At 41.7% G+C, this 72089-nt stretch overlaps 2 protein-coding genes and 1 long non-coding RNA gene across 4 annotated transcripts; 2 read left to right on the top strand and 1 right to left on the bottom strand.

The window, feature by feature from the left end:
* The first annotated feature begins 19644 nt into the window (after positions 1-19644).
* LOC126087544 (speedy protein E4-like) lies at positions 19645-24506 on the top strand. Its single transcript, XM_049905068.1, has 6 exons — positions 19645-19753; positions 20258-20458; positions 21124-21182; positions 21800-21885; positions 24008-24176; positions 24447-24506. The coding sequence occupies exons 1-6, from the start codon at positions 19645-19647 to the stop codon at positions 24504-24506; spliced, it is 684 nt and encodes a 227-aa protein (XP_049761025.1).
* Positions 24507-29406: 4900 nt separating this feature from the next.
* LOC126087171 (uncharacterized) lies at positions 29407-40456 on the bottom strand. Of its 2 annotated transcripts, none has more exons than XR_007519666.1 (4): positions 40388-40456; positions 32521-32601; positions 31177-31371; positions 29407-29737 (listed from the first exon to the last, which is right to left on the bottom strand). It is a non-coding gene; the product is annotated as an uncharacterized LOC126087171 (long non-coding RNA). The 2 variants fall into 2 exon arrangements; XR_007519665.1 differs by lacking the exon at positions 40388-40456 and adding an exon at positions 40288-40333.
* A 33-nt stretch (positions 40457-40489) lies between these two features.
* Positions 40490-61365, top strand: RBAK (RB associated KRAB zinc finger). Its single transcript, XM_049904324.1, has 5 exons — positions 40490-41074; positions 42088-42147; positions 53458-53584; positions 53862-53957; positions 58034-61365. Exons 2-5 carry the CDS (start codon positions 42133-42135, stop codon positions 59941-59943), a joined length of 2148 nt encoding a protein of 715 aa, XP_049760281.1. The 5' UTR covers positions 40490-41074; positions 42088-42132; the 3' UTR covers positions 59944-61365.
* Positions 61366-72089: the final 10724 nt, after the last annotated feature.

The raw sequence follows: 72089 nt of genomic DNA, 5'->3' as shown, positions 1-72089 counted from the left end.
CCTCTGTATAGGCCCTGATGTAATTTACCTGTCAAGAACGCCCTGGCTTGTTGGCTCAGGAATCAGTCCCTGGGCAGATTTCAGCCTTGGCCAGGGTCTCGTAGGCAGGTCAGCTTTTCTATGCTGTTCTGATTTGGCATTTTCTGATGGTAGTGGCAGTCCACGAGCGTAGGCCCAGTCTAGGGTGGTGTGTGAATCTCCATGGGTCATCGGCTCTTAAATCCAGAAGATGGTGGGTTGCATATCTCTTTCTCCGGAGCAGAGGCAGCAGTCAGTTGGCAAAGGCGGTCTGCTCATTGATTGTTTTCCCCTCTCAGCATAGGGGCTTGTCTGGCGACCATCCACCCAAGAAACAAAAGCTTATCAGGACCAGAAATTATTATTATTATTATTATTGGTCCAGATGTCTCATCCCCACAGGGGCTTGCTTTATATGTCAGTTCAAGGGTTGTCAGTGGCCAGAATTAATGTACAGGCTATTAGTTATAACCCACATCACAGTTTCTGGGTACCCCACTAAAAAAGCCCCTAATGGCAGCAATTCTCATCAGGGCTCGGAGGCAAAAATTTACAAAGATGTACATTAATATGGAAACCCTGGTGGTGTAATGGTTAAGTGCTACGGCTGCTAACCTAAAGGTCAGCAGTTCAAATCCACAACAGGTGCTCCTCGGAAACTCTATGGGGTAGTTCTACTCTGTCCTGTAGGGTCGCTATGAGTCGGAATCGACTTGATGGCAACAGGTTTGGTTTTTGGTTTTTGGTACATTAATATATCAACATCACCAATACATACAACAGGGGTTTGTAGAACCCCTAAAGGGACTTATGCAGAGTCAGGCTTGGGCAAGGGTTTCAATGATGGTAAGTTCAGGCTCAAAAACTTTTCTCATTTTGGTGCCAAGTGTCACAGAGATCACAGTCACCTGTGCAATGGTATCTAAAAACTGAAGACATATAATTCTTTCCATTTCCTCGTTGAACTTTAATTGTAACATAAGGCCTTTGGCCCTCCCTGGTGACAGAGAGACCTAGGCTTTATCCTCAGCCTTAATTATTTCTGAAAGTCAGAAGACCTGGGCAAAGCTGGCAGAGCTCTCAGTCATTTGTGGACCACACTTCTACCATACCAATTGCAAACATGAGTACAGCTCATTTGCTTGGTAACATGGAGGCCAGCCCTCCTATTTCAGTTTTCCCCTTACTATTGGAGTTGTGACTATGTTGCTGCTCGATTGTCTTGGTGGGGGCAAACATCAGAGAATCCCACAGAGGTCCTCTAAGATTCTCTTCAAAGCTGCTCAACACAAGCTATCTTAAAGGGCTTTTTACTCCTTTTATTTTCCTGCTGTTTTAACTCTTGCTTTGTGCTAGGTGTTACAGGATGTTCTCAGCATCAGGGACCTGCTTAGCCCAACGATCTCCAGTCCAATGACTGGGGGGCTTTGAGCAATGGCTAGGGAACTGTTCCCCTAGCCCTTGAATCCCCCATCTTTACAAACCTGCAGGCAAGCATTTCTAGTTGCTCTTCCCGTTCGCGGATCGGCTGCAGAATACATCAGTTGTGGCCACACACAACTGCCGCACATCCCCTTCCAACTGTAATTTTTCTGCAAAGCTCTTATGCATGCTTCAGTAGCTAGCTGGGCTTTGGTGGCCAGCCGAACAGCCCAGAGCAGCAGCCATTCCATGGCCGCTACTGCTCTCCTAGCTTCTTTTCCACACTTACAAAGGCACGTGTTTGCCCACAACCGGGCTATGCTGTTCAGGGCATCCCTATACCCATGCAGTGGTCCATATGCATCCCGACATGGAAGTCACTGGCCAACCTGGAATTTCCCCCACAGAGGCTTCGCTCCCACTAGCCATTTCCTTGGTCTCTTGGCTGGCTCATCAATTGTCCAGGCATGAAATTTGTCTCCAAAAATGGAGGGCACTGAGAGACTGAAGAAAGAGGCGGGAAACTCCAGGGTGGCAGCAAAGGAGTTTATTAGGGAGACTTACATATGAGATGAGTCTTGGGTGGTGACAGGACCAAGCAGATCTCCACGCTCTGCGGTGGGAAGGCAGAGGTTTTATAGCGGTAGTGGACAATAGTGACTACAAGCCAGGGGAGTACATAAGAATGACTCAGCAAACTGTCGTGAACCAGTGGACTGCATGAGGGCGCTCATGTTCAGGCTTGCAAAGCCTGTTTCCCCTTTGGGGTCCACATACACCTGCATAAACAGGACTTTTTTCTGGTTGAGACGGTCTTGCCTTGCTGGCAGATTTTATACTTGCAGTCCTTGAGTCCATACTTCCCAGAACTATGTCTACCCTACACTACCTATGAAAATATAACCAAATTAGATCCCAGCATGGGCAAGTGAGGGGAGGGTGGAGGAGTTAATCAGAACAGAATGAGAAATTTTACACATCAAACGAATTAGAGAATTTTACTCACGTGGAGGCCCTGAGTGGTTCCAATGGTTAAACTCTGGACTAGACTACTAGCTGAAAAGTTGGTGGTTTGAACTTTAAAGGGGAAACCCTGAAGCCCCCTTGATCAATGTAAAATGGCTGAACTAACCCTGACCCCTACTATATTCAGCAAAATCAAAATTGAGAATTTTAACAATGTACACCTTTGAGTCCTTTCTCTGGTCAACAACCAGGGGTAATTACAGAGATGTTTTCTCTGCAGTCCAGCTGGAAGAATGTTGATAAACTGTTTTTGAAGGTCTACCAAAACTTTTTATACCAGCCACAGTGTCTCAGGAAAAATACCTTGGCACCACTTTTATCTGAGTCTCCCTGGCAACAATTTACAAGAAAAGTTTCACTTGAGCACTCTGTTTCTGAGAGGAATGTCCTGTAATCCCCACCGGTAGCTCCTTCTTACTGCATATCCCTGCAATTATCATGCTGTAGCCAATCTAAGGGGAACACATATGCTCTCTAAGCCAATCCCCCCACAGCCCCTGCTTCCAGGAAACCTGCTTTATGTTGATCTAAGTTTGTAACCTCCAATCAAATGATGTAACTTAGGTTCTTCTAACTCCTTAAATATGTGTCCATTGCTCCTGCATTTTAGACCCATTTGGTTTCACTCAGGTGGACCTACAGCTCCCACATTCAAATGGTATCTGAATGCCCAATAAATCCTCTATGTTTTGGCTGATTTAAGGTCTGGAGACTCTTCTCTGAGACATTTCTCTGGCTTAGTTGGCAGGATCTGGAGACATCTTCCCTTTTGGTGGACCCTGAGGATTTGCAGGTCAGAGCCTGGTGCTGGCACCCTGCCTCTTGGGCTCTTCGTTTTCCCAAAGCCCTTGAGACCTGCTTGGAGGTAAGAGCTTCTAGATGGAGCCTTGCATTTTTTGGAGTGACTCTCTGAGCATTTATTAAGGCCTTTCACTTTTTATTTCTGTTCCTAATTTGAATGTTGTGTGAAGCCTTTATAGTTGCTGCTTCGTTTCTCAGTAACCACTGGGGTAATTCCACTTTCAAAGAGCTCTGAGTCACTATAAGCCACTAGAAATCTAGGGCACAGGTCAGCTAGTAAATGCTGCTAGAGCAGTCACCAGCCACACGAGCAGTTAAAGTCTCCTGTGACAGGATAAGCAGGGTGTGAGATGGGCCAGGACTGTAGGCTGCCCGCCAGTCACAAGCAGACTCTCATGCAATGAAGGCACACATTTGTTTAAGCAAAACCCAGTACAAGCCCTATAGCATTCCTATTTAAGTTTAGCCTATGACTTGGAGAAAACTGAGAGTGGTTCCCCAGGCAGCACTTGCCTCCAAGATTACCAAAGACCAGAATTGCCATTTAGTGGCTCTCTTAGTTATCTAGTGCTGCTATAACAGAAATACCACAGGTGCATGGCTTTCACAAAGAGAAATTTATTCTCTCACAGTCTAGTAGGCTATTAGTCCAAATTCAGTGTGTCAGCTCCAGGGGAAGGCTTTCTCTGTTGGCTCTGGAGGAAGGTCCATGTCATCAATCTTCCCTTGGCCTAGGAGCTTCTCTGCACAGGAACCTCAGGTCCAAAGGACACACTGCTCCCAGGACTGCTTTCTTGGTGGTATGAGGTCCCCCTGTCTCTCTGCTCTATTTTCTCTTTTATATCTCAAAAGAGATTGGCTTAAGACACTATCTAGTATTGTAGACCTCATCAATATAACTGCCACTAATCCATCTCATTAACATCATAGAGATAGGATTTACAACACATAGGGAAATCACATCAGATGACACAATGGTAGACAATCATACAATATTGGGAATCATGACCTAGCCAAGTTGACAGATATTTTGAGGGGGCACAATTCAATCCATGACAGTGGCCAAATAGTGTAATTCTGTTTAGGCTCTTCTTCTGTTTTCTAAAGAACACATAAAGGTCTAAGTGAGATAAAGAATGCCACCTCTAAGGACCACGTAGGCCCCCTGGCTTTGACCTCCACCGCATATATGAGCAAGCATTATGGCCTGGGGTCAGTAATTTATTTGAATCAGTTGCGTGCACTCATGAAGGGAGCCTTGGGGATCAGCCACCCATTTATGGAAGTTTTGACCTGAATAAATTAATTTTTCTGTGCAGTAAATTAGAATCTAAAGTTTTAAGAATAAAACAGAATCAACGGGAAAATTATTGGTACCTGAAATCTACTAAAAGACAAAATGCCAGTAAGTTTACCTCTCAGTGAGAGGTAGTATCCAATCAGGCTAAGCAAACTAGGGAATTACAGAGCCAGACCTCTTCTTCAGCCAATTCTTCTCTTCTTCATTCTCTGCTCCTCCTTTTGCTCCCCTGGCAGCTGCTGTCTCTCTTTGCCCTTTCTTACCTGCTTACTCCTCTGAAAATATTCTATCTAAATTGCCTTATTATTGTAAGGAGGAGGCCTCCAAGGAACCTCCTAAGGAGGAAGCCCTGGTTCCCAAGATGCCTTTTAAATTGCACCCCATCCTGCTGGGAACTAGGGAAGCTAACGTATCCTTCATCCCTTGGACCTGTACTGCACTACATAGAATTGGTAAAGATTTTCCCAATTTAAGAAGGGATTCTTTTAAGTTTACCAGAGAATTCAAAGTTCTTACAGATGCGTACCAGCCTTGATTACCAGACCCTTATCAACTAGTGCATATGCTGGTAAGCCCCGGGGGTGTGCCAAAATTGTTAGAACATGCGGACTGGAAGGATGCCCAAGCTAGTTTAACTATAGATCCTACCAAGTCTGCTGCAGATATGCTAAAGAATGCCAAGGATAAAGCAGATGAATTGCATAAGGCTCTTAAGAAAGCCTTTCCTTCTTTAGCAGGTTGGACAAAAATTCATAGCTGTGTACAGAAGGGGGTGAGACTATGTATAATTATCAGGGTAGGTTATAGTCATGGATTGAATTGTGTCTCCCCAAAATATCTGTCAACTTGGCTAGGTCATGATTCCCAGTATTGTGTGATGGTCTACCATTTTGCCATCTGATATGATTTCCCTATGTGTTGTAAATCCTATCCCTCTCATGTTAATGAGATGGATTAGTGGCAGTTATATTGATGAGATCTACAAGATTAGATAGTGTCTTAAAACAATCGCTTTTGAGATATAAAAGAGAGAAGCCAGCAAAGGGACAGGGGGACCTCATAACACCAAGAAAGCAGTGCTGGGAGCAGAGTGTGTCCTTTGGACCTGAGGTTCCTGCGCTGAGATGCTCCCAAACTGAGGGAAGACTGATGACAAGGACCTTCCTCCAGGGCTGACAGAGAAAGAAAGCCCTCCCCTGGAGCTGACACCCTGAATTTGGACTAATAGCCTACTAGACTGTGAGAGAATAAATTTCTCTCTGTTCAAGCCATACACTTGTGTATTTCTGTTATAGTAGCACTAGATAACCAAGACAGTTAGATTTTAAAAAATTGCTGAACACTTCAGCTTCGACACAGATACCCCAGGGGCTTTGGGGACTTTTAATGCAACATTTGTTAAAATGTCTTAACCCTGAGGTTTTAGCTCTGAGCTTTCGACCTTAGTAAAGAGAAAGAATTTGACTTGGAAAAATATCCCCACTGCTGAGGTCACAGGACTGGCCCATGAGTTGGCTTAAACTATGGAGACTAAAGAGACTGCAGGAGCAAAGAAATTAATGGCTTTAGTTGCAACAGTTACTTATCCAACCTAGGGGAAGAAAAGGAATCCCAGCCCAAAGGAGAGGTCCCAGAAGCAGCAGCAATCTCAGGACTAATATTTGTTTTTATTTTAAAAAACAGGACACTTTAAGAGAGAATGTCTCAAACTTAAGAACAAAATGTACACACCACCTTCCACACCTCTAGCTCTCAAAGATGAGTGATGGCACTCAAGGGAAATAAAAGGGGTTTTTCATGGTGGCCCTAGGCCCCCAAGCAGAAGCTATTTTCCATGTAAATGGGGAGGATTGTATGTTTCTCATTGATATAGGGTCCACCTTGTCAGTTCTAAATCCCATGTGTTTATAGAAACCCCTTCCCCAGAGTACGAAAACTTCTAAAATTGTGGGAGTGACTGATCAGGAACAAACTTTGATTTATTCTCTGCCTGTTAGTATTTCTCTAGATCCTATAAAGGACATGCGTCCTTTCCTTTGAAATTCTGACATGCCAGTTATTCTATTAGGGAGAGACCTATTCTCAAAATGGAAGTGCAGCCTGCAGTTTACAAAGGAGGGTGAATTTTTTTTAAGCCTACCTGAAAGTATCCCAACCCAATATTGTACAGTGATTAGAAGTATACTCTGTGTTACCCACAAGCCCTAACCTTACCTGAAGCTTTTCTACTTGCCCCTTTAGTACCTCCTGTTATAAACCACTCCCTATGGGCCACATTTCCTACAGATGTTCAGTAAATGCTTTCAGCTGCACCTACTGAGGTTCAAATTGACCATTCCAAGCCCTTGCCTGATATTCCCCAATATCCAATAAAGCTGGAGGGCAAAGAGAGCCTTGCCCCCATGATACGAGACGTTTTAACCAAAAGATTTATTATTCTTTGTACTAGCCCGTGCAGTACACCTGTTTTTTTCTGTGAAGGAGTCTAACAATTGGGGTTGCATTTTGTTCAATATTTGAGGACCATCAACCACATTGTAATTCCCAGGTTTCCAGTTGTGCCTGACCCACACAAGTTGTTGTCTAATGTTCCTTCTGATTCCTTCCATTTTACTGTTTAGATTTGTGTAGTGCCTTTTTCAGCATTCCTGTCTGCAAACACAGTCCATATCTTTTTACCTTCACCTGGGGGGATCAATAATATACCTGGACAGTGATGCTCCAGGGGTACACCAACTTCCACTTATTTTTCACAGGTTTTACATGGTGACTTACAAAAAATTTTAAGATCCATTCATGGGTCAGTCCTACTCCAGTATATGGATGATCTGTTACTCTGTTCATCCAGTGAAGAAGCTTGCCTAAAAGACAGTGTTACTCTTTTGACTCGCCTGGCTAATGGGGGCCATAAGGCCTCCAAGGAGAAGCTTCACTTAGTACAACCTTTCTGGTAAATATTAGGGGCCTGATATCTCACCAGCAGACATTCCACTGAACCCCAAATGGAAAGAGGCAATTTTAGCCTTTCCTATGTCCAAAAACTAAGAAAAAGTTAAGAGTTTTTTTGGGTCTCTGTGGTTACTGGCTTGGGAACCTTAGTGGTGTAGTGGGTAAGTGCCATGGCTGCTGACCAAATGGTTGGCTGTTTGAATCCACCAGGTATTCCTTGGAAACTCTGTGGGGCAGTTCTACTCTGTCCTACAGGGTCACTATGAGTCAGAATCAACTCGATGGCAATGGGTTTGGCTTTTTTTTTTTTTTTTTGGTGGTTACTGTCATGCCTGAATTCCCAACTTTTCTTTAATTGCCCAGCTCTTTATCAATATTTAAAGAATTCCAGTTATCTGGAAAAAGAGAGACTGCTGTCTGCCAGTTGAAGGAATCCCTGTTACAAATGACTGCCTTGGTTTTCCCTGCTGTGCACTTGATTATTCCCTTTATGTTCATGAAGTGGCCAGAAATGTCCTAGGGGTCTTAATACAACAACTTGGGGGAAAGAAGAGGCCAGTTAGATACTACAGTGTACAACTGTACCCAGTGGCTAAAGGATATCCCACTTGTTTGAGAGCGGTGGTAGCCGCTGGCCATCTAGTAGAGACAACAGGTGATACTGCCTTGGGCAACACCTTGAATGTTTATGTCCCACATGCAGTGTCTGCCATTTTGAGCTCTGGTCTCACTCAGTACCTTTCAGCCAGCAGGGTGACTTATGAGGTTCTCTTATTGGCTGCCACATACATCCAATTACATACTATCTCTGGACTCAACCCTGCCACTTTAATGCCCTACCTGAGGTGGAAGAAGGTCCTCCTCACGACTGTATTGATTTATCTGACCACTTATTAATCTTCAGGCCTGACTAACAAGAGATTCTACTTGATAATTCTGATTTAACTTTGTTTGCTGATGGCTCATATTTAAGATCTCCTGGCTCCAGCTATCAAGGGGGATATGAAGTAACCACCTTCACTGAAGTTTTAGAAAGTGGTCCTCTTCCTGAGGTGACTTTTGCCCAACAGGTTGAATTGGTTGCACAGGCTTGCACGAAGTCTTCCGGATGGTTGGTAACCATTTATATGGACTCTAGGTATGCCGTTGGAGATGCACATGATTTTGGGATCTTTTGGAAACAGGGATTTCCTTACTTCTTCAGAGGCCCAAATAAAGAACGGTCCCGTGATAGCTGACCTGATGGAGACTCCTTTGTTTCCCTCTGCAACCTCAGTGATCAGGGTGCAGGCCCATCAGTCTAACGGAGTCCCTCAGATGGAGGAAATAAAAGGGAATAATCTGGCTGATAAAGCTGCCAAGTTAGCGGTATCAACAAAATTCCAAGCTGGCCTATCTGATAATTGTCGAGACTGTGCTCCTGTAATATTAGATAATGACAAAGGAAACATTTTTGTCCAAGATGACACCCTCAATGTGACCATATGGCATAATTTAGTGAGCCATCAAAACATGACCCCAGAAGAAAAGGAACAATGGAGAAGGGAAGGCTGCCATTTTAACCGTAGTGCTAAGTTAGGGGAAGGACCTGTTTCTCTGGGCTTTCAAATTTGGGAGGGTCCTAATAAGAAACCAGTCCTGCCCAGATCTTTGCACATTCCCTAGCACAAAGTCTTCATGTTCATAATCATTGGGGGCAAGATAAGCTAGTAAATTTTTTGTCTCAGCATTGGTAGGGCCATTTTTGGAGTGTTGCCAACTACGTTACTAAATACTGTACTATCTGCTTCCAATTCAATGTTGAGCAACCATGTCAACTGCCCCCGGGAGGTATCCCTACCTATTGGGCCTATGGTGAAATGGCAAGTTGATTTTATCCAACTTTCTCCCCCCAACAGCTACAGATATGTTCTAGTAATGGTCTGCAGGTTTTCATATTGGATGGAAGCTTTTCCTAGTCATAATGCTACTGCCTCCTTTGTAGCCCAAGGTTTTAGAAAACATCACCCCTACTTGGGGTGCCCCCAAGACCCTTTGCAGTGACTGAGACACTCATTTTATTGGACAAATCATAAAAGATATTTGTAAGATATCTCCTATTTTTCAAAGGCTGCATTGCCCTTACCAACCCTAGTCATCTGGACTGGTTGAAAGAACTAATGGAATCATCAAAGGGCAGCTAGCCAAATTATCACATTCTTTGCAGGTGTCCTGGGACCAAGTACCGCCTCCAGTGCTATTAAATCTATGATCTACACCATCTGGGCACTATATATTGACCCCACATGAAATTGTTACTGGAAGCCCTCTGGATCTTCCTTACTGGTCAGGTTGGAGAGGTTCCAGTTTTATTCACGCTGTTTTTTAAAAAATGTTGCCAAGCCTTGATGCATTATGCCAAAACCTACAGTACTTTAGTTAAGGATGCCTTCAACAAAGGAAAGCCTGTAGAGGCTACAGAAGCTGCTCTGCAGTCAGGTGATTGTGTTTACTGGAAAAGACATCAATTAAAAACTCTCTTGAACCCGAAGGAAAGGACCTTATCTAGTATTTCTTACTAATCCTTGTGCTGCAAAATTGCAGGGAGTAAAGCCTTGGGGTCACTTATTTCAGCTGAGGAAGGCCTCCACTCTCAAATGGACTATTCTACCCACTGAAGACTTAAATTGAAGTTCAAGCGACCTGGAGGACAGCAGATGACACCTGGTGTGGACGGCCATGCCCAAGATGACCAGATCAAGCTTGTGTATTCTCCAGAACCCTAAAAGATCCCAGTAAGTGGAGAAAATATTCTTGGACTTTGCACCACTATTTTCTTTACATTTGCTATACTTTTTTCTATTGTATGTGCTCAAGGTTATTGACTTTATAACAGGTCTATGGTAAATGGGAAGTTCAAAAGTGACTATTTTTTCTAGTTTAAATAAATAGAATGGTGAGATACACTGCTGTTGGAATTTTAGGAATTAGTTTTCTTGTTATCATAGTACTTATTGTTTTAGATTTAATCTGAGAAGCTAGTGGGGTTATCTCTTGCCTTGATATACTTTTATTTCGTTGCACCTCTAAGCCCCTTGTGTTTAATGCTAGTCACTAAAAGGTTCACATGAATATTGAATTCTGCTTATATCTTTTCATTCTTAGCATTTTAATCATAATTTTCCTTTAGTGGCTAATTGCCTTTCTATCCTCAGTTATCCCCCATGTGTTTGTCAGTGTGTCGTACTGTCGGAGTTTGCATGTTACTGTGATGCTGGAAGCTATGCCACGGTATTCAAATACCAACACGGTCACCCTTTCACTGATCAACCATGGGTAAATAGGGAGATGTTTTCTCTGCAGTCAAACTTTAAGAATGTTGACAAACTATTTCTCCAGTTCTCCCAGAACGTTTTCTACCAGATGGCCTCAAGAAATTTTCTTCCATGAAAAAGATGCAGAAACAATGTCTCAGGAAAAAGACCTTGGAGCTACTCTTACCTGAGTCTCCCTGGCAATCACTTACAAGACAGGTTTCACTTGAGCAAGCTGTTTCTAAGAGAGGAATTTCCTGTAACCCCTTGCTCCCTCCTGTGGCCCCTTTATACCACATACCCCTGCAATTATCACACGGTAGGCAATCTAAGGGGAACACATATACACTTGTCTAAGGCTGGGCTCTCTAGAGAAGCAAAACCAGAGAGAGACAGGGAGATTTATCTCAAGGAAATGGCTCATACAGTTGTAGAGGATGGCAATTCCAGAGTCCATGGATCAGGCATCAGGCTGGAGACTTCTTCTGACTCACAAAGCTGTCCAGGTTAACAAACCCAAGAGCAGCAGATCAGAGAGCAGGCAGCTGATGCATGGGCTGCTGAGATTGATGAATTCCAAGACTGGCAGGTAAGCTGCTAGCTCAAGTCCCAAGAACCAGAGGTCAGATAATGATGAGTCAGATGCAGGATCCAGAGCGAATAAAAGGCAGCAAGCTTTGCAAGAAAGTCCACATACATTGGATGCAAGCCACACCTCCAAAGAAACTGCCTTTCAACTGATGGGTTGCTCATGGCAGATCTCATCAGGGAGGTGATTGTATCAGATCTCATCATGGAAGTGATTACATCATCACATAACTACCAAACTACATCCTAACTGCCAAACCACTGAGAATCATGGCCTAGCCAAGTTGCCACAAAACCTTAACCATCACAGTCCACCCTTTGTCAACTTGGCACTTGTAAGTATCTCCTTAAACCATATTTAATCTCTAAATAAAGTTAATTACAAAGTCATGCTTATGTCTAACATGATACAACTAACATGTGTACAACCGAACTGTTTACATCTTATATTTTATAAGTGAAGAAAACAAAAATATTTGATGCACACATAAAAGGAAGAAATACTCATAACAATCAAAGTCTCATTTCTATAACTGGTCACATGGTTATAGCTGGTATTTAGAATTACCTTCTTCCACCACCCATTCTGTATTCCCTTTACATTCAGCAAGCACCTCAGCTAGTCATTGTTCTTTGCCTGGTGGGGTGACCCCAACCTTAATTCCCGAAGGGTTGGGCTGCTAGTAGTCATGTCGGAATTGGGTTGCTGTAGTTTTCCATTGGCTTTAATCACGGGGCATGGTAGTACTGAGAAACATGCCAAGGGATCTCATGTATTTCAGACATACTCGTCTTTACCTCCATTAAATAATATCAGTCCAGTTTCCCTTTGGTAATCAAGATCAATCACGTCAGCCAGTACAGAAACTCCCTTCTTTGCCTGTTGATCCAGAGGAATGAGGAGCCCAAAGTGGCCAGGTGGCATTCTGAACTTTCAGTTCAATGGAATCAGTGTTGTGTCACCTGGTGGGAGCATTCTTCCCTTTGGAATTAAGGCCTCTAGATTTGCAGAGCATAGGGTAGGGGGACAGGAAGAAAAAATTTTGTAAGTGGGTCACTAGGAGTAATAGTGAATGGTGCTACTCCCATTTCCACCCCTGGGTTCCTGGGCCCATGAACCCTGGCTATGGAAGAAACAGCAGCATATATTGGATGCTGGTTTAGAGTATATACAGCCTCCTGGAGAACATTGCCCCAATCCTGCAAGGTATTGCCACCTACCTGGCACCACAATTTTGTCTTTAGAAGCCCATTCCATCATTCTATCAATTCAACTGCTTCAGGATCATGGGGAACATGGTAAAACCAGTGATTTCCACGAGCACAGACTCATTGCCACACTTCATTTGCCGCGAAGTGAATCCTTTGATCCAAGGTGATGTTGTACAGGATACCATGACAGTGGCTAAGGCATTCTGTAAGTCCACGGACAGTAGTTTTGGCAGAACCGTTATGTCCAAGGAAGGCAAATCCATATCCAGAGTAAGTGTCTATTCCAGTAAGAACAAAATGCTGCCCTTTCCATGATGGAAGTGGTCCAATGTAATTAACTTGCCACCAGGTTGCTGGCTGATCACCTCAAGGAACAGTGCCCTGTTGGGGACTCAGTGTTGGTCTCTGCTGCTGGCAGATTGGGCACTCAGCAGTGGCTGTATCCAAGTTGATCTTCGCGAGTGGAAGTTCATGTTGCTGAGCTCATGCATAACCTCCATCCCTGCCACCACAGCCACTTTGTTCATGAGTCCATTGGGCAATGATGGGAATGGCTGGAGAGAGAAGATGACTGGTTTTCATAGAATATTTCACCCTATCCACTTGATTGTTAAAATCCTCCTCTGCCGACGTCACTCTTTGGTGAGCATTCACATGAGACACAAACGTCTTCACTTCTTTGGCCCATTCAGAGAGGTCTGTCCACATACCTCTTCCAATATCTTCTTGTCTTCAATTTTCCAATCATGTTCCTTCCAATTCCCTAACCATCAAGCCAAACCATTGGCCACAGCCCATGAGTCAGTATACAGTCACACATCTGGCCATTTCTCCTAAGCAAAATGAACAACCAGGTGCACTGCTCCAAGTTCTGCCCATCAGGAGGATTTCCCTTCACCACTGTCCTTCGAGGAGGTCCCAGAAAGGGGCTGTAGTGCTGCCATTGTCCACTTTCAAGTGTTGCCTATATATGGTGCAAAATCATCTGTAAACCAGGCATGAGTTTTCTCTTCCTAGGTCAACTGATCATAAGGAACTCCCTATGAAGCTATAGGTGCAGACTGGGAGATGGAAGGTAATGTGACGGGAATGGAGACCATGAGCATTTGGGCCACTTCTTCATGTGACTTACTTGTGCCTTTAGGCCCTTCTCGGGCCTGATCTCATATATACCACTTCCATTCATGATGGATTGCTGCTGTGCATGTTCGACTTTACAACTCTGTGGGTCAGACAACACCCAGTTTATGATGGGCAGCTCAGGGCTTATGATAACTTGGTGGCCCATGGTTAAGTGTTCAGTTACTACTAAGGCCCAGAAGCAAGCCAAAAGCTATTTCTCAAAAGGAGGGTTGCTATCTGCAGAGGATGGCAGGGATTTGCTGCAAAATCCTAAGGGTCTATGCTGTGATTCACAAATAGGGTCCTGCCAAAGACTCCAAACAGCATCTCTATCTGACACTGACACTTCACACACCATTGAGTCAGTAAGAACATATGGCTCAAAGAGGCAGAGCAGTTTGTATGGCAGCGTGAACCTGTTATAGAGCCTTCTCTTGTTCTGGGCCCCAATAAAAAATAGCAGGTTTTTGAGTCACTTGATAAATAAGCCAGAGTAGCACATCCAAATGATGGATATGTTGCCTCCAAAATCCAAAGAGGCACACGAGGCACTATGCTTCCTTTTTAGTTGTGGTAGGGCCAGATGGGAAACCCTCGTGGTGTAGTGGTTAAGTGCTATGGCTGCTAACCAAAGGGTCAGCAGTTCGAATCCACCAGGTGCTCCTTGGAAACTCTATGGGGCAGTTCTACTCTGTCCTGTAGGGTTGCTATGAGTCAGAATTGACTTGATGGCACTGGGTTTTTGGTTTGGTTTAGGGCCAGATGCAATAATTTTTCCTTCACTTTAGAAGGAATATCTCAACATCCCCACACCAGTGGACCCCTAGAAATTTACCTGAGGTGAAAGGTGCCTGAATTTTTGGGGGGTTAATTTCCCACCCTATAGCATGCAAATGTCTTACCAATAAGTCTAGAGTCATTTATACTTCTTCCTTACTAGTTTCAATCAGCATAATGTCATCAATGTAATGGACCAGTGTGATGTCTTGTTCAAGGGAAAGGCAACCAAGGTCCCCCTACAGACTAAATTATAACATAAGGCTGGAGAGATGATATACCTCTGAGGTAGGACAGTAAAGGTGTATTGCTGGCCTTGCCAGATGAAAGCAAACTGCTTCAGATGGTCCTTCTAAAGAGGTATAGAGAAAAAGTCATTAGCCAGATCAATAGCTGTATACCAAGTACCAGGAGATGTATTAATTTGCTCAAGCAATGAAATCACATCTGGAACAGCAGCTGCAATTGGAGTCATCACCTTGTTAAGTTTTCAATAAACCATAGTCATTTTTCAAGATCCATCTTTAGTTTGTACAGGTCAAATAGGAGAGTTGAATGTGGATATGGTGGAAATCACCACCCCATATCCTTCAAGTCCTTAATGGTGGCAGTAATCTCTGCAGTCATTCCAGGAATGTGGTATTGCTTTGGTTTACTCTTTTCCTAGGAGGAGCAATTCTAATGGCTTCCACTAGGCTTTTCCTACCATAGTGGACCTTACTTCACTTGTCAGGGATCCAATCTGGGGGTTCTGTTGGCTGCTAATGTATTTGTTCCAATTTTGTATTCTAGAACTGGGGAAATATCTACAGGATGGATTTAGGAACACACTAGGCCCACTGTGAGATGAACCTGAGCTAAGACCCCATTAATAGCCTGATCACCATATGCCCCCACTCTGACTGGTTGGCCACAGTGACATTTTGGGACTCCTGAAATTAGTGTCAGTTCAGAGCCAGTATCCAGTAATCCCTGAAAAGTCTGATTATTTCCTTTTCCCCAATGAACACTCACTCTCACAAAAGACCATAGATCCCCTTGGGGAAGGTTGGGAGAAAGATTAATAGTATAAATTTTTGGCAATGTAGTGGAATCCTTCTTCAAAGGGGCCTGGTCTGCTCTTCTTTCAAAGGTTTGTGGGTCTATAAACTTGCTCAAGTCTGGGAATTGATTGATGAGCTGTGTCTCAAGCTGGGTTGTCCAGAAAAGCAAAACCAGTGAAATTTATATCAAGGAAATGGCTCACATGGTTGAAAAGGCTAGAAAATTCCAAGTCCATAAGTCAGGCTGGAGGCTTCTCCCAACTGACATAGCTGCAGGGTCTGCTGAACCCAAGATCAGCAGGTAAGCTGCTTGCTCCCAAGTCTCAAGAACTGGAGGTCAGATGAACAGGAGCCAGATGCAAGATCCAGGGTGAGCAAAAGCCCACGAGCCTTGCCAGAAAGTCCGCCTGTATTGGATGCAGGCCACACCTCCAAGGAAAATCCACTTTCAACTGACTGGCTTCTCACAGCAGATCCCATCATGGAGGTGATCACATTATATCAGATCTCATCATGGGGGTGATTACATCATTATACAACTGCCAAACTACATAACTGCCAAGCCACTGAGAATCATGGCCCAGCCCAGTTCACACAACCTTAATGATCACAGGCCATAACTCTCTGTTCTGGTGATTCTAGTTAGGCTGCTATTCACTTGACATAGAATTCCTCCACTTGTACAGATGAAGTAAATATTTAGTAGATTTCCCATCCATTTCACTCCTAGGGACACCATGACTAAGTAGACGATGCCCTAAGTCCATACGAGTCTGACTATTCTGATTACTGCTTTGACCCCTCTGTCTATTATGGCAACCATGCCCACTTTGTCTTTGTCAATTGAGTGCTGCCACTTGGCCCCTACAGGCTACCACAGGGTCCAATCAGCCACACTGTAGTTAACAACAACAACAAAAAAAACCAAACCCATGGCCATCGAGTCGATTCCGACTTATACCGACCCTATAGGACAGAGTAGAACGGTCCCATAGGATTTCCAAGGAGCACCTGGTGGATTTGAACTACCAACCTTTTTGGTTAGCAGCACATTCTTAATCACTACGCCACCAGGGTTTCCAAGAAAGGTGGTCTCTGAGGCTTCATCCAACTCTGAAAGTCCGTGATTGTAAACAAAGTAGATACTCAGTCACCGCACCTTGGATGAATAGATTTGACTTTACTCATGCCCGTTATGGGTTAATTATAAATATGTTGTTGTTCTTTGCCATCAAATTGGCCCCTGCAACACCATACATAACAGGATTGCACCGCTGTGATCCACAGGGTTCTCATTGGCTGATTTTCAGAAATAGATCACTAGGCCTTTTGTCCTAGTCTGTCTTAGTCTGGAAGCTCTACGGAGACCTGTTCAGCATCATACCCAGTGCTGTCGAGTCAATTCCGACTCATAGCGACCCTATAGGATAGAGTAGAACTGCCCCATAGAGTTTCCAAGGCGTAGCAACATGCAAATCTCCACTGACAGCCAGGTGGTAACTGTGCTTTAGGTGCATTGGCCGAAAATCAAACTGGGGTCTCTCTTGTCAAAGGCGAGAATTCTACCACTGAACCATCACTAACCCCCCATAAATATGTAAGGGGGCAAAATACAAAATAAAACTTTAGGCATGGCCAGAATAACAGGTCTATTTCTCATCAAAGTTCAAACAATGGATCAAAAGCAGGATCGGCCGAAAAGCACAGACATGAGTTATAAGGTTCAGAACATACGTCCGCTGATACTGTAATATGCTGAGATGGTTAGATTCTCTTCCAAATCTGTACTCCCCTGTTTGAAACCACCTTCACAGAAAATACCATATTCTATCGTGAATCAGAGATTTTTCCATTTAGTCTTTTTGGTACATGTGATATTGTATTCATATGATACGTAAGTGGTAGTGGCAATTCTGGGTCAAAAGCTATACAGCGAAACCTGTGACAGCTGGAACTTGACGAGACTGCCTTGTTTTTCCAGGTCTTGCAAGTTTTCTGGCTTTGACAGGGTGCAATCTTACCACTTTTCTATCGCTCGGTTTAGTGGAAAATATTTGAATTTTCCTTCTCTGACAGGTTTCTGCCTTACACAAGTTCTTACTTTTGCAGTTTTTACTATGTATGTGCTAAAAAAAATTGATATGTAGACTTGTACCTTGCTGACAAGTCGATTCTGACTCATGGCAACTCCTGTGCGTCAGAGTAGAACTGTTTACACCGGGTTTTCAAGGCTGCGATATTTCAGAGTCAGAAGGCCAGGCCTGTCTTCCAAGGCACCTTGGAGTAGGTTTGAACCACCAATCTTTCCACTAACTCTTTGCGCCATGCACGGACTCCTGGTTTGTAGACTAGAGTTTCTTAATTGGAATTGAAGAGTAGGCTTTGGCAACCCATGGACTCCCTGAAGTTGGAGACACCATTTGAAGCAAGTGTGAATACAAGTAGAGTTCGCTCTGTTTTTCGATTCTCAAAATGTGTCTTGGATTCAAAGATGCCTGAGGGTGGGCGATATGTACTTCCTCCAGCACAGAGTCCTGAACAAAGCGAGTTTCCATAAATTTGAGCATAATAGCTCAGCAAAATTGAGTGCTTTAACTATTTTTTGGTGGGGGAGGGGAGGCTGTAAACAACAGAAATTTATTTTCTCACAATTCAGGAGCCTAGAAGTCTGAATTCGGGACATCATACTAGATGAGATATTCTTTGTCTATTTCACCTTCTGTTGCTGTTGTTAAGTGCCCTCAAGTTGGTTCCGGCTCATAGCAACACTATGTACAACAGAATGAAACACTGCCCAGTCCTGCATCATCTTCACAATTGTTATGCTTAAGCCCATTGTTGCAGCCACTGTGTCAATCTGTCTACTTGAGGGTCTTTCTCTTTTTCACTGATCTCTACTATGCATGATGTCCTTCTCCAGAGACTGGTCCCTCGGGATAACATGTCCAAAGCATGTGAAAAAAAGTCTCGCCCATCCTTGCTTCTAAGCAGCATCCTGGCTATATTGAACTAATTTTCTAATCTGACAAGCCAATGTACCTGGGAGCTTTTCTGCATACTTAACTCACTCTTAAGGTCCCTGAGTGGCACGGACAGTTTGCTCTTGTCTAGTAACTGAAGGGTTGGCAGTTTGAACCCACTCAGTGGCACTTTGGAAGAAAGGCCTGGTGATCTGCTTCCATTAAGCTTACAGCCTAGAAAACCCTATAAAGCAGTTTTACTCAGTAACACATCGGGTAGTCAGGTGTTGGAATCGACTCAATGGGCAATGGGTTTGTGTTTCTTTGTTTGTTTATCTCATTATTGTAAGGTTTATCATTTTTGCTTGTCCTTAATTTCCTTGTCATTTTCCTCTCTCTCCCACTGGCCTGGGCTCTGAAATGGGGATGGACAGCAGGTGTCATCTGTGCTACCTGAACACCATGAGGTTTTCAACAGGCTACTTGGTGGGAAGCAGTCCCAGATAGCATCCTCCAATCCTTTTTTTTTTTTAAAGGAGACTTCCCATCAAAAATACACTTTTTCAATAGAAAAGAATTTCCTGTTAGTTGGGTGAGCTCTCCATCACTGGAAGTGGCAGGCCAACTGTCTATTGACCACTCATGAGGGACATCTAGAAAATTGTGGAGGGTTAGGCTAGACCTGAGAGTCCCATATATTTCAAGTGTAGAATGGAGAGAACATGGCATCTGCTGGGAGTAGGGTATACTATGACTCTGAGACATTGAGGGTAGTTTGGGGGGATGGTTGGAGGTTGGAGCAGTGGCATGAGATACCGTTGACCCCTGATCTCCAGGAGAAGAACCCACATCACTCTGGCAGTTACATGTGTTTTCCTTCAAACTGGTTACCAGGTTGGATTGACTGATGACATCAGAGGCTTCCAACCTTCCTGATTGGAAGGACCAAACTCCGTGGATGCTTGGCAGTGGATGTGGGCAATAGCATCTTCTCAGAGCTCTTTCCCACTCCTAACTTCTCCCTATTCTGGAGAAGAGATAACAAGCTTGGGTTCAGCCAGAATACTGAATAGGGATTTGGACTTATTAGGGCTTAGGTTCTGTAGAAGGGAAGAAGTAGTTTGAGAGAAATCATGGACAGCTGTCAACCAAGTTCTCAGTTGGAGGACCTGAGTCCCCAGCCAAGCTCCTCAGGGTACCCCCTGGAAGTGATAGTGAATGAAGAAATCCCAGGACCATCAGGTGAGTGGACTGGACCATCAGGAGAGATTTGAGAGGGTTGACTAGTAATGAGGAAGGGGTACAGAAGTTAGGAAGGAGTGCCTGAGTAGGGTGTGAGTAAAAGAAAGGAATTTGAGAGTACAAAAGCTGGAGACACAGACATCCACATGGAAGGTAAAACTGGGAATCAAGGAAGACGGGTTAGATGAGATTCAAGGAGGAGAAAAGGGAAACAAGCAGAGTCTCCCCCCTCCTCCTCTTTTTCTTTCTGATATGGAGAAATTACATATAATGAAAAAATTTTTTGAGGACAGGGAGATGGAAAAATGGCAAGGTGAATGGGAGCAGAAGAGTATCAACAAAGGAGAAAGATGGGGAGATGGCTTGGGGGAAGACCAATAGTCTACAAGGCTGGAGGGGATGAAGGGGAGAGTTTCTGTCTCGGGTGGGGGAGCTTGCGTGATAGATGATTGAATTCCAAGGAGAAAAAAAAGCTGTATACTGAAGCCTCCTTTCTGTACTCAGTCCCCTGGGTAGAGCCCAACCCCCTGCTTCAGTCTTCTGGCCGGAAGAGGGATTGGTCAACAGCATTCGAGGAGGAGATAACTCCAGCAGCTGAGGATATCTGGGTCGTGGAGTCTCTTTGCGGCCTCAAGATGAAGCTGAAGAGGCAGCGGGTGTCATCTGTGCTACCGGAGCATCATGAAGTCTTCAACAGGCTGCTTGGTAGGAAAAGGCCCCAGATAGCACCCTCCAATGCTACTTCTTTTTTAAAAAGAAGAACTTCCAATAGCTACACCTTTCCAATAGAAAAGAATTCCCTGTTAGTTGGGTGGGCACTTCATCACTGGAGGTGGCAAGCCAACTCTATACTGACCACTCATGAGGGACAGCTAGAAAACGATGGAGGATTAGGCTAGACCTGGAACAGGTCTGCACTTGGTATAAGAAAACTTGTTTTCAACTGAACCCTATGAAACTTCTTAACTCTTACCTACCTTTCTGAATCTCTAAATGTCTTCATCTGTACCAGGGGGGATAACAAGGCCATCTTCACACCCCGATGTGAATATCAAATAAGAAAATGACTGGGAATTACTCTATGTCATCTGAAATGGTACAATCATTGTTCAATGAGGGGGCATAATTGTTTATTTAAAGATCTTAATTATGCTCACGTTCTACTGATACCCAACTCCTTGGAAAACTCATGATGGGAAGTTACCATCCCCTGCCCAGCGAAATGTTCTCTCTTCTCTTCCCATTGCCCTAACCTCTGGCCACAACCCTGAAACTTCTCCAAGGGAGGTATGGCTCTTCTCTTTGCTCTGGATTATGCCCATGGCAACCTTGCTCTGGTTCCCAATCTAACAGGTGCCTTCTTTTCACAGAGGATCCTGTCGTTAAAAAATTCCTGGCCTGGGACAAAAACCTGAGGGTCTCTGACAAGGTAGTATTGTTCTCCACCAAACCCTATTCCTGCCTAAACACATATCCTGGAGCAGGGGGTACCTTCTAAACCACAGTTCTACTTCTCTCTCCCTCTATGTATCTCCACCCTAATGCTTCACACAGTCCTGGCCTCTTCATGACCGGACAACACCTCTCTTGGGGGTCCTAGAAGGTTCTTGCAGTGTGAATGGGCAGCCCCTGCCTTTGCCCAGGGTCCTTTGGAATCTGAGGCTTAGACCATAGTCTTGCCTGGATATTGGTCCCTTTGGTTGCTGCTGCCTTAAGTGTCAGGCCCCTCTCCTCTCAGCTCCTTGGGGTCCTCTTTGCTCCAGCCTATCAAAGACCCTCCTGATACCAGCCATTCTGAACACACTCCCTCAAACCGTCAGTGTTTGCCATCTTGAGACATCACGGACTTCTCCATCTCTGCCTTCCCTGATTTGCAGCTAACCTACTGATGCCACCCTTTTGCTCCCCAAATAAGCACGCTCACCCAACACAGATTCTCTTTCCTGAGCTACAGCCCTGCCCCAGCCTCCCATTCCATGATTCCAAGGTTCTTCCTCTTCTGGGATGTGACCACTGTCTTGTGGTTTTTTTGCCTTTCCCCATCAGTATCTCCTGAGCATGGTCATTGCTTACTTTAGTCGGGCTGGCCTCTTCTCCTGGCAGTACCGGCGGATTCACTTCTTCCTAGCTCTGTGAGTATTTTGCCTCATCCCATCAACCAACATTCAGTACCCTGGGAGTGTGGGCCCAAGTGCCCAGGTGACACAGTGTGTTATGATCAGTTGCTAACCGAAAGGTTAGCAGTTCATACTCACCCAGCAGCGCTGCAGCAAAAAGGCTTGGCGGTCTGCTTCCATAAAGATCATGGCCAGGAAAACCCAATGGAATTGTTCTACCCTGTAGCACATGAAGTCACCACAAGTCAGAATTGACTCAATGGCAATTTCTGGCGGGGGGGGGGGTTAGGGGTGGGGCAGGGGAGAAGTGGGAATCTAATCTTCAACTATCCTTCAATCTATTAGTACTGTTTATTCTCTGTATAAAAATGATAGGAATCATTTGGGTATCGGGATTATAGTGTTGTTTTTTTTTTTAATTCTGTTCTTTTTAAAAACAAACACCCTAACGACAGTTGTTTTTTTTTTTAATGAACAAAACATAAAAGTCTCCTAAGAGAAAAGAAAGAGAGAACTGATACCACAATTATTGTTGTTTGTTGTCATCAAGTTGGTGCCTGACTCACGGTGACCCCATGCACAACAAAACAAAACGCTGCCCCGTCCTGCACCAGTTGCAGATTGGACTGTTGTGATCCACAGGGTTTTCATTGGCTGGTTTTCAGGTAGCTTGCTAGGCCTTTCTTACTTGTCTGTCTTAGTCTAGAAGCTCCATGGAAACCTGCTAAGCATCGCAGCAACGCGCAAGCCTCCACCGACAGACAGGTAGATACCACTACGCCCCCCAAGCAAACAGGCTGGAAACATAGTCATTTCTGCTTCCCTCTGTCTCTCTCTTTCCCATGTCAATGCCACATGTAACTGTCATCTTCTTCTGGATTCCCACTACTGATACCACGATTCAGGCCCTCCTTACATGACACAGACCTCTTGTAAAACTCTCCCAGCCAGCGTTTCTTAGTCTCTCCCCAAACCTATCTACTTTATATATGTTGCCTGAATAGACTTCTAAAACACAGGTCTAGCCACTCACATCCCTCCTTAAAAACTCTATTGGCCAATTACTTTCTTAAATCAAATCCAGAGTTCTCAGTTTGAACTCAACACTGCCTACACTCTCCATCAAACTTGTTTATCATTCTGCTATTTCAGTCCTTTGTTTCGCTGTTCCTTCTAAATACTCTGCCATTTCCTTTCCTCTGTTTTTGTATTGTGTTGGCTGTCTAGATGCCTTTCATACACGTGTATCTGAAGACAATTACCTATTCTTAAAAATCAGTTCAAACACCAAACCCTTCATGACATCCCAGTAGTACTTCAGTTAAAAGCCTGCTATCATGTGCTCTTCTGTGCCATAGTTACTTCTTTACTCTCCTGCCCCCTTACACAATCCCATGAGACTAAACACTTGTTGAAGGCAAGTGCATTAGTTTGTTAGTGCTGCTATAGTGACAGAAATACCCCAAGTGGGTGGCTTTAATGAACAGAAATTTATTTTCTCACAATTTAGGAGGCTAGAAGTCCAAATTCAGGGCCCGGCTCTAGGGGAAGTCTCTCTCTCTCTGTCTACTCTGGGGAAAGGTCCTTGTCTCAGCTTCTCTAGCCAGCCACCCTTGGAGTTCCTGAGCTTGTGGGCTAATCAGCCTCTTTTGTCTTTAGATAGTGCTGGTCTTCCCCTGTGTCTGTCTTCTTCTGCACCTAAGCTGCTTTTATATCTCAATAGTGATTAGTTTAAGGCACACCCTACACTGATATAGCCTAGTTAATGTAACAAAGAAAACCCGATTTCCAAATGGGGTTATAGCCGTAGGCGTAAAAACCAAAAAACCAAACTCGATGCCATCGAGTCGCTTCTGACTGATAGCGACCCTATAGGACAGAGTAGAACTGCCCCATAGGGTTTCCAAGGAGCAGCTGGTGGATTTGAACTGACAACCTTTTGGTTAGCAGCTGAGCTCTTGACTACTGTGCCACCAGAGGTCCTCCATAGGCATAGGGGCCAGGATTTACAACATATTTTTTGGTGGGGGGCACAATTCAATCCATAGCAGCAGGTGTCATTCTTTCTGGGTGGCCAGTCTCTGCCTGAGACCTCCCTGGTTCTGCTCCTGACAAGCAACCTGACTTTTGTCTCCAGTTACCTAGCCAATGACATGGAAGAGGACAACCAGGCCCCCAAACAAGCCATCTTTTCGTTCCTCTATGGGAAGAACCGCTCCCAGCGCCCGTTGTTCCACAAGCTAAGATTTCAATTCGTCAGGTCCATGGGCTGGAAGACCAGGGTTTCCCGGGAAGAGTGTGAAGAGGTGGGGCTGTGGGGCTTTTGGGAGGGGTCAGGCTGGATTAGAGAGTGAGGGGAACATGGAAGACTGGAGTTGGGATTTGGGGACTAGAAAGAATGGGAGGCTAGACAAGGAGAGGGAGGGACCTATGTGGAGACCATCATTTTTCAGGGGGCTGCCTGTCTTTCCTGAGGAGCCCTGGTGGGACAGTGGTTAAGGACTCAACGGCTATAGGGTCACCATGAGTTGGAATCGGCTCGATGGCAATGGGTTTAACAGGGTTTGTCTTTCTAGATCCAGGCTTATGACCCAGAGCACTGGGTGTGGGGGCGAGACCGCACCCTCATTCCCTAGAGCTCCCAAAGACCACAAAGGCTTGAGGACATCGGCCTGAGGAGAGGTATGTCTGTGTTCTCACCTGTAGGAGCAGGATGATGTACATTTAGGAAATATGGGGAACGCTTTGCTTGACCCTGGTGGCATAGTGGTCAAGAGCTACAGCTGCTACCCAAAAGGTTGGTAGTTCAAATCCACCAGGTGCTCTTTGGATACTCTATGGGGCAGTTCTACTCGGTCTTTATAGGGTCGCTGTGAGTCAGAATCAACTCAACAGCAATGGGTTTATTTATTTATTTATTTTTCTTTACCCATTCTTGACCCAAAACAAAACCCCCCAACTCACATAACTTTACGTACAATGCGAAATAGACCACCTGGATGGACGCTCCCTATCACCTCAACATCAGACACTCCCTGTCAGCCTCACGGTCTCGGATTGACAACCAGTCGTAGGCACAGTCTCACTGAGCCCTGCTGGCCACTGGGGAGGCCACTCAGCAGGACCTCAGGAAAACCAGTTTGTCACCAGGGCATGGATTTGGCCAAAATCACTTAACTCAAAGCAATCAGGCCAAAGGACATCTTTGATGGCGTGTTGATTTTAGTAAAAAATGAATATATCTTAGTCATAATTTCCCCGGTATTTTCCCATAGGCAAGGTAAGCATGGTGTGTACAGATCCTATGCAGTGAACAATTTCACTTTTTTTTTTTTTTTTTACCACTCCAAAGATTCTGCTTCTAGGTATGGCTGGTATCTGTCTCTCTTCCAACCCCACAGCACCTTCCTACAGAATCAAAGCTTCTTTTCACATTTACAATCCCTGCCAGGGACAGGTTACCCAGTCAATGAGGTAAGCACAGGTTGACTTGTGCTTACTTAGTAAACTGTAGTGAACAATTTTACATGTTTTTCACATCTTTGATCACTACAAATTAGGAAATAAGCACAAGTAAGCCCGCGCTTACCTTGCTTATTGGGTCATCAGCTCCTGTATATGTTATACTTTTACTTTCTCTTTTTAACTCATTGTTGGCCTTACATCCCTTAGGGATATCAACTATAGGGATTTATTGATAACAAAGTAAATGTTTAACAATAGGATATTGTCCACATATTCAATAATAGATTAATTATAACTAGAGGGCAATAGTGGTTCAGTGGTAGAATTCTCACCTTCCATGTGGGATACCCGGGTTGGATTCCTGGACAATACATGGAGCTTCCAGACTAAAATGGTGTAGGATGAAAGGCCTGGTGGCCTATTTCTGAAAATCAGCCAAGGAAAACCCGGTGGATCACAACCGTCTGATCCTGTTGTGCATGGGATCGCCATGAGTTTGGGGCCAACAATTATAACTAACTATATTTTCATCAGAAACCCTAGAGGTGTAGTGGTTAAAAGCTATGGCTGCTAACCAAAAGGCTGGCAGTTCAAATCCACCAGGCGCTCCTTGGAAACTCTATGTGACAGTTCTGCTCTGTCCTATAGGGTCTCTATGAGTCAGAAATGACTCGATGGCAATGGGTTTTTGGTTTGATACTTTCATTCAAATCTGCTTTCAAACAAATTGCTTATGGCCAGATCACTGGTGCCACAACCATAGTCAGGCCAGTTGGAGAGACCATCATGTCTAAACGAGCACATGAATATAGACACTCAAAGTCAGATGTTCACACATACATGGAATCAACATCCAAAGAAACACAGACATCGACTCAATGGATGACAAGAAACGAGACTGAGGGAGGAACACCTTAGGCTGACCTTTAGTTTTTAAAGATAAAGTCTGGGGTTCAAGTTTGGGCTTAGAATGCATGAGTATGGCATGGTTTGTACATAGATTAGGGTTATAGATTTATATTTCAAGGTGTGAGTCAAAAGTGAGAATTAAGAGTTATGGTTAGGTCTTGAGGGAAATGAGTAAGGCAACTGGCTTTAGAAGAAGGTGTGACAGTGAAAAGTTGGGAGTAGAATGTGAGGTAGGAGTTGGTTAGGGTTAGTGAAAACAGAATAATTTTGAAATTTAGAGATATAATTTATATATTAGGTTTAAACCTTAACTTTGGTTACTCTGTGAAGACTTTCGATATAGTTACCCAACTCATTTCATTTATGATGAACCCCAAATTATAGAAATTTTCTCCAACTGTGTATGTATGTATGTGATTTTTTAAAAACAATAGTTTATTGTGTTTTCAATGAAAGTTTATATGTACAGCATATTAGGTTCTCATTTGACAATTTCTATTTTTTTTTTTTATACAAGTTGTTCAGTGGCACTAGTTGCATTTTTCATAATGTGTCAAGGTTCTCTTTAATTACGTTCTGGTTGTTCCGTTTCTGTGTGTATGTGATTTTGGGATGACCCTCTAATTATGTAAAATTTCCCCAAGTGTATATTATGGGTTCACATGTGTACACATGCATATACACATGCGTACACACATGTACTCCTCATATCATTGCTTGAAAGGGAGTTGTGGGCAGAACCTCAGAAATATGGTGGCTGGAAATCTTTAAAATAATAGAAGATAGTTGTGAAGTGAGAGAAAATAAGGAAAAGGAGAGGAATTTAAGGAGAAGATAAATTAAAAGAGCAAAAAGGTCATATGAAAAGAATATGTAGAAAGAAATGAAACCAGGACAATTAGGAGAAGGGAAAGGAAAAGAGGGAAGAAAGGAAAGGGACAGAGTGGGCACTTTCTTCCCCTGACTCAGGCACTCATGGACCAGTTTCTCCTCTCCTACAATTACACATTTTCCCCTCACGTCTATGGTTAAGGATGTTTGTCAGCCCGATTGAAGGTTGAGAAATATTTGCTTTAGGGTGGCTTATTGTTGTGAGGTGCCATTAAGTAGGTTTGGATTCACAGCGACCCCACATACAACAGGACGATACACTGCCAGGTCCTGCGCTATCCTCACAATCGTTGTGTTTGAGCCCATTATTGCAGCCACTGTGTCAATCCATCTCATTGAGGGGCTTCCTCTTTTTCGCTCACCTTCTACTTTACAGAGCATGATGTCCTTCTCCAGGGACTGGCCCTTCCTGATAATATGTCCAAAGTAAACAACCTGCAGTCTCACCATCCTCACTTCTAAGGAGCATTCTGGCTGTACTTTTTCCAAGACAGATTTGTTTGTTCTTCTGGCAGTCCATGGTATAGTCAATAATGTTCCACCAACACTATAATTCAAATGCATCAGTTCTTCTTCAGTCTTCCTTATGAGCTGAAATTGACTTGATGGCAGTGGGTTTGGGGTTTGTTGGCATGTTAGAGTTATAGAATTGGGGAGAGGATTAAGCATATATTTGGTTTAAATATTGTGCACTAGCTAAGTTTAGGAATAAATATTATAGCTAAACATTAAGATTTGTGGTTAATATGAAGAATAGGAGTCCCTGGGTGGTGAAAATGGTTAATGTGCTTGGTTGCTAACCAAAAGGTTGGAGGTTCGAGTTTACCCACAGGCACCTTGGAAGAAAGGCCTGGAGATCTACTTTCAAAAAAGCATCTATTGAAAACCCTCTGGCACACATGGGGTTACCATGAGTCGGGGTTGACTCAATGGCAACTGACATCAGGGTTAGGCATCTGGTATCAATCACAGTGACACTGACATGGAGTAAGTGATGTTTGTAGCACAGCTAGAAGTTCAGATGTGAGTAACGCAAAAGGACCACAGTGTGAGTTCAGTGTACAGCAGCCTTCTCCAACTATGCCCTACACCCTGAGCGGAATCATCTCGAGTCCTTGTTACCCAGCAGATTCCTGGGCCTGATCTTAAGAGCATTATGTAACTTCTGGAGTCAGGCTCATCAAAGTCCGGGATTCACAATTCAAAACTATTGTTCAGGATTGGGGTTCAGAATGAAAGAGTAGAGATAAAATTGGATTTGTAAGTGAGCTTAAAGGTCCCTGGGTAGCACAAATGTTTTGCCCCATCTACTAAACTAAAGGTTGGCGGTTTGAACTCACCCCATGGCACTACAGAAGAAATGCCTGGCAATCTGCTTCGGTAAAGATTACAGCCAAGAAAACTGTATGGAGCGGTTCTACTCTGTGACATGTGAGGTTGCCATGAGTCGGATTTGACTGGCTGGCACAAGACGACAATGACAAGCTCTGGTTAGGATGGATTTAGAATATGAATCATCTTTATGTCCTTGAAGTCTGACATTGTCTCTCTTTCTCTTGCTTCCAGATGGCTGGGCTCAGGGGAGATGTGGATCTTCAGCAGGAAGTCAAGAGAGGAGCCTCATCCAAGTCACCTAGAAAAACCAAGCTCTTCTCCAAGGACTGGATAGAATTACCATGTCATACTCCTAGAAGTTGGGGGATCCTTCTAGTTGTCTTTGGAGGAGTAATGAGAAACCAGGGTTTTTTCGGTTCCATTCCTTCCTACGGTACCACCTAAGTTTTCCAATTGCTCAGCTCAAATCTCCCCTGAGGTGGAAGTTGGAGGGCCCATTTTGTAAATATATTTAGTTACCATTTGAATGTGGAGTGTAGGGGCTTAGATTGGGAAGGAATAACTTTAAAAATGTAAAATTAAAGCCATAGGATAGTGATAGCTTAATATAGGCGATAGATTCCATTGTTTTATTTTTTAAATGTTGGTCATAGAATTATTATTATATTTATTATATTATGTATATTTAAAACCATTCTTATACTTTTGAAAACAAGTTCTCTCTATAAAGTTTTATGATAGGTGTTATAGCTGTTATATGTCTGTAAATACAATTTTGTTTATATATTCAAGACATGCTTTAGTCTTTTTATCTAGTAAAGTTACATAGGTAGGTGGTAGTCCCCCAAGGCCTTGTAAACATGAATGTTTTATTTGAGGTTTAGTCTTCATTACTGAGTTTTGAGAATTCAGTTTTAATTTTTAACTTGCCTTGAATGTTTGGGTGTTATTTTAAAGAGGACAGTGCAATGCTTCTGTTGGGGGAATATAATAAAGATGAAAAGTCCTTCATCTTCTGATTCTGCGAAACAGACCTTCTCATTGGTTCGGGTAGATTTTCAAAGTTCTCCTGGCATCCTTAGTGAACTCCACTAATTGGGAATTCCCACTGGGCTGTGTGGTCATCCATGGGGCAACCTTGTGTCCTCGAGGCTGTGATTTGTTCTCCTGATAAATCTTAAAAACAGACAACTGCTAGTAGGCTGCTCTTATCAGGGACATTCTGTCCAGAAAACTTCTGTAGGCCACTGGATGCAGCAAATATCAGCTGTAAGAGAAAGAATTTTGGGGAGGAGATGCTCAAGAATTTATGTATGGCATATGTACATACAGAGTTCATTGCACAATTCAGGACTATTTCCTTGTATTAACGTGAATGTGGGGTGCTGATCGTATTACATCAAATTTTAAGTTTTGATTCTGCGTGAATTCTCTCTCGTGGTCTATCTATAGCTACTATTACCTGATGATATGTGATAATGTGCTTAAAATTTTATACCAAAAAGTGTAAAATGGTAATAAAGATATATATATCTGTGTTAAATATATATATATGTACTTAACTTATCTTAGTCCATGATATCTTTTCTCAGTTACATGGATAATAACTCTAATTTCTATTATAAATGGTAACTATGAAAAATGCAGCATTTTGTACTAGCAATATTTGTATTCTGTGCAGCCTCTGAAAATCATTTTATATAGATCATTGACAATCTGCCACTGTTTCCAACAGACAAAATGTTTCCCACCACCAGACAACAGAAAAAATGACTATGTATTGGGTTCCCTTTTCCTAAATAAAAATACTTTAAAGACTTGGAATGGTGATTGAGGCTTTTTCTTTTAATCTTCTGTATTTTTCTATTTAAAAAAAAAAAGTCTTCTCACTTTCGAGATGTGTATGATAGGCCTGGGTTGCTTGCTTGCTATCAAGTGATATTGTTGCTTAATAGAATTGTGGTTATTTGACCAGATTTCTTACCTTTGAGAAATAATCCTAATTATTTTTCACATAGAAAAAAAAAAAGAGAGATGAGGCAGGTTTTAAGCAAGAGGATTGAAGCCAAAAATAAGGGAAAATATTAAGGGAGAAAAGCAATAAGAGTAGAAAGAAGAAAGCAAGCTCTATGGGTGGCTGAATAGTAATCCAAAATTCTACAGGAAGCAAAATGTGTCTCAACAAAAGATGCATTCCCAGAAAGGAGCCAAGGCAAGGCAACACACAGATAAAGGTAGTTTTGCTATTTTAATCACAACGGGAGTCATTCTCACAGCCTCAAATTTCAGTCTCATGTGGGAGATGGGAAATCTAGTACATGTGATAAGAACAAATGAAAAGAAATGAGGGTATTGGAGCAATGTCTGAGAAAAAAGGGAAGCAGCTAGTTAGAGTTAAATCCATTAAATAAGATAATCATGGAGCAGAAAGAGCTAGTAACATGAATTATTGGAGAAAGACAGTTTATGAGACAGGTGGGAGCATCAGAGAAGATAGGAGTAGCTGAGGAAATGAGCAAATGGGTGATTTAAGTATCAGCTAGAAGCAAAACAAAACTAACGAGACACAAATAAGAGGAAAATAAGCTTCTGAAGAAAAAAAAAAAAGCCAGTGAAGAGGTATGAATGGGGTCAGAGAAAAAAACAGAACCAGTTTTAAGGGTCTGGGAAGGACTGAAGTATGGAATGAGCTAAAGAAAGGAATACCTGCCCATTGGAGTCATGGGTAGTTTGTAGCGAAAGCAACTTCATTACTGTGAGGCTCTGCCAGGTCTGCGGAATGGCCAGGCTGAGAGGTAGTGGCAGTTCCTTGGGCTTTCCCTCAAAACTTTGCAGTGCAGGAGGTGGGCCAGGATGGCGGAGTAGTCAGGCACTTCCTGTGATCCCTCTTATAACAAAGGCCTGAAAAAACAAGTGAATGCATTATATATGAAAATCTAGGAGCCCTGAACATCACAGGCAAAGTTGAGGAGTCAGACTGAGCAGCAGGGGGAGGGAGAGATAGTTTAGAAGCAGTGAGGAGTTGCCAGACCTAACCTGGCAAGAACCGGCACCCTGCAGGCTGGATCAGCTGGTGTGCACGGTGAAGCAAGCAGTAGCACTCAGGACGTGTTTTCCACATCAGGAGAGACTGAGCAGTGGAGAGTCTACTCAAGACTCCAGAACCAGTGAAAAGCTGTGCCAAATGGCAGAAGATAAGCATGTGCATCCAACCTGCCACGCGGATCAAAAATCACCCCCTTTGGGAAGAAACTCTCTCCAATTTACTGCCCCTCCCCGCTCTGCACTGGGTCCTGGGCTGGGTCCAGAGACTGCCATGTCCCCTGGGCTGGAAGTAGGACCCATCACATACTCTGAGCCATTCTCCCAGCTTTGGAGAGGGAACAAATTAACAAACAGGAAAAAATAATCTGCCAGCTCCCCTAAGGTGGGAACTCAGGGCAGACAAAGTCTCTTTGCCTAGGCACAGGAATAAGGGGTCTACGGACTTTGAGTGCCTTTAACCCCTGTATAGACCTGTGTGGGCCCATTTCAAAAACATAGGCCCTCATTAGCACAGTACAACAGGGTATACACCTGAAGCCTGTTTTCAACTGTATCAGCTATAAGGTGGAGTGGCAGATTCATGACATCTGCCCATTAAGCAGGGTCCTTACCTACCCACATTAGGGGCCCGAGGACTGGTGGCTCCACCCACACCACCTAGTCATCCACGACTGGGGTTCAAGAATAAGTGGTGACTCCCAGTCCTTACAGCCAACAGCACTGGGTGCCCATAGTCCAGCAGCAAAACCCACCCACCTACATGATCTAGGGAACAGAGATGTGCTTTCCTCCCAGGCACTCAGGGGCAGCTGTCAGCTCCCTACCTTGCTCAGTGTATGACCCCCCCCCACTGCAGCCAGATACCTGTGCCAACTTCAATTACCCCAGCCTGTCTAGGACTATAGGTGAGCACCTGCACCACTTGGTGGTACACTTGGTGACCGACTACCTGGACACCTGAGCTGAATCCATACAGGAAAAGTAAACAATCCTGGGCTCACATACCTTGTAACAGCTCTAATCACCCGGTGACAGGATGTGAGAGAGTGTAAGGCTCCAGTAACCAAACTAGCTCACATGGCCAGCCTATTTGGGCACAATAAAACAAAACAAGAAGTTAGGACACAGTAAGCAAACATACAATAAATAAATATAATAATTTATTGATGACCCGGAGACAACAGTCAATATCAAATCACATAGAGGCAGACCACGATGGCTTCAGCAAGCCACCACAACAAAGAATCAAGAAACCTTCCAGAGGAAGAGAATTTCTTGGAATTATTGAAGGTAGAATTCAAAAGACTAACACACAGAATTCAGGAAGAAGGTCAGGCAAAACACAGAACAACCCAAGGAAAACACAGACGAAGCAACAGAATAATTTAAGGTTATTCAAGAACACAATGACAAATTTAACAGGCTGCAAGAATCCATAGAGAGACAGCAAACTGAAATCCAAAAGATTAACAATAAAATTTCACAATTAGATGACTCAATAGAAAGTCATAGGAGCAAAATTGAGGCAATGGAAGTCAGAATTACTGAGATGGAAGATAAAGCACTCAACACCAACTTATTTGAGGAAATATCAGATAAAAGAATTAGAAAAAATGAATAAACCCTAAGAATTATGTGGGACTCTATCTAACCTACGAATGATTGGAGTACCAGAACAGGGGGATAACAAAAAACACAGAGAGAATGGTTGAAGACTTGTTGGCAGAAGACTTCCCTGATATCATGAAAGATGAGAAGATATCTATCCAAGAAGCTCACTGAATTCCACACAAAGTAGATCCTGACAGAAAGTCACCAAGACATATTACAATCAAACTTGCCAAAACAGAGAGAAAGAGAGAATTTTAAGAGTGGCTAGGGACAAACAAAAAGTCATACACAAAGGAGAGTCAACAAGACAAAGCTCTGGCTACTCAGCAGAAACCATGCAGGCAAGAAGGCGATGGGATTACATCTATAAAGCCCTGAAGGAAAAAAAAATTGCCAGCCAAGAATTATATACCCAGCAACGCTGTCTCTCAAATATGATGGTGAAATTATGGCATTTCCAGATTAACAGAAGTTTAGGGAATTTGCAAAAATCAAACCAAAATTACAAGAAATACTACAGGAAGTCCTCCAGATAGAAAATCAATAACATCAGATAACAACCCAAGACTAGAATATAGGACAGGACACCAGATATGAACCCAGATAGGGAAGTCGCAAAAATAAATCAAAGCTAAAACACTGGAAATAGGGCAACAGATGTCAATATGTAAAAGATGACAACATTAAAACAAAAAAGTGGGACTAAATACTCTAGTCATAGATCTTTCATATGGAGAGGAAGTCAAGGCGATATCAAGAAATAAAAGATTGGCTTAAAACTTAGAAAAATATGGGTAAATATTAAGGTAACCATAAAGGAAACTAACAATCTTACACATCAAAATAAAAAAACAAGAAAAACATAAAGACTCAGCAAATACAAAATCAACAACAATGAAATGGATAATAAAATACATAAAGAAAAATGACTTAGCACAGAAAAGTAAGTGGAACAAAGAAACTGTCAACAACACACACTCACAAAAACATTAAAATGACAACACTAAACTCCTACCCAACCCTATCAATAATTACGCTGAATATATATGGACTAAACGCACCGATAAAGACACAGAGAGTGACAGAATGGATGAAAAAACACCATCTGCCTATATGTTGCCTAGAAGAGACACACCTTAGGCTCAAAGACACAAACAAACTAAAACTCAAAGGATGGAAAAAATATATCAAGCAAGCAACAATCAAAAAAGAGCAGGAATGGCAATATAAATCTCTGACAAAACAGACTTTAAAGTAAAATCCACCACAAAAGATAAGGAAGGACACTATATAATGATTAAAGGGTCTATACACCAGGAGGACATAACCATAATAAATATTTACCCACCTAACGACAGGGCTCCAAAATACATAAAACAAACTCTAACAGCATTGAAAAGAGAAATAGACAACTCCACAGTAATAGTAAGAGACTTTGACACACCATGTTTAGTGAAGGACAGAACATTCAGAAAGAAGCTCAATAAAGACACAGAAGATCTAAATGCCACAATCAACCAACTAGACCTCATAGACAAATATAGAACATTTCACTCAACAGCAGCCAAGTATACTTTTTTTTCCAACCCACATGGAACATTCACCAGAACAGACCACATTATCAGGCCATAAAGCAAGCCTTAACAGAATCCAAAGTACCGAAATATTGCAAAGCATCTTTTTTGACCATAAAGCCATAAAAGTAGAAATCAATAACAGAAAAAGCAAGGAAAAAAAAAAAAAAATCAAACACACGGAAACTGAACGACACCTTGCTCAAAAACTACCAGGTTACAGAAGCAATTAAGAACAGAATAAAGAAATTCACAGAATCAAATGAGAATGAAAACATATCCAACCAGAACCTTTGGACACTACAAAAGGGGTGCTCAGAGGTCGATTTATAGCAATAAGAGCACACATCCAAAAAGAAGGGGCAAAAATCAAAACATTAAACCTCAAACAGATAGAAAAAGAGCAGCTAAAGAAGCCCTCAGGCACCAGAAGAAAGCGAGTAATAAAAATTAGAGCATAGTTAAATGAAATAGAGAAACAATTGAAGGAGTTAACAAGACCAAAAGCCGGTTCTTTGAAAAGATCAACAAAATCAATAAACCACTGGCCAAGCTGATAATAAGAAATAAGGTGAACGATATCACAACAGATCCAACTGAAATTAAAAGAATCATAACAGAATAGTGTGAAAAAATCATAATCTAACAAATCTGAAAACCTAGAGGAAATGGACAAATTTCTAGAAAGACACTACCTACCTAAACTAACACAAACAGAGGTAGAACAACTAAATAAACGTACAACAAAAGAAGAGATTGAAAAGGTAATTTAAAAACTCCCAACAACAACAACAAAACCCTGTCCTGACAGCTTCACTGGAGAGTTCTACCAAACTTTCAGAGAAGAGTTAACACCGCTACTACTAAAATGTATTTCAGAGCATAAAAAAGGATGGAATACTCCCAAACTCATTCTGTGAAGCCAGCACAATCCTGATACCAAAACAAAGACACCACAAAAAAAAAAAAGAAAATTACAGACCAATATCTCTCATGAATATAGACGCAAAAATCCTCAACAAAATTCTAGCCAATAGAATTCAACAACATATCAAAAAAATAATCCACCTGACCAAGTGGGATTCATACCAGGTATGCAGGGATGGTTCAACATTAGAAAAACAATCAGTGTAATCTATTACATTAATAAAACAAAACACAAGAACCACATGATCTTATCAATTGATGCAGAAAAAGCATTTGACAAAGTCAAGCACCCATTCATGACAGAAACTCTCAGCAAAATAGAAATAGGAGGGAAATTCCTCAGCATAATGACGCGCATTTATACTAAGCCAACAGCCAACATTATCCTAAGCGGAGAGAGTCTGAAAGCATTCCCCTTGAGAACGTGAACTAAACAAGGATGCCCTTTATCACCACTCTTATTCAACATTGTTCGTGAGGTCCTAGCCAGAGCAATTAGGCTAGAAAAAGAAATAAAGGCATCCAAATCAGTAAGGAAGAAGCAAAAGTATCTCTATTTCCAGATGATATGCTCTTATATACAGAAAACTTCAAAGAATCCATAAGAAAACTACTGGAACTAACACAAGACTTCAGCAAAATATCAGCATACAAGATAAACATACAAAAATCAGTTTTATTCCTATACACAACAAAGAGAACTTTGAAGAGGAAATCACAAAATCAATACCATTTACAATAGCCCCCAAGAAGATAAAATTCTTAGGAATAAACCTAACCAGAGAAGTAAAAGACCTATACAAAGAAAACGAGACAGTACTGCAAGAAATCAAAAGAGACCTACGTAAGTGGAAAAACATACCTTGCTCATGGATAGGAAGATTCAACGTTGTGAAAACGTCAACTCCACCCAAAGTGATCTACAGATACAATGAAATCCCGATCCAAATTCCGATGGCATTTTTGAACAAGATGGAGAAACAAATCACCAACTTCATATGGAAAGGGAAGAGGCCCTGAATAAGTAAAGCATTACTGATGAAGAACAAAGTGGGAGGCCTCACACTACCTGATTTGAGAACATATTATACTGCCACAATAGTTAAAACAGCCTGGTACTGGTACAATGATGATACTCAGACAGAATTGAGAATTCAGACATGAATTCATCCACCTATGGTCTATGTAGCTGATATTTGACAAAGGTCCAAAGTCTGCTAAATGAGAAAAAGACAGTCTTTTTAACAAATGGTGCTGGCATAACTGGATATCCATCTGTAGAAAAATGAAACAAGACTCATACCTCAGGCCATGCACAAAAACTAACCCAAAATGGATCAAAGGCCTAAATACAAAATCTAAAACAATAAAGATCATGGAAGAAGAAACAGGGACAATACTGGGAGCCCTAACACATGGCATAAACAGAATACAAAACATTACTAACAATGCACAAATACCAGGAAAGAAACTAGATAACTGGGAGCTCCTAAAAATCAGAGTTATGCTCATCAAAAGACTCCACCAAAAGAATAAAAAGACAACCTACGAAAGAAAATTTGACTACAACATATCCGAACAGGGTCTAATCTCTAAAATCTGCAAGATACTGTAAAAACGTCAACAACAAAAAGACAAACAACCCAATTAAAAAATGGGCAAAGGATATGAACAGGCACTTCACCAAAGAAGACATTCAAGAGGTAACAGATACATGAGGAAATGCTGATGATCATTAGCCATTAGAGAAATGTAAATCAAAATTACAATGAGACACCATCTCACCTCAACAAAACTAGCACTAATCCCCAAAATACAAAATAATAAATGTTGGAGAGGTTGTAGAGAGACTGGAACACTTATATACTGCTGGTAGGAATGTAAAATGGTACAACCACTTTGGAAATCAATTTGACGCTTCCTTAAAAAGCTAGAAATAGCAAACTCATTCCTTGGAATATATCATAGAGAAATAAGAGCCATCACACGAATGGATATATGCACACCCATGTTCACTACAGCATTGTTCACAACAGCAAAAAGATGGAAACAACCTAGGTACCCATCAATGCATGAATGCATAAACAAATTATAGTATACTCACACAATGGAATACTATGCAACGATAAAGAACAATGATGAATCCTCGAAGCATCCTATAACATGGATGAATCTGGAAGGCATTATGCTGAGTGAAATTAGTCAGTGACGAAAGGACAAATGTTGTATGAGACCACTATTATAAGAACTCAAGAAAAGGTTTAAACACAGAAGAAAATATTGTTTGATGGTTATCAGGGTGTGGAGGGAGGAAGAGGAGTATCCGCTAACTGCATCCAAACCAAACCAAACCCGTTGCCGTGGAGTTGATTCCAATTCATAGTGACCCTATAGGACAGAGTAGAACTGAGGACTGCCCCATAGAGTTTCCAAGGAGTGAGTGCATGGTGGATTCGAACTGCTGACCTTTTGGCTAGCAACATAGCTCTTAACCACTATGCTACTAACTGCATAAAAAAAACTGCATAGCAGACAAGAATTATCTTAGATGAAGGGAAGGACAACACACAATAAACAGAAAGTCAGCATAACTGGACTAAACCAAAAAAAGTTTCCTGAATCCAACAAGACCCTTGGAGGCAGAGTAGCAGGGGTGGGGGTCTGGGGATCACGGTTTCAGGGGACAGCTAGGTCAATTGGCATAACAAAGTTTATTAAGAAAATGTTGTGCATCCCGCTGTGGTGAGTGGAGTCTGGGGTCTTAAAAGCTTGTGAGCAGCCAACTAAGATGCATCAACTGGTCCCAACCCACCTGGAGCAAAGGAGAATGAAGAACATCAAAGACACAAGGAAAATGTTAGCCCAAGAGACAGAAAGGGTCACATAAACCAGAGACTTCATCAGCCTAAGACCAGAAGAACTAGATGCTGCCCGGCTACCACCAATGACCACCCTGACAGGGAACACAACATAGAGTCCCTGACGGAGCAGGAGAAAAGCTGGGTGCAGACTAGTAAAAAGATCAGACTTAATGGTCTGACTGAGACGAGGAATCCCAGAAGACATGGCCCCCGGGGTTTCTGTTAGCCGCAGAACTAAAGCCATTCCCGAAGCCAAGTCTTCAGACAAAGATTAAACTGGACTGTAAGACGTGACATGATACTCGTCAATAGTGTGCTTCTTAGTTCAAGTAGATACATGAGACTAAATGGGCAAGGGAGGTGAGACGGCAGTGAGGGACAGGAGCTGGTTGAATGGACACAGGAAGTCCTGGGTGGAAAGGAGGAGTGTGTTGTCACATTACACAGAGAACAATTAGAGTCACAAAGCAATGGTGTATAAATTTTTGTATGAGAAACTAACCTGAGCTGTAAACTTTCACTTAAAGCACAATAGAAAAACAAAAACAAAAAAACTCTGCGGTGCATCTGAATCAACTGGAAGACTTGTTACAACAGAAATTGCTGGGCCCACCCCCACAGAGTTTGACTCAAGGATTCTGGGGTGGAGTCTGAGATTCTGCATTTCTATAAGGTTCCCAGGTGATGCTAAAGCTGCTGGTCTGGAAAACAGCTTTGAGAAGCACTGCTATAGATTAGGGATTGGCAAACATTTTTGTAAAGCGCCACTTAGTGCATGTTTTAGGCTTTGCCGCTTCAACTCTGCAGTTGTAGCATGAAAGCAGCCACAGACTACATATGAACAAATGAAAGTGGCAGTGTTCCAATAAAACTTTATTTATGGACATTGAAATTTGAATTTCATATAATTTCATGTGTTATGAATATTATCCTTTTATTTTTTCAGCCCTTTAAAAACGTAAGAATCACTCTTAGCTCACGGGCCATACAAAAACAGGCAGTGGGCGGATTTGTCTCAGGGGTCACAGTTTGGCAAAACCTACAGTAGAAGTTTCTCACTAAAGCCCGGAACTACTACCACTATTCCCACTAAGGACACTACTATTGACCATCTTGGCAGAGATATTAGCCAATGCAACTAATGGCGCAGCAATCAGAAAAATACGAATTCAAAAGACGGATATTAAACTATCTCTATTTGCAAACGGCATGACTGTATACATAGCAAATCCAAGAGAATCAATGGAAACACTCTAAAAACAAAAAGAGAACAGTGAATTGAGATAAAAGCATACAAAAATCACTGGCCTTAGATATACAAATTCCACAATATGCAAGCAATAACCTGTTAAGAAATATAATGGAAGAGCAGACTGCATTACAATAATCACAAAAAGTAAAACAGCAGGAAATAAACTTAGCGCGAAATGTGCAAAATCTACACAAGAAAAACTTAAAACACATTGGAAATACATAAAGCTATACTGAATCAAATGGGAACATATTCTTGGATAAAAAGCATCAACATCATTTAAAAAAAGTTAATTTTCCCTAAATTAATTAAAATTTTAATGTGATCCGAATACAAATTCTAATAGATTGAATTTTCTCCTTGATCTAGGCAAGAAAACTATAAAGTTCATATGGAAAAATAAATAACAACATCCAGGAAAATCCTGAAACAGAAGAGCAATTTGGATTGGCTAGCCCTGGTACATATTAACATGTTATAAAACCTTTTTAACTAAAGCAGAAGGAAAACAAAATTTAGAAGTAGTCCCAACCCTCCTGGCACGCACCACGTCTTATAACAGATACAAGGTAGAGACGTTTAAGACGTTCCCTAAAAAGTGGCGCGTTGACTTATGGGAAATGAAACCCAGCTCCCACTCCTGCTACCTGTCAAGGGCCCGGGAGGCGGGCTTCCAGCGTTCTCCGCAAATACTCGCGCTGCGCGCCTGTTCGCGCCTGCGCACTGCCGCCGCGCTGCCCTCACTTCCGGTCCCCCTGCAGGTCACCGCTCGCCCTAGTTCCCAGGCTTTGGCCTCTGTTGAGCGAGAATCCCGGCGCCTGCGGGTGTGGGTGCCGTCCGACGGGGCGGTACCAGGCGAGCGCGGGGCTGCGCGGGCAAGGGTTCGAGCGAACCGAGCGAAACCTCGAGCGGGGACCCCCGGGCCCGAGCCCCGGAGCCCGCAGTGCTGTGGCCGGAGGGGCTGAGCCGGGCAGTGGTTCCCGCGGCAGAAAAGGCGGGCGCTGGGCGCTTCCTTGGTCCGGACCGTGCGCGCTGCCTCCGCGCGCTCCGGGACCGGCCCGTCTGCCTCGCCAGCGGCCCTGGTCTGAGTTTACCCACGGCCAGGCCGAGGCCCCGGGGACCGTGAGTTCCACGGGAGGCCGATCTGGGTCTTCGAGGAACGTTGCGGCCGAAGTGCACTTGTCCTGCAGACCCCGACCCAGCTTTTCGTGAGCAGGACGTTCTCGGTGAGGTGGAAGAGGAGATTCACGAGCAGAGGCTGCGCCTGAGAGATCAGACCCGGACGCGGTCCGCTTACCCGAGCCGTGGGGCAGAGCCGAGCCACCCCCGAAAGGGTAGGTCGTGAATCTGCCGTCCCCGAGGCAGTTCTTGATCCTTCTGCCCGAGCGAGCAGCCTTGGGCGAATACGGTCCATGTGAGGACGTTCCAGAGTGCGTGATAGTCGGAGGTGTTGGGTTTGTGGGCGTGGGGCAGGTTGCACAGGAAGGGGCCCTGCGTGGGGAGATTGGTGAGGACAGGGTTTACTGGGGGCGAGAGGGTCACCAGCTGCGGCTGAAGACATCCTGTCTCCACTCCTCCTTCCACACCTTTACATCCTTCCTTCTCCTGCCACCCTCTCCGGCTTCCAAACGTGTCTCTAAATGCCCATCATCACGTCTGGTCTTCAAGATTATGCGATTCCGGTCCGTACTGCCCTTGTGGAATCGCACAGTGTAGTGCAGCAATAGTCTGCAAGGGTTATCCCTCGCTACCTCCTTTGATAAAGGAAGAGTTTGGGCCTGAGAGGGTGGATGGCTTGTCCAGCGTCACAGGGTTTGTAGGTGGGATTGCTAGTAGTAGAAATTAGGTGACTCCTCTTCCAGCCCAGTGTTCTGCCCACATTATCCCAGTTTTCTTAATAAAACAATCTTATGTGTAGTGGCAACCAGGTTTAATCAGGTGACTTAAAAAACAAAATCGTGCTTTTATGCACATTTACTGCTTTTGATAGTTCATATTTTCAATTCTTGTGGATTTTTTTGTTTTAAGCAATTGAAAGGACAATGTGAGCAGTATAACAGGAGAAATCATTGGCACCTTTTATTTAATGATAAACACTGTTTAAAAAATAGAGGTGATGTTTTTATTCACCAGTGGAATCAAACCCATCTAATTACCACATAATCATGTTGAAGTTGCAAGTGTACAGATGTGTACTTCTCCCCTAACACCTTTTTAGCCCCTTCTAAGAAGATTTTCAAAGATTGTTATTTTATTGAGTGTTGTGTATTGGTTCCTTTGCAGGAGATTCCTGCCTAGACATGCCAGATTTACTCCTAACTTTAATTACTTGCTTTTTCACCTCTAGGTCCACCATTACAGTTCTCATATACTTTTCCGAGAACAGTAGACAATGAACAAATCCCAGGTGAGTTTTCGTGTTTGTTTATATATTTCTCACTTTGTTTTGTGATGCATGTTAGGGGCTTATAAGGATCTATGCTTTAAACTGAGAAAGTAGAAATAAATACAAGACATGATCATGTAAAATACGGTTAGACTAGGAGATCAGCACTAAGAATGTTCCAAGTTCATGTGTGTAGGCAGTATGATACTTTAGACCTACTGAAGTTGAGGTCCAAATATGAGTGATGTCCTTGATAGTCATGTTGTTAGGTGCCATCAAGTTGGTTCTGACTCATAGTGATCCTGTGTACAACAGAACAAAACACTGCCCAGTCCTGCCCCATACTCAAAATTGTTGCTATGCTTGAGCCCATTGTTGCAGCCACTATGTCAGCCCATCTCGTTGAGGATCTGTTATTCACTGACCCTCTACTTTACCAAATATGATGTCCTTCTCCAGAGACTGGTCCCTCCTGATAACATCCAAAGTAGATGAGATGAAGTCTTGCCATCCTCATCTCTAGGGAGCATTCTGGCTGTACTTCTTCCAAGACAGCTTTGCTCATTCTTCTGGCGGTCCATGGTGTATTCAGTGTTCTTCAACACCATAATTCAGATGTGTCAGTTCTTCTTTTGCATGCATATGACGCAATTGAAAATACCTTGGCATGAAAATACTAGGCGCACCTTAGTCTTCAAGGTGACATCTTTGCTTTTCAACACTTTAAAGAGGTCTTTGTAGCAGATTTGCCCAATGCGATGCATCTTTTGATCTCTTGACTGCTGCTCCCTTGGGTGTTGATTGTGTGTCCAAGTAAAATGAAATCCTTGACAACTTCAATATTTTCTCTGTTTATCATGATGTTGCTTATTGATCCAGTTGTGAGAATTTTTGTTTCCTTTTTGTTGAGGTGTAATCCATACTGAAGGCTTTGATCTCTGTTCTTTATCAGTGCTTCGAGTCCTCTTCACTTTCGGCAAATAAGGTTGTGTTATCTGCATAACACAGCTTGGGTTGAGTCTTCCTCCAGTTGTGATGCTGTTTCATGTAGCCCAGCTTCTTGGATTATTTGCTCAGCATACAGATTGGATAGGAACGGTGAAAGGATACAACCCTGATACGCTTCTCCTGACTTTAAACCACACAGTATCCCCTCGTTCTGTTCAAATGACTGTCTTTTGATATGTTCCTCATGATGACCATTAAGTGTTCTGAATTCCCATTCTTCACAGTGTTATCCTTAATTTGTTATGATCCACATGGTAGAATACCTCTGCATAGTCAATGAAACACAGGTAACAGCTTTCTGTTATTCTCTGCTGTCAGCCAGGATCCATCTGACATCAGCAATGATACCCCTGGTTCCACGTCCTCCTCTGAATCCAGCTTGAATTTCTGGCAGTTCCCTGTCAATATACTGCTGCAGCCACTTTTGAATGATCTTCAGCAGAGTTTTACTTGTGTGTGATGTTAATGATACTGTTCGATAATGGCCGCATTTGGTTGGATCACCTTTCTTGGGAGTAGGCTGGTCAGGTAGCTGTCTTCCAAATTTCTTGGCATAGACGTATGAGTAGTTCCAGCACTGCATCCATCTGTTGAAACTTCTCGTTTGGTCTTCTGTCAATTACTGGAGCCCTTTTTTTCGCCAGTGCCTTCAGTGCAGCTTGGACCTCTTCCTTCAGTACCACGGGTTCCTGATGATTTGCTGCCTCCTAAAATGGATGAACATTGACTAGTTCTTTTTGGTGTAGTGACTCCGTGTATCCCTTCTATCTTCTGTTGATGCTTCCTCTGTCATTTAATATTTTCTGCATAGAATCCTTCAATATTGCAACTTGCAGTTTGATTTTTTTCTTCAATTCTTTCAGCTTGAGAAACGCCCACCATGTTCTTCTCTTTTGGTTTTCTATCGCCAGATCTTTGCATGTGTCCTTATAATACTTTACTTGGTCTCCTCTAGCCACCCTTTAAAATCTTTTGTTCAGCTCTTTTACTTCATCATTTCTTCCTTTTCCTTTAGCTACTTGATGTTCAAGAGCAAGTGTCAGAGTCTCTTCTGACATCCTTTTGGTTTTTTTCTTGCTTTCCTCTCTTTTCTAGTGATCTCTTGCTTTCTTCACGAATGATGCCATTGATGTTATTCCATAACTCGTCTGGTCTTCGGTCATTAGCGTTCAATGTGTCAAATCTATTCTTGAGGTGGTCTCTAAGTTCAGGTGGGATATACTCAAGGTTGTACTTTGGCTCTCGTGGACTTGTACTTTCCTTCAGTTTCAGTTTGAACTTGCATATGAGCAATTGATGGTCTGTCCCACAGTCAGCTACTGGCCTTGTCCTGACTGATACTGAGCTTTTCAATCATCTCTTTTCACAGATGTAGTCGATTTGAGGCCTGTATATTCCATCTGGCGAGGTCCGTATGTATACCAAAAAACCCAAACCCAGTCCCGTCAAGTCGATTCCGACTCATAGTGACCGTATAGGACAGAGTAGAACTGCCCCATAGGGCTTCCAAGGAGCGCCTGGTGGATTCGAACTGCTGACCCTTTGATTAGCAGCTGTAGTACTTAAACACTATGCCACCAGGGTTTCCACTCTGTATGTATAGTCACTGTTTATGTTGTTGGTGAAAAAGATATTTTCAATGAAGAAATCATTGGTCTTGCAAAATTCTTTCATGTGATCTCTGGCATCGTTTATATCATCAAAACCATATCTTCCCACTACCGATCCTTCTTCTTTGTTTCCAAGTTTTGCATTTCAATCACCAGTAATTACCAGTGGATTCTGATTGCATGTTTGATCAATTTCAAACTGCAGAAGTTGGTAAAAATCTTCAATTTCTTCATCGTTGGCCTTAGTGATTGGTGCGTAAATTTAAATAATAGTTGTATTAACTGGTTTTCCTTGTAGGCGTATGGATATTATCCTGTCACTGACAACATCGTACCTCAGGATGGGTCTTGAAATGTTCTTTTTGATGATGTATGCAATGCCATTCCTGTTCAAGTTGTCATTCCTGGCATACTAGACCGTATGATTGTCTAATTCAGAATGGCCAATACCAGGCCATTTCAGCTCAGTAGTGCCTAGCATATTGATGTTTATGCATTCAGTTTCATTTTTGACAATTTCCAATTTTCCTAGACTCATACTTCGTGCAGTCCATATTCCAATTATTACTGGATGTTTGCGGCTGTTTCTTCTCATTTTGAGTCATGTCACATCAGCAAATGAAGGTGTCTCGAAAGCTTGACACCATCCACATCACTAAGACTGACTCTACTTTGAAGAGGTAGCTCTTCCCCAGTCTTTTGAGTACCTTCCAACTTGAGGGTCTCATCTTCCAGCGCTATATCAGACAGTGTTCCGCTGCTATTCATAGACCGCCGGGTCCTTCTTCCTGTTCTGTCCTAGTCGGGAAGCTCAGCTGAAACCTGTCCTCTGTGGGTGACCCTGGTGGTATTTGAACACTGGTGGCATAGTTTCCAGCATCACAGCAGCGCACAAGCCCCCACAGTGGAGCAAACTGACAGCCTGTTTGTTTCGGTTGTACCACAGAAAACACAGAAGGTACTCTCTAGTAAAGATTTCCTTATTTCCCATTCACATTTCAACTTTCAGGGTCGTAGTTCTGTCCTCACCACTTCTGAACCCATTAGTCAAATCCAGTGGACATTTTCCAGACCATATCTCACATGACCATTCTTTGGCCTTTGACAACTGTTACTCTTAGTAACAGCATGCACCTGGTTCGTTTTAAACTGGTATTTTCTTCATAGAGTCTTCCTTTCTTGACTTTTAAAAATATATATATGTAAATATTTCTGTACATCTCTAAATGATAAGGATTCTTTTAAAAAGGGGGTAGTGATAACCCACAATACCATTCTTTCTTAATATAATACTTGTAATTCAAAGTTTCCCAATTTTCTAAATTTATTTCAGTGTATTCTTTTAATCAGGATACTAATAGAGTCCATATGTTGCAGTTGGTTGGTAAGTCTCTTAAATCTTTTAATAGTAGTTTTCTCTGCGTGTCTCTTGTGTTTCTTCTTTACAGTTTATTTTTGGAAGACTCTGGGTTGTTCATCCTACAGTTTCCCATGGTTTGGTTTGTGTTAATTGCATTGCCATCATTTTGTCTTTAACACATTTCTTTATTCCCAGTTTGGCTTGTAAAATTGGTAGTTAAATCCAGAAGCTTAATCAGATTTATGGTCAGTTCTTTTGGCAAGGCTACATTGTACATGGCATTTGTGTACATCATTCTGGAGGCACATGTTTTGTGATGCTAGCACCTATTAATGTCCATCGCCTTGATCCGTCAATTCGTCGTTGTTGTTATTAGTTGCCATGGAATAAGCCGTATATGTAACAAAAGAAACCATTGCCCTGCCGTGCGCCATCTTCATAATTTTTGGTACGTTTGAGTCCATTGTTGCCCCTATTTTCTCTGGCCCTCTATTTTACCAAACAGGATATCCTTTCCTAGTGACTGGTCTTTCCTGATGTCGTGTCCAAAGTAAGTGAGCCAAAGCCTCTGCATCCTCACTTCTAAGGTTGTGTTTCTCCAAGACTGATTTGTTGTTCTTCCGGCAGTCCATGGATATTCAGTATTCTTTGCCAACACCACAGTTCAAATGGATCAGTTCATCTGTCTTCCTTCTTCATTGTCCAGCTTTGCGTGCACATGAGGTGTTTCAAAAGACCACGGCTTCAGTCGGGGTACCTTAGTCAACAAAATGACATTTTTGCTTTTTAAGACTTTAAAGAGCTCTTTTGTAGCAGATTCGCCCAATGTAGTACGTCATTTGAGTTGTTTACTTCTGCTTCCATGGACGCTGATTGTGGATCCAAGTAGGACGAAATTGTTGACAACTTCAATGTTTTTTCATTCGTGATGGCGTTTATTGGTTCAGTCGTGAGGATTTTCGTTTTAGTGATATTCTAATTCTACCATTTCTTCTTCATGTACTAGCTGGAATACTTTTCTAAAGGTAAACATCTCTAATCTATTTGGCTATGTGGTTCATAGAAGAAAGACAATTTTCAAAATACTGAGGAGGCTCCTAACCAGTTTTGTTTCTTTTTGTTACCACTTTGAACTCATGGATTTCAACATATTTCAAGTGTTTCAGTACATTTGTTATTCTTTTCGATGGTTAAATGGCTCCATCTTTAACCAGGGAGCATTCCTGTAAGTTGGTTTTTGATTCCTTCTGAAACATCCTCTGTATGTTTGATAGCATTTTTTTTTTAATTTAGTTTTATTTTGAAATAATTTCAGATTTACAAAAAACTTGCAAGGATTGTACAAGAAACACCATTTTTGTCTCCCGATACTCTGATTTTTAACATTTTCCATATTTGTTTTATCATTGTTTCTCTGTGTGTACATATACATATTTTTTATCCGGAACTATTTGAGTGTGTCATATATCATGCTGCTTACCCTGTAGCGTTTCAGACTGTGCTTTCCAAGATGGAGAATATTCTCTTACACGTCCATGGCACAGTTATTCAATTCAGGAAATTTGGTGTAATACTTTTATTAAATATACAGGCTATCTTCCAATTTTGCCAGTTTTCCCAGTAATTTTCTTTATAGTAGTTTTTTTATTTCTGGTAGAGAGTCTAGTCCAGGGCCATCAATTGAATTTAGCTTCGTGTTTTTTAAGTCTGTTTAATATGCCATGGTAATATTTTAAGAATACAGGCCAGTTGTTTTATAGAAGTCCTTCAATTTAGGTTTCCCCTAAATTGATTAGATTTAGATGATGAGTTTTTGGTTGGAATACTAAATTGATATTGTGACCTCCCATTATTACATTTGAAAGCAAGTCCCCTTTATACCAAACCAAAAACCAAACCCACTGCCATCGAGTTGATTCCGACTCATAGTGACCCTTTAGGACAGAGTAGAACTGCCCCGTAGAGTTTCCAAGGAACGCCTGGCGGATTCAAACTGCTGACCTTTTGGTTAGCAGCCGTAGCACTAAGCAATTAACCACTGCGCCACCAGGGTTTCCCTTCCCCCTTTTAAAAAAAAAAAAAAAAATTTTTTTCTTTTAGGTAATGTTAATTATGACTGGGTAAGGCATTGTTTGGTTTCTTCACCTGTATAAATAACCAGAATTTTTCCTTTTGCATTTAAATAGCTTGAGGTTGTGTAAATATCCTCTTCCCCTCCCCATGAAGGTTTCAAAATGGATATTTTCTACCTCTTTCATTCCTTTTATATTAGCACTTCACTGTGAGGAAATGCTTCCCCTTCACTCACATCCATTCACCCTTCCTCATTTCCTCCTTCCCAGCCCTCTCTCCCTCCCATCTGTTAATCCATGCATCCATCCATCATCAATATGGTAAAATTTATCACTGTCCTTATTATTGTTCAAAGTGACCCAAATTTGGCCAGTAGAAGCCCTTTCAAATTGAAATCTTTGTTTTCTTGGCATGCCCCCATCTTTTTTTTAGTATAAGACGTTTCAGGTTTCTTTTTTTGTTGTTTAGTTGAGTTCTGATTGACGTTCCATGAACTGCACATATTTTAAGTGTACAATTTGATAAGTTTTGACATATGTCTGTACATATATACACACACACTCTTAAAACAACTCAGTCAAGATACTGGGCAGGTACCCCCCTCCCCTGCCCAATTTCCTACAATCACTCTATAGCAGTTTCTTGAATCTGGCTTCTTTTAAACCAAACCAAACCAAACCCAGTGCCATCGAGTCGATTGCGACTCATAGCGACCCTAAAGGACAGATCAGAACTGCCCTGTAGAGTTTTCCAAGGAGCGCCTGGCGGATTCAAACTGCCAACCCTTTGGTTCACAGCCGTAGCACTTAACCACTACGCCACCAGGGTTTCCATGGCTTCTTTTACTCATCATAATTGTTTTCAGGTTCATCCATGTTGTCTGTATCAAGAGTTTATTCCTTTTACTTACTAGCGTGACTAAAATTACTTTTTATTTCTGAGTAATACCCATGGATGGATATACCGCAATTTGTATATCCACGGGTTCTTTCTAGTTTTTGTCTGTCGCAAATAGGGCTGCTGTGACCATTGGTGTGTAGGTCTTTGTAGGGATACATGCTTTCTTTTTCGGTGGGAGGAGTAAATACCTAGGAGTGGAAAGGCTATATTATATGGTAGGTGTACGTTTAACTTTTTAAGAAACTGCCAAACCAGGTTCCAGAGTGGTTGGACTATTGTACGTTCCCACAGCAGTATATGAGAGTTCCAGTTTCTCTGCATCCTCTCCAACACTTTAGTTCTTGCCTTCCGTGTGGTAGACCTGGGTTCGATTCCTGGCCAGTGCACCTCGTGCACAGCCATCAGCCTTCTGTCAGTGGAGGTTTGCGTTTTGTTACGATTATGGTGCTGAACAGGTGTCAGTAGAGCCTCCAGACCAAAATGGACTAGAAAGAAAAGCCTGGCGGTCTATGTCCAAAAATTAGACAGGGAAAACCTTACAGATCACAAAGGCCCGCTGTGCAGCCAGTCGTGGGGATGGTGTAGGACTGGGCAGTGTTTCATTTCACTGTGCATAGGGGCTGCCGTGAGTCAGGCTGACATGATGCCAGGTGATGACAACAACAGTATCTCATGGTGATTTAACTTGCATTTCCATGATGACTAATAATATTGAGCATCTTTTAATGAGCTTATGTGTCATTGTGTATCTTCTTTGGTGAAGTGTCCGTTTAGATCTTTTGCTCATTTCTTTATTAGGTTGTTTTCTTATTATGGAGTTACGAGAATTCTGCTTGAGCATGCTGTTGTAAAATATTTTAATTTCCAATTTGTTCATTGCAATTATATAGAAGTACAACAAATTTTTGTGTGTTGGTGTTATATTCAGGAACCTTGCTTAAACTTACTTTTTAGTTCTAGTAGTTTTGTTTAATAGATTCTGTCAGATTTTCTAAGGAGGCCCAGTGTGGTGCAGTGGTTAAGTGTTCAGCTGCTAACCTAAAGGTTGGTGGTTCAAACCCACCAGCTGCTCCTCAGGAGAAAGGCAATCCGCTTCCTTAAAGATTTACATCCTTGGAAATGCTATGGGGCAGTTCTACTGTGTACTGTAGGGTTGCTATGGGTAGGAATTGACTCGATTGCATTTTTTTTTTTTTTAATTCAGCTATTTTATTAGTGGGTTAACAAGATCTATCAAGTATCTCTAAGGAAGGAATAAATTGGCATGGTCTTTATACTGACATGCCCTGTTCCTCACACTAAAACATGGAGGTGGTACTGCCTGCCATTTTCATTGATTCTACCTCTTATTCTTTTTTTTTTTTTTAATAATTTTTATTGTGCTTTAAGTGAAAGTTTACAAATCAAATCAGCCTCTCACATGAAAACCAATATACACCTTGCTACACACTCCCAATTACTCTCCCCTAATGAGACAGCCTGCTCTCTCCCTCTACTCTCTCTTTTCGTGTCCATTTCGCCAGCTTCTAACCCCCTCCACCCTCTCATCTCCCCTCCAGGCAGGAAATGCCACCATAGCCTCAAGTGTCCACCTGATCCAAGAAGCTCGCTCCTTACCAGCATCCCTCTCCAACCCATTGCCCAGTCCAATCCATGTCTGAAGAGTTGGCTTTGGGAATGGTTCCTGTCCTGGGTCAACAGAAGGTTTGGGGACCATAACCACTGGGGTCCTTCTAGTCTCAGTCAGACCATTAAGTCTGGTCTTTTTACGAGAATTTGGGGTCTGCATCCCACTGCTCTCCTGCTCCGTCAGGGGTTCTTTGTTGTGTTCCCTGTCAGGGCAGTCATCAATTGTAGCCGGGCACCATCTAGTTCTTCTGGTCTCAGGATGATGTAGTCTCTGGTTCATGTGGCCCTTTCTGTCCCTTGGGCTCGTAATCGCCTTGTGTCCTTGGTGTTCTTCATTCTCCTTTGATCCAGGTGGGTTGAGACCAATTGATGCATCTTAGATGGCTGCTTGCTAGCGTTTAAGACCCCGGACGCCACTCTTCAAAGTGGGATGCAGAATGTTTTCTTAATAGATTTTATTATGCCATTTGACTTAGATGTCCCCTGAAGCCATGGTCCCCAGACCCCTGCCATGCTGGCCTTTGAAGCATTCAGTTTATTCAGGAAACTTCTTTGCTTTTGGTTTAGTCCAATTGTGCTGACCTCCCCTGTATTTTGTGCTGTCTTTCCCTTCACCTAAAGTAGTTCTTATCTACTATCTAATTAGTGAATGCCCCTCTCCCACCTTCCCTCCCTCCCCACTCTCGTAACCACAAAAGAATGTTTTCTTTTCAGGTTAAACTATTTCTCAAGTTGTTGTAATAGTGGTCTTATACAATATTTGTCCTTTTGCAGCTGACTAATTTCACTCAGCATAATGCCTTCCAGGTTCCTCCATGTTACGAAATGTTTCAAAGATTCCTCACTGTTCTTTATCGATGCATGGCATTCCATTGTGTGAATACACCATAATTTATCCATTCATCCTTGGTTGGTTCCATCTTTTTGCTTTGTAAACAGCACTGCAGTAAACATGGGTGTGCTTATATCTGTTCATGTAAAGGCTCTTATTTCTCTAGGACATATTCCAAGGAGTGGGATTGCTGGATCGTATGGTAGTTTTTCTGGCTTTTTAAGGAAGCGCCAAATCGATTTCCAAAGTGGTTGTACTATTTGACATTCCCATCAGCAGTGTAGAAGTGTTCTAATCTCTCCACAGCCTCTCCAACATTTATTATTTTGTGTTTTTTGGATTAATGCCAGCCTTGTTGGAGTGAGATAAAATCTCATCGTAGTTTTGATCTGCATTTCTCTAATGGCTAATGATCGTGAACATTTCCTCATATCTGTTAGCTACCTGGATGTCTTCTTTAGTGAACTGTCTGTTCATATCTTTTGCCCATTTTTTAATTGGGTTGTTTGTCTTTTTGCAGTTGAGTTCTTGTAGCATCATGTAGATTTTAGAGATAAGGCGCTGATCAGTAATGTTGGCATTTTTTTTTAAGTTAGATTTTTTTATACAATTGACCATGTCGTTTCCAAGTAAAGAGTTTGAGCTCTTTCTCCAGTCTGGGTATCTTTTAATCTTGCCTTATTGTACTAGCTAGAATCTCCAGAATAATATTGAGCTGAAGTGGTAAGAGCAACCATCTTTGAGTTGTTCCTGAACTTAGGGGTCAAGCATTCAGTCTTTTCACAATCAGTATAATGTAGATTTTTTAGTGTATACCCTTTATCAGGTCGAGGATATCTGAGAGATTTTATGAGGAATGGATGTTGGATTTTCTCAAATGTTTTTCTGTTTCTTTTGAGATTGATCATATGATTTTTCTTTCTTGGTTTGTTAATATTGTGTATTACATGTATTGATTTTCAGATATTGAACCAATCTTGCATTTCTGGCAGAACCCCACTTGGCATGATGCATTATTCTTTTTGTTTATTGTTGAATTCAGTTTGCTAACATTTTGTTTAGAATTCTTACACCTGTGTTTGCGAGGGATATTGATCTGCAGTTTTCTTATAACGTCTTTGTCTGGTTTTGGTGTCAGCATTACTGGCCTCCTCGTTAGTTGGGAACTTTATCTCTTCAGTTCTGGAACCTTTTGGTATCATTTCTTCCTTAAACTTTTGGAAGATTTCAGCAGTGAAACAATCTGAGCCTGGAGTTTTCTTTGTGAGAAAGGTTTTAACTATATATTCAATTTATTTAATAGATATGAATTATTCAGGTTATAGTTTTCTTCTTTCGTGAGCTCTGGTAGTTTGTATCTTTCAAAGACATCTAAGCTGTCAAATTTATTGGCATAAAGTTGGTCATAATGCTGTCTGTTATTTTAATATACGTGGACTCTGTAGTGATGTCATCTTTCTCATTCCTGATTTTGGTTATCTGTGTCCTTTTTTTCTTCATCAGTTTGGCTCAAGGTTTATCAACTTTCATTGACTTTCTCAAAGAACAGGTTTTGGGTTTCATTTATCTATTTTTTTTTGTTTTCTGTTTAAGTGATTTCTACTTTGATCTTTACTATTTCTTTTCTGCTGCTTACTTTGGGTTTAGTTTTCTTTTTTGGTTTCTTCGAGTGAAGCTGACGTCATTTATTTCAGGCCATTTGAGGTCACTTATTTTTAGGGTTTTTTTTTTTTTTTTAAGATCAATGAAGGACTCTAGAGGCAATGTTTTTTTTTTTAATATGGTATTTTCTTCTCAAAATCTGTAACACAGAATAAGGTATACAGTGTTTGTAGTAAACTTTACCAGTGAGCATGGTAAAGTCTTGTCAATATATGTATTTTCCATGTCACTCAGTTCCAATCACGGTGCTATTACAGGAGTCAGTGTCATTCAGGGATGTGGCCGTGAACTTCACCCGGGAAGAGTGGCAGCAACTGGACTCTGATGAGAAGATAATATACCGGGATGTGATGCTGGAGAACTATAGCCACTTAATCTCACTGGGTGAGAAGTGCTTTCTTTTCAATTAATACTACGTGAGGACTTCCAATTGAATGATTTTTCCTTGAATTTGAAGAAATAAGTGATCAGATCATTTAATCCTCTTTGGGCAGTAGGTACAGTGTTTGTATCTTTGCTTCCCCATTGAAAGGGTCTTAATTTTTGATAAGGTAAAAATGGGCAGTTTTATTATATGGGCTATGAGACGGCATCTCCTTATACTTCAGAGACCCTGAAGCTAAGCAGGTGGTCCAGATCCTTCTCCATTTCTCATTAACAGGGTTTGATATTACCAAACCAGATGTGATCATCAAGTTGGAGCAGGGAGAAGAGCCATGGATAGTAGAAGGTGAAGTCCCATGTCAGAGTTGTCCAGGTAAGTTAGCAGAGTATCACTTTTTTTTTAATGGTCATCTCAGAGCTTTGGGAGTGACTAAAGACAGTTACATGCCTTGGGTACCTTAAATCACACCTCCAAATACCAAGCTATCGCTTTCCTCAAACACCCACACACAAGTTGCCTTTTTCATTTCGTTTGCCTTTGTGAGGGTTTTCCATGGTTAACAGTAGCGAAGATTAAATCACTTCCTCTTTATCTAGCATTGTCATGACTTACCTACCCCCGTTATCACAGCCTTCTTTTGTTTTAAACACTAAAAATCTGCCATAAAATTAGCTTGAGATTTTATATTCATTCTTTTTATCCGCCATCTTTCTTTCCTTCCTTGCTGTGAAACCCATCTGACTTGTATTCTGCCCCCAGTTTCACTGCCCTGTCTGTACAGTCAAATACTAAAACCTCATCCTCTGCCAGTGCTCGTTTATTTAATCGCGGCCTTGGCGCGGTGGGCCCTTGCTGATGGTTATCCCTGGAAGCCGGCCTTAATTGATTTGGTGGTAGAGCACTAACTGGACCTCCTCCCTTTCTCCAAGCGCTCATTCACGTCCTGGGGAAGTAGAGGCGGGATGTAGCGGATGTTCAGTAAGTCCTTATTTCACAAATGGATTTTGGTTCGTTCTCTTGCTTTCCTCAGGAGTGTCCCTAAAAGACCTCTTTTCTATTTTTTGGCTTTCTTTGTATATAGTCCCTTGAAGGGGTTCATCTAGTCTCAAATTTCAGGGCCCTTTTGTTTGTATTTGTGCTCCTGCCATCCAAATTGGTATCTTAACGCTTTTAACTTGTTGTGTAGTTGAATATTTTACCTGACAAAATGACAGGAACAGAGGGATAGTCCACTTTCTTCTTTCTCAGAATGTCTGATAATAAAGTATAAACTTTCCCAAATTGTAAATTCTACACATCCTCCCCACCGCCCTTTATTAGATTTTTCTGTTCTCTCCATGGTTGCTGTTTTTGTCTTTTGTGAAATACTTTATTTTCTGCATAGTTGAAGTTCCTTCTGGCATTAATATAAACAATATTCTCTGATGCCTGGATTATAGTGACTCCTGTTTGGAAATTGTAAAATCTATTCATCTTAAGCATCTAATTGATCTTATCACTAGCCTGACAAGATAAGCCTCTAGCTATTCTATTACTTCTCCAATGGAATTTAAGTTCTTCTCAAGCCCCACATAGTATGTTTCTGTTTTATATAAATCGTATCCCCCAAAAACATGTGTTGGAGTCTGTCTGACCCTTCTACCTGTAGATTAATCATGTTTGGGAATAGGGTTTTCTTTGTGATGTTAATAAGGTCCTATTGGTGTAGGGTGTGTCCTAAACCTAATCACTGCTGAATTATAGGGAGCAGCAGAGGCACAGTGACCAAGCAAGCACAAGTGGGGAAAGATAGATGCCACATGGCGATTGCCAAGGAACCAAGAAACATGAGGGCTAAAGAAACTGAGATGAGGATTTTCACCTAGAGCTAACAGAGAGTGCCTTCCCCTAGGCCCAGTGCCTTGAATTTGAACTTTTAGCCTCCTAAAATGTGAGAAAATAAACTCTTTGTTAAAGCCACCCACTTGTGGTATTTCTGTTACAGTAGCACTAGGAATCTAACATGTTTGCCTGTCAAAATTAATTTCCTTCTGTTTCTCCATCTGACCTAGATTTCTAAATGTCTTCCATTCAAATGATTAATGTCTCTTTCTTTCCCGTGTACTTTATTTGCCCAGGTAATACATATTTTGTAAATTTGAGCTTAAAAGTCCCAACTCCTCCATGAAGCTTCTTTCACAGCTCCACTCTTTCCCTTCTCTTAATATCCTTTCCACTTAGTGATTATTACCACGGAAAAGCTAGATATATTTATATGCTTGTTTGTAGTAACGCTATCTGTTACTTGAGCTTCTTTCTCTACCTGAATTACAATCATCCAAAGAGGAAGCACCTTTTACTCTTCTTTCTTGTGGCATGTAATATATAGTAGGCATTCAGTAAGTTTTTTATTGACTAACTGAAGAGCTAGGCAAATGAAAGATTTTTATTAATCATTCATAGATTCTGATAAAACAGGGATTAGAGTGGAACCTGAAAGCAATCCGTTTTATTAAGATAAAGAACTACTACTTTAATTTCTATTAGGAGAGATTCAAAGAAAATAGGAAATATAGCCACATTTTCCAGAAGCATAGGTTTTGGTTAGGAAAGGAGAGCACAGCTGCATGAACTAGTTTTAAAATTTGCCTGGACGTGGAATGTTTATGCTTCAGTGCATGTTATACAACTATTGTGTTAAAGCTGTTTAAAAATTTAAGGGAAAGATAGCCTCAAAGAACTGGGAAAAGATTTGATAAATACTTTAAAGCTTCCACCCAAAATCTAGATAGGTTTTGAGTGTAGCTAAGGCTGAAAGTCAAAATTGAATGACAAAACAGCACAGACTTGTGATTGGGGATGAGCAAGGCATTTATAGGATATCGGTAGCCTAGACTTTCTGGAGCAGAAGACATTTTTGGAAGATCAGTGCAATCTTAGCTTGAATACATATTACAAATCCAGATGATGAAACATGTTCATGAATGATAACTTTTCTGTTTTTCATTTGGGGTGAAGCATGTCGATTTTTAAGCATAGGACTGGTAATGTGGTTCTGAATGTGGATGAGACCAAGTAACAATGGTTAGGAGCATCCAAAAATTTGTAAGATACATGCATAACAGTAAACGTTAATATTCTAGGAGCAAGTGTAGAAATCTGATAGCCCTACACCAGATGAAATCCAGGAATGTGGGAGCTACAAATTATTCAGAATTAACTAACAGTATTAGGACAGGGACATAACTGGTTTTAGGAAGCTTAAGTCATCAAATTGAAAGAACATTAATGGCTAAATTTAACGAGCTTTTGGTTTATGTCATGAACCGTTTCTTCTAAGCAGTTTACACATATTAACTAATTTAATCCTTTTACAGCCCTAGTTAGCACTGTTATCCCAATTTCAGATGAGTGAAATTACATCACAGTTATGTAACTTGCCCACAGTCCTCTAGGCAGTAACATGTTGGAATTGGAGTTTAATTGAGGTAGCGTTGGCCCAGCATTTATGCTCTCAGCCACTGTGCTATACAATGCAGGTAGAAAACGTAGAATTTGGTGGTCATAAGTTTAGGTAGTATTAAATGATAAGACTATAAGAACAAGAGATCTGGTCTTTTTGTAAGGATACCTTGCCCTCTGTTCTATCTTACATTTATTTTGGACATTCATATACCTGGATCTCTCCTTCCAGGTGAATGTGAATCAGGGCTAGGGAGTTGGAGCTATTTCTCTAAACATGTGGAAGTTGGAGCCTTCAGAATGTTTATTTGGATTTATTTGCAGAGTGGAAAAGAGGCAAAGGTTTTGAAAGGATCTAGACTAGTGATAATGTTACTATTAATCTTGGTATACAGTGATACCCTGAAAGTTAATATAAATTGTAATCTAGTTCTCTCAGACTTAATTCATACTTGAATATTTCCTTTGAATATCCATCCAGTAATTGTCCTTGTTCACCCACTGACCACATTTACTATAAACCAAAAAACCACACCTGTTGCCATCCAGTCGATTCCAACTTACAGCAACCCTATAGGACAGAGTAGACTGTGAGTCCTTCCATTTCTGCCTAGAACTAGTACTCTTTCAGTGACTTTGTCCTCTGCTCATTTCATGAATTTATTTTACCTTTTCTACCAAAATTTTTAAAAGTATTTCTAAAGTAACAAAGGTACTGGTGTTCATTGTGAATTCACTTTCCCTTTTCCACTACCGCTGAGTCCTAGCCCACCCTCATCCCTTTCCCCACCTCTGTGTGTGTGTGCGTGCGTGTGTGCACGTGTGCATGTGTTTTGTGTTACAAATCAAGAGAAAAAGAAGAATATATATTTGTGATTATATTTACTTATGGAGATTGTCCCTAACACCAGACTCAGCCCTACAAACAGGGCATGTGAGTACTACTACCATTCTGTAGTTTGTGTGTTCAGATTCACAAGGTTTGTTTAATCTTATTCCTTTTTTAGAGGAAGCCTGGAAAGTTGATGACCTGATAGAAACTATCCAAGAAAATGAAGACAAACATTCAAGGCAAACGGTATCCATCAACAACAGATCCTTGATTGGAGAGAGAGAGAATATATTTGATAAAACTTATAATGTGGAAACAAATCTTGTTCCTTCAAGCATAGTATCTCGTAATTGTGTTTCATGTGGAAAAAGTGTAGAATCTAGTTCAGAATTAATTATTAGTGATGGAAGCTATGCAAGAAAGAAACCTGGTGAGTGTAGTGAATGTGGGAAAACATACCATGGAGAGGAACCCTGTGAATTTGATAAAAATGGGGAAGCCTATCAAAATGAAAATATTCTTCAGAAAATTAATATTTTGGAGAAGCCATTTGAATATAATGAATGCATGGAAGCCTTAAAAAATGAATCAGTTTTCATTACTCACAAGAGCACTTATATGAGGGAAAAGCCGTATGATTGGAATGATTCTGGACCAGACTTCATCCAGATGTCAAATTTCAATGTATATCAGAGATCACGAATGGAAATAAAGCCCTATGAGTGCAGCGAATGTGGAAAATCCTTTTGTAAAAAGTCAAAATTTATTATACATCAGAGAGCTCACACAGGGGAAAAACCTTATGCGTGTAATGTGTGTGGGAAATCCTTCAGCCAAAAAGGAACTCTGACCGTACATCGGAGATCACACTTAGAGGAGAAGCCCTATAAATGTAATGAATGTGGGAAAACTTTCTGTCAGAAGTTACACCTCACTCAACATCAGAGAACTCATTCAGGAGAGAAACCGTATGAATGTAATGAATGTGGGAAAACCTTTTGCCAAAAGACACATCTCACTCTACACCAGAGAAATCATTCAGGAGAGAGACCCTATCCATGTAATGAGTGTGGAAAATCCTTCTCCCGGAAGTCAGCACTCAGTGATCATCAGAGGACACACACAGGAGAGAAGCTTTATAAATGTAATGAATGTGGAAAATCCTACTATCGAAAATCCACCCTTATTACTCATCAGAGAACACACACAGGAGAGAAGCCCTATCAGTGTAGTGAATGTGGAAAATTTTTTTCTCGGGTGTCATACCTAACTATACATTATAGAAGTCATTTAGAAGAGAAACCATATGAATGTAACGAATGTGGCAAAACCTTCAATTTAAATTCAGCTTTTATTAGACATCGGAAAGTACATACAGAAGAGAAACTGCACGAATGTCATGAATGCGGAAAGTTGGCTCGGTTCTCAAATTTCACTAATCATACAACTCATTTAGGAGAGAAACCCTATGAATGTAATGAATGTGGGAAAACTTTCCTTGAAAATTCAGCCTTTGATGGGCATCACTTACTTCCAAAAGGGGAGAAGTCCTATGCCTGTAATATATGTGGGAAATTATTCTCTGACTTGTCATACTACACTGAACATTATAGAAGTCATTCAGAAGAAAAACCCTATGGTTGTAACGAATGTGGGAAAACTTTCTCCCATAATTCTTCCCTCTTTAGACATCAAAGAGTACACACAGGAGAAAAACCTTATGAGTGTTATGAATGTGGAAAATTTTTCTCTCAGAAGTCATATCTCACTATACATCATCGAATTCATTCAGGAGAAAAACCTTATGAATGTAGTAAGTGTGGGAAAGTCTTCTCTCGAATGTCAAACCTTACTGTACACTATAGAAGCCATTCAGGAGAGAAACCCTATGAATGCAATGAGTGTGGAAAAGTCTTTTCTCAGAAATCATACCTCACTGTACATTATAGAACTCATTCAGGAGAAAAACCCTATGAATGTAGTGAATGTGGAAAAAAATTCCACCACAGGTCAGCCTTCAATAGCCATCAGAGAATCCATAGAAGAGGGAATAGGAATGTACTTGATGTAGAAAATTTCCTCTGAAGTCGTCTCATGTCAGAAAACCCTCTGAATATAATGACTGTGGGAAATCCAATAGAGAGTCAAATGTCATTGTTCATATGAGATTTCTTGCAGGTAAGAGACTTCTATCTCTTGAATGGGGAAAACCATTTAGTCATTATACTCATTTTAATCTGGATTTTTGCAGAGAAGAATCCCTAAGAATGCCACAAGAAGAACCTTCAGCAAGTCCATAACACTCATTGTACACTAGGTAATTTATACAGGAATTGAATTTTACAGATTTTTATTTTGAATTCTAATTGTACTATGTATCAGGGAATCATGTCAATATGATGAATGGGTAAAGGATATATTCTCTTGGAAATAATTATATTGAAAGCCATATTTCACATGTAAAATGTTTGTAGGAAAGGTACCAGAAAATATCAACTGTGAATAAACATTATATGAAGAGTTTTTAAATCATCAGGAGTTTATAATGAGGACAGTAGCATTAAATACATATCTGACAGTTCCTATAATTTTTCAAATACAATCTAAAAATCCTATGCAAGTATGAATTTCAGTAATTTGTGAAAAAGCAGTATCATACTTGAGTATCAGGATGGCATAATACATAATTCTCTACTGTTTAGAGGCATTTACAAGTGGGTTTAATGAATGCCTCATCAATAAAGAAGCTAGTGATTTTGTAAAATTTTCAACTGCAGCTGAGCAAAAAGATTTAAGTACTATTTTCATACACTGCATAGGTAATTTGGAATTAAGTCTGTTTGAATAAGAGAGAACAACTACTCAAACTCCAATAAAAATAAATGCCCTTACATAAAATATCGCTAGCTCTCATAGTACTGTTATTTTCTAATCTGTAAATTTGTACAGAGTGCCAATATTATGTAATTCAGAAATTGTATATATTTTTATTTGATATGATAGAGTGTCATTTATATTGGGCACTGCATCTTATTTCCAGTATTTTGGAACAAATTAAAGCAACTTCCTAGCAGACATTTTTGGTTGATTTTTCTTTCTCATTCCTTGCTGGAAGAATTTGGGTGTCTGCCATTTCCTCAGGAGTCCCTGGGAGAGCAGATGGTTAAGCACTCAGCTACTAGCTGGAATGTTGGTGGTTCAGACCTACCCAGATGTGCCTCAGAAGACAGGGTTGGCAATCTGCTTTTGAAAGGACAAAGCCTTGAAAATCCCATGGAGCAGTTCTCCTCTGCACAAATGAAGTCACTATGAATTGGAATTGACTGGGAGACCACTGACAACAACAGCAACAGCTAACGTTGAGCATTGTTTCATTTGTTGGCCATTTGAGTATCCTCTTTAGTGAACTGTCTATTCAAGTCCTTTGCCCATTTTTTTATTGGGTTGTTTGTCATTTTGTTGTTAAGGTATAGAAATCTTATATATATATATATATATATATTTTGGATATTATGCCCCTGTTACATGGTTCTGAAAACTTTCTCCCAATCTGTAGGTTGTCTTTTCACTTTGTTCATGAAGTCATTTGATGAACAAAAGTATTTAATTTTTATGAAGTCCCATTTATCTATTTTATCGTTTGGTGCTGGAATTTTTTTTTTTTTTTGTCATATCTGGTAATCTGTCATTGAATACTAGGTCCCAACAGCCTAGACCCTACCCTTTCCTTTAAGAAATTTAGGGTTTTACTTTCACATTTAGGTTCCTTGATTATAGTGGAATTTTTGTTCAAACCCAGGCCTCTGATTCCAGACCCTAAATCCTTAGCCATTACATTTTGCCTTGCTGCTTATTGTAATATGTGTTATGGTTTATATATCCTTTCACCATACTTAGTCTGTATGCTGAGCAAATAATCTGAGAAACTAGACTATATGAAGAAGAACATGGCATCAGGATTGGAAGAAGACTCATTGACAGCCTACGATATGCAGATGACCGCCTTGCTTAATGAAAGCGAAGAGGACTTGAAGCACTTTACTGATGAAGCTCAGAGGCTACAGTATGGATTATGCCTCAATATAAAGAAAACAAAAATTCTCACAACTAGTCCAATAAACAACATCATGATAAATGGAGAAAATGTTGAAGTTGTTGAGGATTTCATTTTAGTTGGATTCACAGTCAACACCCACGGAGATAACAGGAAATCAAACAACATTGCATTGGGCAAATCTGCAAAAGAGCTCTTCAAAGCATTTTTTTTTTTTAAAGGCAAAGATGTCACTTTGAGGACTAAGGTACATCTGACACAAGCCATGGTATTTTCAGTCACCTCGTGCATGCAAAAGCTGGACAATGAATAAGGAAGACCAAAGAACTGATGCCTTTGAATTGTATTGTTGGTGAGGAATACTGAATTCGCCACGAATTGCAAAAGAACGAACAAATCTGTCTTGGAAATGGACAGCAAGGATGCTCTCAGAAGTGAGGGTGGTGAGACTTTGTCTCCCTTACTTTGGACGTGTTATCAGGAGGGACCAGTCCCTGGAAAAGGACATCATGCTTGGTAAAGTACAGGGTCATCCGTAGAGATTAAGACCCTCAACAAGATGGATTGACACAGTGGCTGCAACGATGGGCTCAAACATGGTAGCAATTGTGAGGATGGTGCAGTGCTGGGCAGTGTTTTGTTCTGTTTTACATAGGTTCACTATGATTCGGAACTGACTTGATGGCACCTAACAACAACGTATGGTTTGCTTTTTTTCAGTTAACTATATATCTGAGATATTCTATATTTCTACCTGCACTGCTTTTAACATGTATTTCATAGTCCCATTGTTTCTGGATTTTCTTAAATAGGTATATAATTTATAGTAACTCCATTCTGCAGCATTAATCACAGTACTGCACTCAAGAACTTGCCTCCACTAAGATGTCCCTAGAAGGCCACCCCTTCACAGACAGAAATCCACAAGTCTATCCTGACACCTGTGTGTTCGGGTCTTCCCCATCTCAGCTTGATCAGGCAGTTGGTCCATTCCTACCTGAAGTAAACTGGAACAGAGTTAGAAATACATGGAACGGAGAGGGCATCGGGGATGAAGAGATCAGCAGCAGTTCCCCAAAATCTGGGAGGAACTGGACTGAGAAGATAGTTTAAGGGTACAGGTTCGGGAGCAAGACCGCCTGGATCCATACCAAAAACCCAGTAGGAGTGCCCAAAACCTTTAGATCCTGAAGAGCTCAGGTTTCTGGAGAAGCCGTGCATTTTAATGGACCTGGAACAGCATTCTTTGGTCAGTGCCCTACTCACTTCCCCTTAAATCGTTTTAAAGACCACAGAAGGGAGAATGGCATGGCTGAGAGATGCCTGTAGGAGTGAGGGCCCCAGCCAGACTGGGCGGCTGCCGGTTCGGGGTAAGGGTCTGGGGCTCTGGTGTAGGGCAGCAGAAGTGTGGCCATGTTGGCTTAATCCAGGGGGCACAGTGTACTGCGAAGGAAGCGGGGCTTTTATTCAAGGACCAAGGTTAGAGGGGCAGGACCACATCAGGTCTCCAGAGACATGTTCAACAAATGGGGGCGTGGCTGGGCCTGGGGCGTGGCCGGTGGGTTAGAGACCCTATTGGGCTGTAAGAATGAGGTTAAGGAAGGATAGAGGTGTGGCTTTGCCTCAGGGGGCGTGGCCTGCTGGTGGGCTAGTGGGATGCAGACCTGGCTAAAGAATGGGGGCGTGGCTATGTCTCAGGGTGTGGCCATCGAAGCCAGGATTCTGCGGAACAGTGGGCGGTGCCATGATACGGATGGGAGGGTCGGTGTCAGCAGGTAGGGGCGTGGCTTGGGCCGGAGGAAGGCTTCGGTTTGGATTTAACAGTTTTTGGGGAGCTGGAAACTGGTGACCAGGCTTTGGGCTGACAGGCGGGAGGCCTGGAAGACAGGTGGGGTGGCAGGAAGGCTGAGACCTGAGCATGAGGCACGGGTGGGGTCTGTCACCAGGACTGGGCGGAGTAGAAACGGAAGTGTGGAGGAGATGACTGTAGTGTGGGTAGTTGCCGGGATGGGGCGGGACCTCAGCTCTGGGCGGGGCTCAGGAAGATGGGGCAAAGTAGAGGTGATCATCTGACCGCCCAGTCCTTGCCTGCCAGCTGTCTTGCCCTCCTGGCCATGTGGCCCTCAGTGGTCCTGCTGCTGCTGCTGCTCCCTGCCACCCCTGTCCCCACCGCTACTGCTGCTCCCTGCTCGGATGCTAAGACCCAGGAAATCCAGAGCCTGCTCCAAGGTTTCAACCGCCTCCTGCTAGGGTGGGGAACAATAAAGGGACAGGAAGAGAGGAAGTCAGGGGAACGCAGAGGACGGGCAACAGAGAGGCAGGAGAGGAGACAGAGATGAAGAGACAGGAGTTGGGGGCAGAAAGACGGGGGAGTGGGAACTGGGGCAGAGACAGTGTGGACCAGGGGCAGTCATAAGGAGGTAGTGGAACAGAATAGAGACAGGACAGAGGGACAGGGACCTAGATAAGAACAGGGGACAAAATGAGAGGCAAGGGTTGGACTGGTCAGGCCCTGAGGGTCAGAGGATGGAAAGGGAAGGGGGTGGAGGGAGTATGAGGCCAGCCCTTGAGGAGGCTTCCCGGCTATGAGGCCCAGCCCACTCCTCCTCCGAATCCCAGGAGGTCCTGCTGTGGGACAGGGATAGCTTTCTCTCTGCCCCTGGACTTCAGGGCCTCTCCAGGAACACCACAGTGGAGGATCAGGGGTCCTGGCTGGGGACTAGCACCCTCTCTAGCCAGGAAGTCCTTTCTGGAGTTTAACCCGTTCCTCTCGCCAGATGCCCAGGCTGGAGGAGACGGAGGTCCTTGGGCCGCCTCAAACCAGAAGCCCCGCTCTGGCTGTCCTCTTGGGTCATGAGGTGGCTGCAGTGACAGTGCAGCCCAGGAGGACGCCTGTGGCTCATTGAGAAGTTTCAACGACCGCAGGCTGTCTGCGACAGGCTGCTTGAGGAGGGCACCAGCAGGGGGCACTGGTGTTTCCCCACCCCAAGACCCACACCTTGTCTCCACCACTGCCCCCAGGGGCTGGAGGTAGAAATCAAGCACTGGCAGGGGACAGACATGTACCCGCACCAGACCCCACCCCAGCACTATTTAGAAATAAAGTTCTTTCTTACATATAGCAGAGCTCTTTACTTTCGTGTCCAAATTTCTGAATAAGAACGACCTTTAATTACTGGTATCAAACACCAAATGGATTTAGAAATGTAGCTTTTGCTGCCAATTTTATAAAAATTTTTTTAATAAATTCAGTCTAAAACTACAAGGCAAAACAGTGTTTATACATGAAACAGGAAAGTCATTTCAGTGATAACTAGTGTTTGAATCACAAGCAGTATCAGATTTCTTTATGCAGGTCCTGTGCTGTCAAAAGGGAAAACGAGAAACAAGATCTCCTTTCCCAAGCAACTGTGCAGTAAATATACATTTCCAGTTTACACCCCCTTTTTAGCAGTGTTTTTCAAACCTTGATGCAAGCGCAAATGAAATTTCCATCTTTCAAAATCCACTTAACCATGGAATTGAGGAGCTTCCACCTAACCTTCAACTGGAAATGATTAATGTGCAATTTAATGATATGCTTAAAGACAAATATTGAGAGAAGAATCTAATAGAATTATTTAAATGTCTTCCAAGGGTTAAAAATGCTCAAAATAATATGATGTTAGTTTATAATACCCACTACTGTCCAATTGATTCTGACTCATAGCAACTCCTAGGGGTTTCCAAGCGTGTAAACCTCTACAGAAGCAGACTGCCACATTTTTCTCCCGAGGAGCTGTTGGTGGCTTTGAACCGCCAGCCTTAGGGTTAGCAGTCAATTGCTTTAACCACTGCACCACCAGGGCTCCTAGTTTATGTTAATGGTGCTGGTATAATTCAGAAAAAGATAGTGATAATGGTTACACAATATGAAGAACGTAGCATTACTGAATTTTACACGCAGAAGTTGTTGAACTGGAGACTTTTAGTGTGTATTTCACCACGATAAGAAAAAAAGACGAAAAAGTTATATGTTCCTGGATTGATATCAGGTATCACACAATATCCAACTGTGTGAAAAGATATTTTCAGAAATGAAGTAGTAAAATCTCATCACAGATCAGCATTCACAGATGAATGTTTACAATAAATTTTGATGATAAGGGAGCACTGTCTTTGAATCCCAATTAATGTCATCCCCTCCACAATGGAATGCCAATCTTCTCATTAGTTAGCGTGGATTACAAAAACATATGATTTTTGTGATTATTATATTTTTAATTCCTTCAATAAAATTTCTGTGAAAATATCTTTTTCATTATGTAAATACCTACATAATAGTCTCAATTTTGTCTCTCGACCTGCAAGGTTCAACATATGTACTATCTGGTTACAAAAAATGTTTACTGACATCTGCTCTAAACACTGCTTTTGCAGCATCCCACAGATTTTGATGTGTGTGTGTGTGTAATCATTCAGTTCAAAATATGAATTTCCATTTTCTTTTTGACTCATAGTTTACATGTTATTGTTAGGTGTTGTCAAGTCAGTTCCAACTTATAGCACCCCTATGTAATGTACAACAAAACAAAACACTGCCCAGTCCTGCGACGTCCTCACAACCGTTATGCTTGAGCCCATTGTTGCTGCCACTGTGTCAATCCATCTCATTGACAGTCTTCCTCTTTTTTGCTGACCGTCTACTTTACCAAGCATGATGTCTGTTACAGATTAAATTGTGTTGTCCAAAAATGTGTGTCTACTTCACTAGGCCATGATTCCCAGTATTGTGTGATTGTCCACCATTTTGTCATCTGATGTGATTTTCCTGTGTGTGGTAAATCTCACCTCTATGATGTCAGTGAGGTGGGATTAGCGGCAGTTATGTTAATGAGGCAGGATCCAATCCACAAGACTGGATCGTTTTAAGTCAATCTCTTTGAAGATATAAAAGACAGAAGCAAGGAGAGAGACCTGGGAAGCTCATACCACCAAGAAACAAGAGCCAGAAGAATAGTGCTGCAATGAGAAGCTGCTCAACTGGGGAATATTGATGACAACGACCTTCCCCCAGAGCCAACAGAGAAAGCCTTTCCCTGGAGCTGGCACCCTGAATTTGGACTTCTAGCCTCCTAGACTGTGGGAGAATAAATTCCTCTTTGGCAAAGCCATCCACTTGCGGTATTTCTGTTACAGCAGCACTAGATAACTAAGACAATGTTCTTCTCCAGGCACTGATCCCTCCTGATAATATGTCCAAAATTTGTGAGACCAAGTCTCACCATCCTTGCTTCTAACGAGCATTCTGGCTGTACTTTTTCCAAGACAGATTTGTTCATTCTCCTGGCAGTCTGTGGTATATTCAATATTCTTTGCCATCGCCATAATTTAAAGGCATCAATTCTTCTTCAGTCTTCCTTATTCACTGCCCAGCTTTCACATGCGTATAAGGCAATTGAAAACGCCATGGCTTGGGTCAGGCCCACCTTAGTCCTTAAAGTGACATCTTTGCTTTTGAACACTTTAAACAGGTCTTTTCAGCAGATTTGCCCAATGCAATGTATCATTTGATTTCTTGACTGCTGCTTCCATGGGTGTTGATTGTTGATCCAAGTAAAATGAAATCCTTGACAGCTTCAGTCTTTTCTCCATTTATCATGATGTTGCTTATTGGTCCAGTTGTGAGGATTTTTCTTTTTGTTATGTTGAGGTGTAATCTATACTGAAGGCTGTAGTTTTGAACTTCATCAGTAAGTGCTTTAAATCCTCTTCACTTTCAGCAAGCAAGGTTGTGTCATCTTCATATCGCAGGTATTAATGACTCTCCAGTCCTGACACTGAGTTCTTCATATAGTCCAGCTTCTGGAATTGTTTGTTCAGCACACAGATTGACTAAATATGGCAAAAGGGTTGAATAAGTATGGTGAAAGGATACAACCCTGACACACACCTTTCCTGACTTTAAACCAAACAGTATCTCCTTGTTTTATTTGGACAACGGCCTCTTGATCTACGTACAGTTACTCATTAGCACCATTAAGTGTTCTGGAATTCCCATTCTTCACAATGTTACCCATAGTTTATTATGATCCACACAGTCAAATGCTTTTGCATAGTCAATAAAAGACAGGCAAACATCTGTCTGATATTCTCTGCCCTCAGCCAGGATCCATCTGACATCAGCAATGATATCCTTCATTCCTCATCCTCTTCTGAATTTGGCTTGAATTTCTGGCAGTTCCTTGTTGATGTACTGCTGCAACCACTTTTGAATGATCTTCAGCAAAATTTTACTTGTGTGTGATATTAATGATACTGTTTGATAATTTCTGTATTCCATTGGATCACCTTTCTATGGAAGAGGCATAAATATGGATCTCTTCCAGTCGGTTGGCCAGGTAGCGATCTTCCACATTTCTTGGCATACATGAGTTAGCACATCCAGTACTGCATCTGTTTGTTGAAACACCTCAATTTGGCATTCTTTCAATTCCTGGAGCCTTGTTTTTGCCAATGCCTTCAGTGCAGCTTGGACTTCTTCCTTCAGTACCATCGGTTCTTGATCATATGGTACCTCCTAAAATGGTTGAACATCGACCAATTCTTTTTGGTACAGTGACTCTGTATTCCTTCCATTTTCTCTTGATGCTTCCTCCGTCGTTAAGCATTTTGCCCATAGAATCCTTCACTATTGCAACTTCAGTCCTTTCAGTTTGAGAAATGCCAAGCATGTTCTTCTCTTTTGGTTTTCCAACTCCAGGTCTTTGCACACGTTATTATAATACTTAGTTTATTTAGATGTGTGTTATTTAGTTTCCAAATATTTGGAGACTTTTCAAAACATCCTTCTGTTATCAGTTTAGTAATTCCATTATGGTCAGAGTACATACTTTATATGATTTGAATCATTTTAAATTTATTGAAATTTGTTTTACAGTTCATTACATGATCTAACTTGGTAAATGTTCTGTGCACTTAAAAAGAGTGTGTTTTCTGGCATTTTTAATAAATATCAATAAGATCAAGTTGTTATTAGTGTTTTTCAAATCTTCAATATCTTTACTGATTTTTTGCCTACTTGTTCTACTGAGTATTTTACTGAGGGGTGTTGAAGTCTCCAACCATGATTGTGAACTTATCTATTTTTCTTAAAAGTCTGTCAGTTTTAACTTTATGTATTTTGAGGCTCTGCTATTAAGCACATAAATGTTTAGGGTTGTCATGTCCTTTTGATTGATTGACCCCTTTATTATTACGAAATGATCCTCTTTATGCTTGATAATGTTCTTTATTCTGAAAGACACTTTTTCTGATAGTAAGATAGCCACTGCAGCTTTCTTTTGATTTGTGTTAACATGATGTGTCTTCTTTTTTCTTTTACCTTTCACTCATTTGTGTCTATTTGATGTGCATGGCCTTTTAACTGGGGTATTTAGATCATTTACATTTAATGTGATTATAGATGTGATTGGGTTTAAATCTATCGCCTATTGATTTGTTTTTTATTTTTCCAATCTGTTCTTTTTTCCCTTTTTATACTTTTTTGCCTTCTTTTGAAGTAATTGAGTGTTTTTATAACATCATTTTAAGCTTGCTTATTACCTTATTAGCTATAACTATTTATTGTGTTTTTTACTGTTTAGGGTTTATAGTATAAATATTTAAGTTATTACAATATGCCTTCATGTGATATTATACCAATTCGCATATAGTGTAATGGCCTTACAACAGTATACTTCTATTTCTCTCTCCTGGGCAAGTTACTCAATGTCTTTGTGCCTTAGTGGTAATAACAGTACCTACACAAGAGGGTTACTGTGAAGATTGAATGGGCTAATATTTCTCAATTGCCTAGAACAGTGTCTGGTAGATAGTAGACGCTACATATGTTTGTTAAACAAACTAAAAAATGCTGATTTCCAAGATATATTGCTCAATGAAAGAAGAAATACACATAATAGTTTGGGAACATTGCTAATATTTTGTAAAATTAAAAATAGCAACATATACATGTGCAAAATATCTGGTATATACTTAGACTGTCTCTGTAAGAAAAAATAAGGACCTGATAAAAGTTGTCGCTGGATGAGTTTGGAAACGGATCTTGGGAAAGACAACATTTTGTACCTTTTTAATTTTGGATCAGGTATTTCATATTTTTAAAAATAAACAAAATTATCACTGAAAATGGGTAAGAATATAGCATCATGAAAATGTGTATAATTCAAAGTTAAATGGCAACAGGGGATACAAAATCATATATTCCACAATGGTATAATTTTCCCTGCAAACAGGCAATGGAAACACAAGTCTGTGTTGGTGGGTTTTGTAGTTTAGCACTTTTGAATAGTTTCCAGTGATGATGATGAAGATATCTCTTCCCATCAACTATACCAGTCAATCCATCTGAGATCATCAGTTTCCAACCAACCCTTGGTTCAAACTTTGGGAAAATGTGGGGACACCAGTAACTTTCCTCTCCTCTCTCCAGAGAATTGTCTACCAACCTGCTTTGGGCTACTCATTCCCCCTGGGTTCAAGTTTACCCCAGCTCTGGATGCGGACAATTTCTTCATCACTGCAGGGAGGGGGCCTCCTGCCCCTTGGCCCAGAAGTTTCAAACTCTCCCAGGATACCCGAATTAAGATTTCCCAAGTACTCCAGCTTACACCCTTCTGAGGCCACTATGTTCCTTTGGCACCACAGTGGGGAGAGAAGATCACTAATGAGGCTCTGGAGCTTTGGATCAAGCCATATCTTTTAAGTGGGCCCTGGGAAACCTATTAAGTAACTTTTCTTTTGTTGAGAGTCCCTGGGAATAGAAGTTGGGTGATCAGGGGAAGAGAGGAAGAAAGATGTGGTAGAGTCCTTCTGCTCCTCGTTTACTACAAAATCCTCTACAATCTGCCCTGCAACTTTATTGTTTTCCTTTACAGAGGAGTTGATATTTGCTCTGGGCCTTGAAGAATGAATATATTTCCAGGTGGGAAAAGGACATCCTGATATTGGAGATGTATGTGTAAGGTCAGGGAGAAATGAGTGATCATGGGATATTTGTATAGTGTAGTTGTGAGTAAGCAGTGAGGTAGAAGATGGTGGAAGGGAAACCAGAGGCATGGTATGTCCCTATTATGATGGTTGGAACTTGGACTTCTTCCAGTCAGAATCCAGGTCAGTTTCTCCTCAATCCAGACTTGACCTCTCTTTCAGAAGTCATTGCCAGGACTTATATTCCTTCCAGGATAGGAAGGGGGGCAGTGGGCTTTGGCAACTTAGGAGGTGAGAGCTTAAGAGAGCTGTAATTCAGAGCCCGGTGGCCCTGAGCGTGAATATTGCTGTTAAATTAGTGTTAAGTATTCTGGTCTTTCTCCTCCAGGGAGGCCATTGAAGAAGCCATGGAAGATGACTCTTTGTGGGGTGTGGGTTCCAGGAACTGGTTTCAAAGCCGCTGCTAGAACCTACGAACCAAAACTCATGTTTGAAGTAGAGAAGAAACCCTGTGAGGAGGGAAACCTAGGTCCAGAAGGCTGGTGGGATGGTTGGATTTGATGGAAGAATGAGCAGGGCTTTCTTTGATCATGTATGTGAGAGATTTATTCTATTCTCCTCTTCTCCTCTTTTCTCTTCTAGCTGTTTCTTCTTCTTTTCCTGCTGCTGCTTATCTTTCTCCTCCTCCTTCTTTCTCTCTCTTTCTCTTCCTCTCCTTCCATCTCTCTCTTTATGTAGGGAAACCCAGCGTCTGGTCAGGGGTGCTCTCCCAAATGGTATATGTCTTCAGTCTTAATCTGCCTGCCACTGTCCCCCAGCATGCACACCTCTGCCTGTTTCTGGTTTTATGCTTCATCCTGGTTGTGCACCCCTTACATGTGTGCCTCTAAGTCTGTTTCTTTCTCTTTCTTTCAGTCTCTTTCTATTTTTCCCTCATTTGGATAGGGAACAACAAACAAATGAGAGATATAGAAAGAAGAGAGATCTTTCCCTACGTAAAAGCACAGATTTTGAAATCAGCCAAACCTAGGGACAAATCCTAGCTCAGGGAGAAGCTCTGTGAACTTTAACAAACCAATCTCTCTAAGCCTCAGCTTCCTCATCTGTAAATTAATAATAATAACGCCCACTTCATAGTGGTCTTGCAAAAATTAAGTGATACGGTGCATGCAGAGTGCTCAGAAATGTGCCTGCACATTGTAAGGGC

This window comes from Elephas maximus, chromosome 12, assembly GCF_024166365.1.
Source record: "Elephas maximus indicus isolate mEleMax1 chromosome 12, mEleMax1 primary haplotype, whole genome shotgun sequence".
In the NCBI taxonomy this organism is placed as follows: Eukaryota; Metazoa; Chordata; class Mammalia; order Proboscidea; family Elephantidae; genus Elephas; species Elephas maximus.
Note: the sequence above shows the minus strand (reverse complement) of the source record. Positions and strands in the feature narration are given on the sequence as shown.

Excerpts from the sequence above, each read along its gene's own strand:
- LOC126087544 (XM_049905068.1), top strand. The coding sequence starts at position 19,645 with ATGGACAGCTGTCAACCAAGTTCTCAGTTGGAGGACCTGAGTCCCCAG. Across the intron at positions 21,183-21,799 it reads ACCTGAGGGTCTCTGACAAG|TATCTCCTGAGCATGGTCAT; the intron begins GTAGTATTGTTC and ends TTTCCCCATCAG. Across the intron at positions 21,886-24,007 it reads ATTCACTTCTTCCTAGCTCT|TTACCTAGCCAATGACATGG; the intron begins GTGAGTATTTTG and ends TTTTGTCTCCAG.
- RBAK (XM_049904324.1), top strand. Across the intron at positions 53,585-53,861 it reads TAGCCACTTAATCTCACTGG|GGTTTGATATTACCAAACCA; the intron begins GTGAGAAGTGCT and ends TCTCATTAACAG. Across the intron at positions 53,958-58,033 it reads CCCATGTCAGAGTTGTCCAG|AGGAAGCCTGGAAAGTTGAT; the intron begins GTAAGTTAGCAG and ends TTCCTTTTTTAG.